At 42.3% G+C, this 72,089-nt stretch overlaps 1 protein-coding gene across 1 annotated transcript; it reads left to right on the top strand.

Annotated features, from left to right (window-relative positions):
* Nucleotides 1–32,396: 32,396 nt before the first annotated feature.
* Nucleotides 32,397–61,310, top strand: hpcal4 (hippocalcin like 4). The gene is made up of 4 exons (XM_060942070.1): nucleotides 32,397–32,444; nucleotides 58,854–59,026; nucleotides 60,766–60,981; nucleotides 61,113–61,310. Exons 2-4 carry the CDS (start codon nucleotides 58,865–58,867, stop codon nucleotides 61,308–61,310), a joined length of 576 nt encoding a protein of 191 aa, XP_060798053.1. The 5' UTR covers nucleotides 32,397–32,444; nucleotides 58,854–58,864.
* The last annotated feature ends 10,779 nt before the right edge of the window (nucleotides 61,311–72,089 follow it).

The raw sequence follows: 72,089 nt of genomic DNA, 5'->3' as shown, positions 1-72,089 counted from the left end.
TCAAAATAGTACGGTATGTAACTTACCAGTACTGGTACATACAGTATATTGGCATAATCCTTTAATATACTGGTAGGAAATAGATAAACAAACAAACTAATCAAGCTACAATTTTGTAGAGCTCTATGACTCTGTTTAAATGCTCTGCTCAGAATTTAAATGCTCTGCTGGGCTCTTTTGTCACATAAACATACAGTGGTGCTTGAAAGTTTGTGAACCCTCGAGAATTTTCTATATTTCTGCATAAATATGACCTAAAACATCATCAGATTTTCACACAAGTCCTAAAAGTAGATAAAGAGAACCCAGTTAAACAAATGAGACAAAAATATTATACTTGGTGATTTATTTATTGAGGAAAATGATCCAATATTACATATCTATGAGTGGCAAAAGTATGTGAACCTTTGCTTTCAGTATCTGGTGTGACCCCCTTGTGCAGCAATAACTGCAACTAAACGTTTGCGGTAACTGTTGATCAGTCCTGCACACCGGCTTGGAGGAATTTTAGCCCATTCCTCCGTACAGAACAGCTTCAACTCTGGGATGTTAGTGGGTTTCCTCACATGAACTGCTCGCTTCAGGTCCTTCCACAACATTTCGACTGGATTAAGGTCAGGACTTTGACTTGGCCATTCCAAAACATTAACTTTATTCTTCTTTAACCCTTCTTTGGTAGAACAACTTGTGTGCTTATGGTCGTTGTCTTGCTGCATGACCCACCTTCTCTTGAGATTCAGTTCATGGACAGATGTCCTGATATTTTCCTTTAGAATTCACTGGTATAATTCAGAATTCATTGTTCCATCAATGATGGCAAGCTGTCCTGGCCCAGATGCAGCAAAACAGGCCCAAACCATGATACTACCACCACCATGTTTCACAGATGGGATAAGGTTCTTATGCTGAAATGCAGTGTTTTCCTTTCTCCAAACATAATGCTTCCCATTTAAACCAAAAAGTTCTATTTTGGTCTCATCCGTCCACAAAACATTTTTTCCAATAGACTTCTGGCTTGTCCATGTGATCTTTAGCAAACTGCAGATGAGCAGCAATGTTCTTTTTGGAGAGCAGTGGTTTTCTCCTTGCAACCCTGCCATGCACACCATTGTTGTTCAGTGTTCTCCTGATGGTGGACTCGTGAACTTTAACATTAACAAACATGTATCCTGTTCGTGCAAGGCATTGTGGGATACAAATTTGAAGCAGGAGAGGAAAATGGAGGACGTGAAGAAAATGTGAAAGACCGACTACAATAACAGAAAGCGAGGAGAAAAGACATTATGTTGTGAAGGAAAGGAAATGAGGACCAAACTAATAAATATCGGCGGTCAGCAAGCACCTCGGTGTGATCAGCTGTTTGTTTCGTGACAGAATGATCTAACTGTCAGTGCACAGTCAAAGATAAACCTGTAGATGGCAGTAATGCCACACTAGATGCCAGCTGCCATAAAACCTAAAAGATGAAGAAGACAAAGGGAAGCATGCACATGCTGGGACTCCCTCATGCCTGTGTTACCTTCTGCCTTTTAGTTATGCTGTCAGTTAGTTGCCGGAGTCCCTGCTTGTACTCAGTGCAATATGTATACTGTTCCTACTTATTCAGGTGAAATTGGGCATACCTAACAACCTGTGTTTTCTCTCCCTCTCTCTCTCTCCCCTCCTCCCCCCAAATCCGTCCCTCTGAGTTGCATGTCAATCCTGAGATCGAGATGCTGACCTCTTCTGCTCCTCAGACCTGCCTGATCCATCCTGGTGCCCTGTGTCTGGTTGGAGTCTCATCGCATCGCTCCTGTGGAGGATGGCCCCATGTGGACAGTTGAAAGTCACACCTGGAGGACGCTCTGGACACTTACAGTAATGCTTTTATGGCTGAGGACTACAGTTGACTTGCTAACTTTAGGACTGCAGTTGTCATGAACAATTTTGCACTCAAATTTCCATCAGTGAAGAGTTTATAACATCAACGAAACTGACTTCATGTTAAAACTGTTAATGTTATAGTCATGCTGTCTGTTGTTGCCCAAATGAGGATGGGTTCCCTTTTGAGTCTGGTTCCTCTCGAGGTTTCTTCCTCATGTCGTCTGAGAGAGTTTTTCCTTGCCACCGTCGCCACAGGCTTGCTCATTGGGGATAGATTAGGGATAAAATTAGCTCATCTTTTAAGTCGTTCAAATTGTGTAAAGCTGCTTTGCAACAATGTTTATTGTTAAAAGCAGTATACAAATAAACTTGACTTGATTTGACTTGACTTGACATGCGCATGTGCACACAGAGTTCCTCTATCTGCTTGACTGCGCGACGCGAGCGATTTCATGTACATTATTTGCGAGGGAATCCCTTTAAATTAAATAACTTCCCAGCCACAGAATGACCTGTTTTTATTTTTTTTAAAAGATATTACAGAAATAAACATACATCACAATGACCAAATTTCAGGGGGAACTAAATTTCACCGATTTAATGAGATCAAAAGCCCGTCTACTTTTAAATATTGCTGTTTACACTTCAGTAGAAGGGTAATATTTTAATAACCTTTGTGACATCATGTAAAAGGGCTGTCCTCAGAAACGAACACTACACATCCACAAAACTCAACAGCAGCATAGCATATATATTATTCTTTGCCAGGAGTAAACTGAGTACACTTCAGCTGTGTTATGTCTTATACATTAATGTCCAAAATTCATAAACACATCTAAAGAAATTATCAAGAAATTCTGTAAAGTGAAGATGCCTTCAGAAATAATGCAATGAAAAGTATAAAAACTAGTATAATGAACACTAAACAGTTAAATCAATCAATAATTAATTAAATCAAATCATAATTTGCTTTTGCATGTATAAGTATACAACTCCGATTCCAAAAAAGTTGGGACAAAGTACAAATTGTAAATAAAAACAGAATGCAGTGATGGGGAAGTTTCAAAATTCCATATTTGATTCAGAATAGAACGTAGATAACATAACTGTTTAAACTGAGAAAATGTATCATCTCATCTCATTATCTCTAGCCGCTTTATCCTGTTCTACAGGGTCGCAGGCAAGCTGGAGCCTATCCCAGCTGACTACGGGCGAAAGGCGGGGTACACCCTGGACAAGCTGCCAGGTCATCACAGGGCTGACACATAGACACAGACAACCATTCACACTCACACCTACGGTCAATTTAGAGTCACCAGTTAACCTAATCTGCATGTCTTTGGACTGTGGGGGAAACCGGAGCACCCGGAGGAAACCCACGCGGACACGGGGAGAACATGCAAACTTCACACAGAAAGGCCCTCGCCGGCCCCGGGGCTCGAATCCAGGACCTTCTTGCTGTGAGGCGACAGCGCTAACCACTACACCACCGTGCCGCCCAAAAATGTATCATTTAAAGAGAAAAATTAGGTGATTTTAAATTTCATGACAACACATCTCAAAAAAGTTGGAACAAGGCCATGTTTACCACTGTGAGACATCCCCTTTTCTCTTTACAACAGTCTGTAAACGTCTGGGGACTGAGGAGACAAGTTGCTCAAGTTTAGGGATAGGAATGTTAACCCATTCTTGTCTAATGTAGGATTCTAGTTGCTCAACTGTCTTAGGTCTTTTTTGTCGTATCTTTCGTTTTATGATGCGCCAAATGTTTTCTATGGGTGAAAGATCTGGACTGCAGGCTGGCCAGTTCAGTACCCGGACCCTTCTTCTACGCAGCCATGATGCTGTAATTGATGCAGTATGTGGTTTGGCATTGTCATGTTGGAAAATGCAAGGTCTTCCCTGAAAGAGACGTCATCTGGATGGGAGCATATGTTGCTCTAGAACCTGGATATACCTTTCAGCATTGATGGTGTCTTTCCAGATGTGTAAGCTGCCCATACCACACGCACTAATGCAACCCCATACCATCATAGATGCAGGCTTCTGAACTGAGCGCTGATAACAACTTGGGTCGTCCTTCTCCTCTTTAGTCCGAATGACACGGCGTCCCTGATTTCCATAAAGAACTTCAAATTTTGATTTGTCTGACCACAGAACAGTTTTCTACTTTGCCACAGTCCATTTTAAATGAGCGTTGGCCCAGAGAAGACGTCTGCACTTCTGGATCATGTTTAGATACAGCTTCTTCTTTGAACTATTGAGTTTTAGCTGGCAACGGCGGATGGCACGGTGAATTGTGTTCACAGATAATGTTCTCTGGAAATATTCCTGAGCCCATTTTGTGATTTCCAATACAGAAGCATGCCTGTATGTGATGCAGTGCCGTCTAAGGGCCCGAAGATCATGGGCACCCAGAATGGTTTTCCGGCCTTGACCCTTACGCACAGAGATTCTTCCAGATTCTCTGAATCTTTTGATGATATTATGCACTGTAGATGATGATATGTTCAAACTCTTTGCAATTTTACACTGTCAAACTCCTTTCTGATATTGCTCCACTATTTGTCGGCACAGAATTAGGGGGATTGGTGATCCTCTTCCCATCTTTACTTCTGAGAGCCGCTGCCACTCCTAGATGCTCTTTTTATACCCAGTCATGTTAATGACCTATTGCCAATTGACCTAATGAGTTGCAATTTGGTCCTCCAGCTGTTCCTTTTTTGTACCTTTAATTTTTCCAGCCTCTTATTGCCCCTGTCCCAACTTTTTTGAGATGTGTTGCTGTCATTAAGTTTCAAATGAGCCAATATTTGGCATGAAATTTCAAAATGTCTGATTTTTGACATTTGATATGTTGTCTATGTTCTATTGTGAATATAATATCAGTTTTTGAGATTTGTAAATTATTGCATTCCGTTTTTATTTACAATTTGTACTTTGTCCCAACTTTTTTGGAATCGGGGTTGTATACATTCGGTACACTATGTGCACTCACATATTGGTTGGCAGGTTGTTCCAGGTTTTCTGGAGAACTCGTTTATTCTGTGCACAAAATCACAGCCTCAATGATGTTAGCAGAAATGTGCTCTATTGCTAATCCAGTCCATTACTTTAAAAAAAAAGGTAAGATTGAATTATCTCTTCCACCCCACCTTCCCTTTCTACTAATGTAGTAAGCACAAAATTGGAAAGACGAAAGTGAAAAAAAGCAGGGTGTCTAAGACTTTTTCACTGAATATTGTTAGCATAATGTGATTTATGTAAGTTATGTAAAGGCACAACTGGTGACTTTGTTATGCTGTGAGACACATTTTGCTGATATAATTTAGGTCTCCTTGTCCCTTTAGAGGGAAGGATGAATAGTAACAAAAGTAATGTGCTTGTCCTAGCATATTTCACAAAAATAGGTGTGAACTGATGTAAGGTCTTCACTGGGAGCTACAATCACTGATCATTTTGACAAGCTGTCAAAGCATATTATGCTCGTCTAAAGAGATAGAAATCTGCAAAAAGCATGCCACATAAATGTACAGTTTTTACAGTGCTGTGTAGTGGTGGGTGGTGGACAAGTGTAAATGTGAAACTGTAAGTACAGTAATTTGTTAACCTATAGAGACCATTTCCGTGTGAGACAATCTACAAAAGGCAACTGACATGGGCTTACTATGAGCAGGTGTTCAGACTGCTGAGTAAGTTATTGTTTTGTTTTCATTGGTTTCCATGGGTGTGTCACCCATGATGCATTTCTAGCAGTGTTGCCTCATAGCAGGCAGGTTGTGGGTTCGAACCTGCTGCTCAGCCTTTCTGTGAGGAGTTTGCCTGTATGGGTTTCCTCCTGGTGCTTCAAAGACAAAGATATGTGGATTCGGTCAACTGGCTGCTCTAAATTGCCCATAGTGAATATGAGTGTGAGTGGCCGTCTGTCTCTCTGTGTTAAGCCCACAATCCTTGACTTGAAATTGACATCAAAGCAAAATAGAAACTCGGATGTTGGCCATGTTGGTGGATATACAAATGCAGGGTCAAGCGACATTCCATACAAAACATAGTCATGAGTGCACAACTCTCTTTGTTTTTCCACTGATTTAAGCATTCTTTTAGCTATGCCATATCTTTGTGCTGTGTATGGTTGTGGTCACAACAGTACTCGTGACCATGGCACATTCCAATTTGTTAGAATTCTGTCCGTGATTCGGAAAGAGGGCGAGGAAACTCTGAGGCATATGGAGAGGAGACAAGGGGATCAGGACACTTCGTCCAATGACCATTTCGTCCAAAGCCTTTTTCATATGCACTATCAATTATTTTATATTTCAGGTATTCTAGTGTTTGCAAACGAAAGCTCCATGAGAGCGCTGCTCGGCGCCTAAAGATTTATCATAATCCAGCCTGCTTTAAAAATTAATAACTCGGCCAACTGAGCTCATAGTGAAGCTAAATTTTACAGGCACCTCCCTCTAAGCCTCCCCCTTTGAAAGAACATGGTCTCGGGTCAGTAGGACCACACCTCGGCCCAGGATTCGCGAACAAAGCCTCCACCAGAGCGCTGCTCGGTGCCTGAAAATTTAACATGATCCAGCCAGAAACATAGACATTCACGGACCTATGTGGTTACCCCCCTTAGTACACTCTTTAGTGTCGAAGTGCATGTACTATGGCACTCATTTGCTTTACAAAGATGTGTATTACTTCGGTCAAATTCCATTGAGAATTCCTCCTTTTTGCAAACAAACAAATAAATTAAATATAAATTAACTGATAGTGCATATGAAAAAAGGCTTTGGATGAAATGTCTTAACTGTTGGACGAAATGGTCATTGGACAAAATGACCTGTATTCGTAGTCAATGGTCAGTAGAAGCGCCTTATCTGCAGAAAAGTCTGAGTTTTTTAAATAATATGGGTAAAAAAACAGACATACAGTGGTGCTTGAAAGTTTGTGAACCCTTTAGAATTTTCTATATTTCTGCATAAATATGATCTAAAGCATCATCAGATTTTCACACAAGTCCTAAAAGGAGATAAGGAGAACCCAGTTAAATAAATGAGACAAAAATATTATACTTGGTCATTTATTTATTGAGGAAAATGATCCAATATTACATGTTTGTGAGTGGCAAAAGTATGTGAACCTTTGCTTTCAGTATCTGGTGTGACCCCCTTGTGCAGCAATAACTGCCACTAAACATTTGCGGTAACTGTTGATCAGTCCTGCACACTGGATTGGAGGAATTTGAGCCCATTCCTCCGTACAGAACAGCTTCAACTCTGGGATGTTGGTGGGTTTCCTCACATGAACTGCTCGCTTAAGGTCTTTCCACAACATTTCCATTGGATTAAGGTCAGGACTTTGACTTGGCCATTCCAAAACATTAACTTTATTCTTCTTTAACCATTCTTTGGTAGAACGACTTGTGTGCTTAGGGTCATTGTCTTGCTGCATGACCCACCTTCTCTTGAGATTCAGTTCATGGACAGATGTCCTGACATTTTCCTTTAGAATACACTGGTATAATTCAGAATTCATTGTTCCATCAATGATGGCAAGCCATCCTGGCCCAGATGCAGCAAAACAGGCCCAAACCATGATACTACCACCACCATGTTTCACAGATGGGATAAGGTTCTTATGCTGGAATGCAGTGTTTTCCTTTCTCCAAACATAACACTTCTCATTTAAACCAAAAAGTTCTATTTTGGTCTCATCCATCCACAAAACATTTTTCCAATAGCCTTCTGGCTTGTCCACGTGATCTTTAGCAAACTGCAGACGAGCAGTAATGTTCTTTTTGGAGAGCAGTGGCTTTCTCCTTGCAACCCTGCCATGCACACCATTGTTGTTCAGTGTTCTCCTGATGGTGGACTCATGAACATTAACATTAGCCAATGTGAGAGAGGCCTTCAGTTGCTTAGAAGTTACCCTGGGGCCCTTTGTGACATCGCCAACTATTACACGCCTTGCTCTTGGAGTGATCTTTGTTGGTCGACCACTCCTGGGGAGGGTAACAATGGTCTTGAATTTCCTCCATTTGTACACAATCTGTCTGACTGTGGATTGGTGGAGTCCAAACTCTTTAGAGATGGTTTTGTAACCTTTTCCAGCCTGATGAGCATCAACAACACTTTTTCTGAGGTCCTCAGAAATCTCCTTTGTTTGTGCCATGATACACTTCCACAAACATGTGTTGTGAAGATCAGACTTTGATAGATCCCTGTTCTTTAAATAAAACAGGGTGCCCACTCACACCTGATTGTCATCCCATTGATTGAAAACACCTGACTCGAATTTCACCTTCAAATTAACTGCTAATCCTAGAGGTTCACATACTTTTGCCACTCACAGATATGTAATATTGGATCATTTTCCTCAAAAAATAAATGACCAAGTATAATATTTTTGTCTCATTTGTTTAACTGGGTTCTCTTTATCTACTTTTAGGACTTGTGTGAAAATCTGATGCTGTTTTATGTCATATTTATGCAGAAATATAGAAAATTCTAAAGGGTTCACAAACTTTCAAGCACCACTGTATCTATCTTCGCTCGACTGTTCAAATTGTGGTAATACTGAGAAAATTCAGTATTGTTTACAGACACACTTTCAGCAGCTGCCATCCTAGTTGCTTTGTATATCCACCATCATGGTGGACGCTCATGATGTAGCACATTTTGATCACGTGGTTGCAAGTCATCTACAGATTCGCGACCTGCTTAGAGTGCACCCTGCCTCTCACCCACTGTCAACTGGGATTGGCTCCAGTTTACCCGTGACCCACAATGGATAACTGGTATAGAAAATGGATGGATGGATGTTTTCCATGGTAGATTGTACTTTGTAGTGTGTAGCGTGTGGTACACAGAAGAAATGTACTTTTGCTTTTGAGTATCCCAAACACAACAATGCCTAGAATCAGAAATCATTGTCAGTGCTGCTTACTTATTCACTTGGTATCATTGTCAGTGCTGCTTACTTATTCACTTGGTAATGAGTAAGAAAGTAAGGTTCTACCAAGAAAGCAATCTATTGCAGATCATCATTTTATGGTTAATCCACCTTTGAACATACAGTAGTGCTTGAAAGTTTGTAAACCCTTTAGAATTTTCTATATTTCTGCATAAATATGACCTAAAACATCATCAGATTTTCACACAAGTCCTAAAAGTAGATAAAGAGAACCCAGTTAAAAAAATGAGACAAAAATATTATACTTGGTCATTTATTTATTGAGGAAAATGATCCAATATTACATATCTGTGAGTGGCAAAAGTATGTGAACCTTTGCTTTCAGTATCTGGTGTGACGCCCTTGTACAGCAATTACTGCAACTAAATGTTTCCGGTAACTGTTGATCAGTCCTGCACACCGGCTTGGAAGAATTTTAGCCCATTCCTCCGTACAGAACAGCTTCAACTCTAGGATGTTGATGGGTTTCCTCACATGAACTGCTTGCTTCAGGTCCTTCCACAACATTTCGACTGGATTAAGGTCAGGATGTTGACTTGACCATTCCAAAACATTAACTTTATTCTTCTTTAACCATTCTTTGGTAGAACGACTTGTGTGCTTATGGTCGTTGTCTTGCTGCATGACCCACCTTCTCTTGAGATTCAGTTCATGGACAGATGTCCTGACATTTTCCTTTAGAATTCCCTGGTATAATTCAGAATTCATTCCTCCATCAATGATGGCAAGTTGTCCTGGCCTAGATGCAGCAAAACGGGCCCAAACCATGATACCACCACCACCATGTTTCACAGATGGGATAAGGTTCTTATGCTGGAATGCAGTGGTTTCCTTTCTCCAAACATAATGCTTCTCATTTAAACCAAAAAGTTCTATTTTGGTCTCATCTGTCCACAAAACATTTTTTCCAATAGCCTTCTGGCTTGTCCATGTGATCTCCAAGATCCTTGAAAAAGCTGTGGCACAGCAGTTATGCTCATATTTACATAGGAATAACATCCATGAAATGTATCAGTCAGGATTTAGACCTCATCATAGCACAGAGACAGCACTGGTTAAAGTAGTAAACGACCTACTGTTGGCGTCTGATCAGGGCTGTGTCTCGCTACTTGTGTTGCTTGACCTTAGTGCAGCATTTGATACCATTGATCATTCCATTCTTCTGGATAGACTAGAAAATGTTGTGGGAGTTAAGGGAATGGCCCTCTCCTGGCTCAGGTCTTATCTAACTGATCGTTATCAGTATGTCGATATAAATGGTGATATTTCTAGACGTACCGAGGTAAAGTTTGGTGTTCCACAAGGTTCTGTCTTGGGTCCACTGCTTTTTTCTCTATATATGTTACCTTTGGGCGATATTATTCGTAAACATTGTATTAGTTTCCACTGTTATGCTGATGACACACAGTTGTATGTCTCTGCAAAACCTGATGAGAGACACCAGCTTAATAAAATTGAGGAATGTGTTAAGGACATTAGACACTGGATGCTTATAAATTTCCTTCTGCTTAACTCTGACAAGACTGAAGTACTTGTGCTAGGACCACATAAAGCTAGAAGTAAGTTTTCTGATTACACAGTAACTCTGGATGGCCTTTCTGTTTCTTCACGTGCAGCAGTAAAAGACCTCGGAGTGATTATTGACCCCAGTCTTTCATTCGAAACTCACATTGATAACATCACCCGGATAGCTTTCTTTCATCTCAGAAATATTGCAAAGATAAGAAATTTAATGTCATTGCATGATGCAGAAAAACTAGTCCATGCTTTCGTTACCTCCAGGTTGGATTATTGTAATGCCTTACTGTCTGGATGTTCCAATAAGTGCATAAACAAGCTCCAGTTAGTTCAAAATGCCGCAGCAAGAGTCCTTACTAGAACTAGAAAATATGACCACATCACGCCTGTCTTATCCACACTGCATTGGCTCCCAATCAAATTTCGTATTGATTATAAAATACTACTATTGACCTTTAAAGCACTAAATGGTCTCGCACCACAGTACCTGAGTGAACTTCTGCTCCTCTATGACCCGCCACACCTACTTAGATCAAAAGGTGCAGGCTATCTGCTGGTACCTCGTATAGTGAAGGCTACATCAGGGGGCAGAGCCTTTTCTTACAAAGCCCCACTGTTATGGAACAGCCTTCCAAGTAATGTTCGGGAATCAGACACAGTCTCAGCATTTAAGTCTAGGCTGAAAACATATCTGTTTAGTCAAGCCTTTTGTTAATGGTGTTTATGAGGTAAAGGAGTAGATCTGGAGGGTCCTCAGACATAGAGTGTTTTGGTAAACTGGGATGTATGGATGCTGTCAGTCCCCACTCGCTTGCTCACTCGAGTTTGTTGACGGTGCAGTGGCTGGCTGCTTTATGTCCCGGGGCTCCCTCATGCCTGTGTTACCTTCTGGCTCTCTCCTTTTAGTTATGCTGTCATAGTTAGTTGCCGGAGTCCCTGCTTGTACTCGGTGCAATATGTATACTGTTCCTACTTATTCAGGTGACACTGGGCATACCTAACCACCTGTGTTTTCTTTCTCTTCCCCCCCCCAAATCTGTCCCTCTGAGTTACATGGAGTCAACAGGAAATCTTTTGGTGGAGACGGTGGGGACCTCGACTGGCTATCGTAGCCTGCAGGGAATCGGCCGTCAGACGTTCTGTCGCATGTCCCAGACCCGGTGAAATGTAACTGAATTGTCTTGGCCAGGCCTAAGGGTCCCATCTGCATCTCATCATTGCTGAGGAGTGTGCTCCCATCACCCAATCAAGCATCCAGCCAGAGCAGGTCATGATATATTTTTTACCATATTAACATGCCATTGTGCGTCATGCCTGATGTAAAGACTCTCGTCTCTGCGAGCCTACCACACAGATTTAATACTTGTCATTTTTAGGGCATACCTAACAACGTGTTTTCTTTCTCTCCCCCCCCATCTGTCCCTCTGAGTTACATGTTGATCCTGGGATTGAGATGCTGGCCTCTTCTGCCCCTCGGACCTGCTTGATCCATCCTGGTGCCCTGTGTCTGGTCGGAGTTTTATCGCCCCACTCCTGTGAAGGACGGCCCCATGAGGACAGTTGAGGGTTATACCTGTTAAAACTGTTAATATTATAGTCAGGCTGTCTGTTGTTGCCCAAATGAGGATGGGTTCCCTTTTGAGTCTGGTTCCTCTCGAGGTTTCTTCCTCATGTCGTCTGAGGGAGTTTTTCCTTGCCACCGTCGCCACAGGCTTGCTCATTGGGGATAGATTAGGGATAAAATTAGCTCATGTTTTAAGTCATTCAAATTCTGTAAAGCTGCTTTGCGACAATGTTTATTGTTAAAAGCGCTGTACAAATAAACTTGATTTGATTTGAAACTTGATCTTTAGCAAACTGCAGATGAGCAGCAATATTCTTTTTGGAGAGCAGTAGCTTTCTCCATGCAACCCTGCCATGCACACCATTTAGAGCCATCAATTAACCTAACCTGCATGCCTTTGGGGGAAACCAGAGCACCGGAAGAAAACCCACATGGAGAGCATGCAAACTCCACACAGAAAGGCCCTCAGTGGCCGCTGGGCTTGAACCCAGGATCTTCTTGCTGTGAGGTGACAGCGCTAACCACTACACCACCGTGCCGGCCTAATATTGGATCATTTTCCTCAATAAATAAATGACCAAGTATAATACTTTTGTCTCATTTGTTTGACTGTGTTCTCTTTATCTACTTTTAGGACTTGTGTGAAAATCTGATGATGTTTTAGGTCATATTTATGCAGAAATGTAGAAAATTCTAAAGCACCACTGTAGCTATAACTATGACGACACCAAAGTCAACAACTAAATGGTTTCAGAAGATTTGATGGGTTTTTTCTCATTCATTCATTCATTCATTCATTCATTCATTATGGTCACCATGATATGTGGATCAAAAACTGTGATTCTGGTTAAGGCCCTGTGGGCTCTGTGATGCAATAAATATTTGATACAGCGTGGATCCCAGAATAATTTGTATGAAAATGGTGTGGAACATTACACAGTACAACGTGGAAACCTGCTGGCCAAACACATTTTGGACAAGCCATACACAATGACAAGACATATGCACACATACAGTATATTTAGTTAAGTGTCAGCTATATCTCATGTTGAAAATATTGAACAATAATAATTAACCTCACATTCTTACATCTGAAGGTCTTACATGTGTACAGTTAAAGAATAATGTTAACACCAGTGCTTTACACAACAGGCTATCTAGTAACTCCATAATTCAAAAAAGCTAAAAGTCTCATTATCTCACTCTCATTCTGTTGGTCTGTCCTCCTGTGATTAAGAGAGGCAGCTCACAGGAATGGTACAGCCATTCTTCTCTCAAAGACAGGCTGGATTCATTAATACACTTAATATAGCTCATCACAGTACAGGACTGTATAGTATGGATATGCAGAGCTGTCAGTATGGAGCACACTACATAGTGGTCATCTGGGTCTCAGATACAAGTGACTAAAAGGGCAGGTTTGGTGATTATACACAGTGTTGTAACACGTTAGCTTTAAACAGCAATAAACTACTATTAAAAAAGCATATCTAGAAGCATTTCAATATTGTTTGTTGTGCCCTGCGTACTTAACACACTGTACTCTCCTGTGATATTATTCAGAAACTGCTTTTATATGCTATCTATTTTTTTCAATACTAGAAACTAATTCTTAAATATTTTTCATAACCACTAAAATAATTTCACGCTCCCCTCCCAAATTAATTTAGAAATATAGTTAACACAAGAGAAATACACTTAATATTATGTCTATTTGTACAAAGATATCATGAAACCCATGTGCTGTAGAGTCTACTTCAGAAAATGTTTGTCCCCTTTTGTGCCTTTTTTTTAATCTTCCCCACTTTAACTTATAGACCCTTTACACTCTCAGAAAATAAAGTATATTATTGTACCTTTAGGGGTACAATGGCTTGTCACTGGGGCAGTACCTTCTAGGGTATTTATTTGTACCCTTTATAACCTGCTGGGAACATAATATAAAGGGTACAAATAAGTATAAGATATAAAGGGATTTTTTAAAACTTTATTTTAAAGTATCTAATAGTAAAATTTGATATTTTGTTTACCAGACTATGTACAATAGTTATATGCAGCAGTTATATTGACATAAGCCAGTGGAACAAAACTGCACTCAAATGTGCATTCTGAATGCACAGGTGAATGACAAAGTTATCTATCTATCTATCTATCTATCTATCTATCTATCTATCTATCTATCTATCTATCTATCTATCTATCTATCTATCTATCTATCTATCTATCTATCTATCTATCTATCTGTCTGTCTGTCTGTCTGTCTGTACCTTTTTGGCCCTAAAAAAGTACACATAGCCTTGAGGTCTAATAATGAGCCCTAGGAGATACATTAGTGTAGGCTGTACCTTGGGGGACAGAAATGGACTCCTACTGCACCCCTATTTCTAACAGTGTACATAATCAGACTCAGATACATAGATATATCAGTAATGCATAAACACAGATGCTTCCTGATGAAAAAAACAGTACCGATTTTAAAAGGACTGTTAAAAGAACTGTATTTGAAGTGTCTATAAATTCTAAATCAGTGTGTCAAAACTTTTTGTCTTTTTTTTTGGTACATTTACCCTCAAAAATCTTGATCTCACCTAAAACATGTACAACCATACTCATCAGAGACTACAGTGACTATTTTGGTGTGTGTGTGTGTGTGTGCACGCGCGCTTATTGAGAGGGACCCATTGCATGATGCCAGCCCCAGGCTTTGTAGTTGGAAAATTTGTTCTAGGACACAGGCTATGGTGAATTTTCAAATCAGAAGCAATACATCCTGAAATATAGCTGATAGCTGAAAACTATATCTCTCTAAACTTTGGCTGCATTATTTAGTCAGCCTTCTAAGCAACTCAGGAGTTTCTTTAGATTCAGCAGGAGGTACTGGACAACATATCTTGAATGCTACAGGCTGCTGTGGAACTCAGTCAAGCTCTGTGTCATGCTCTCTCCATGATTTCTTGTTTCAAGTCTAAATATATCAACAAACAGCATGAAGGCACTGAACTGAGCCTCTTCTTGGCAGAACAGAGGATACCGCTGCTGTCTCAGCTTCAGGGTCCATGGGTTTTGGCTCAGATTACTGGCTTTGTGTCATTTCTATGCATGTTCTCCTCATGTCTGCATGGGTTTCCTCCATTTTCTCCAGCTTCCTACCAAAAACATGCCAGTAGGTAGACTGACTACAATTAATTTTTTTAAGCTACCATTTTCTCCCAATTTGTGAATTCATTTTATCAATTCCCACCACTAGCTAGCTCTCCCATTTCATGCCACAGCTACCAACCAGAGAGAGTGAAGGCTGGCACATGCTTCCTCCAATACACATAAAACCAGCATTGGCATCCTTTCACTTTGCTGCTCATGCTGCACCACTGGACAGCTGAGCATACTCAGAAGAAACTACTATCTACCGTCTTCTGCATACATGAGCTCACAGACACCTGTGATGAGCTACTTTGATTGACAGAGGAGGGAATAATGCTATCCCTCTCACCCAGAAACCAGGGCCAGATATGCTCTCTTGGACTCCTGACCACTGATGTTTGTGGAAATCACCGGGATTGCTCAGGAAGTCTGTGTTGCTGTATTTACAATTATTACAACTCTCCTGTTAGTAGTAATCCTACAGACTCAGAATTACATATATGCATAACAAAAATATGACATGGTTTTCCTTGATATTATTATTCTATTCTGAATAACCTTTCCTAACAACCTCTAACCAGACCAATTTCAGAGCTGACCTTTTTATCACGAGGCTCGACAAAATGGCAAATTATCACCATGGCAGGAGGGTCAGAGAGACATTTGTTCTAAATTGATTAAAGGACTCTGATATAGAAAATGAAATCAAACATCTAGAACTATGAAAGGTCAGATTATGGCAGGATGATAAATACCTCTGGCATCCTTCCAGCCTGGACTCTTTTGTGCATGCTTGCCCTGAGTCCTGCACCCATTTAATTATTTCCACTCAGAATAATCCTGCTTTCTCAGCACTGATTAATTTATTTTCTCAATTATGGAGGACAGTTGATGTAGCTGTAACTGGAGAGAGAGAGAGAGAGAGAGAGAGAGATGCTCTTTGAGGTGGGCGTAAAGGTCATTTAAATGAAAAGAGCGCCTTTTCATCATGGCTTGTTATACATGGGGACTGAGCATGACACTGTATGGAATGTGAGCCTTGAGTATTTGCAAGGCTAGTTTGAACAGGTTCTTGGCATTACATTACTATAAATGACTCACAAGTTGATGCTGAAGTACAGTTTACAGGTTATTTCTTGATGTCATCTGATTTTCTTTTGCAAGATTGTGAAGCACACAGTTTGGAAGAAAATACAATCCAAGCAATAGCTTGGGATCACTGGTCAAATTAGAATAAACTGAATAGTTGAAGCCTTATAAACACTGACATATTGCCTATAGTTTTGTTTGCCTATGAACAATTTCTAGCACTTTGCGGGTTTTTGTTTTGTTAATATAATGGTAATAAAGTCACAGCACAATAATCCCACATGATTAGCATCCTGTTATTGCAGACCCATCTCTCCATCATGCATGGTTGGTCAGTGTTCTGCATCCACCAAACAACACATACAGGTAGCCTGTGTGTGTGTGTGTGTGTGTGTGTGTGTGTGTGTGCATACATCGGTATGAATCAAGCATTTTATAAGTAAACCCCATTAGCCAAATGATGCCATATACAGTGATACATTATAAGAAACGGGCAGCACACTGATGTAGTGGTTAGCAAGAAGGTTCTGGATTTGAGTCCAATGGCCAAAGGGGGCCTTTCTGTGCAGAGTTTGTATGTCCATCCCGTGTCTGTGTGGGTTTCCTCCGGGTACTCTGGTTTCCCTCACAGTTCAAAGACATGCGGTTAGGTCAACATGGGGCAGCCATGTCCTGAGGTTGGGCTGAAGTGCCCTTGAGCAAGGCATCAAACTCACAACTGCTCCCCAGGCGCTGTAGCATAGCTTCCCACTGCTCTGGATATGTGTGTGTGCTCATTGCTCACTTGTGTGTGCATGTGTGTGTTCAATGCTTCAGACGGGTTAAATGCAGAGGAGGAATTTCACTGTGTGTTTGAGTGTACGCGTCTTGGCTTCTTCTTCTCTTTCTTGGGAAAGCAGAGGAAAACAGAACTTTCTACCAAAACATACATTTTTCTTAATTAAAAAAAGGATGCTTATGTGATCAGGTGAAACATCTGGCATTATTTTAGCATCACCAAGGAACAGATGGTCTGGATACAGAATAATGTCTGTCTCCAAGGCCAAGATCCCTTTCCACCAAGTGAAATGCTACTATAGCCAGTGCTATCTGTTCTTATAATGAAAATGAACAAGGGGAGCAACACTCACTTGAGTAAGTTTCTCAGTAAATTACAGCATATCTGACGGCCCAGAAAAATGGCCAGATTTAATTATTGATTAAAAAAAAGTGTAAAATGAGGAATTCTCCATCATAACACAAACAACTATTTTATGTCCAATAAAATACAACCCCGATTCCAAAAACATTGGGACAAAGTACAAATTGTAAATTAAAATGGAATGCAATGATGTGGAAGTTTCAAAATTCCATATTTTATTCAGAATAGAACATAGATGACATATCAAATGTTTAAACTGAGAAAATGTATCATTTAAAGAGAAAAATTTGGTGATTTTAAATTTCATGGCAACAACACATCTCAAAAAAGTTGGGACAAGGCCATGTTTACCACTGTGAGACATCCCCTTTTCTCTTTACAACAGTCTGTAAACGTCTGGGGACTGAGGAGACAAGTTGCTCAAGTTTAGGGTTAGGAATGTTAACCCATTCTTGTCTAATGTAGGATTCTAGTTGCTCAACTGTCTTAGGTCTTTTTTGTCACATCTTCCGTATTATGATGTGCCAAATGTTTTCTATGGGTGAAAGATCTGGACTGCAGGCTGGCCAGTTCAGTACCCGGACCCTTCTTCTACACAGCCATGATGCTGTAATTGATGCAGTATGTGGTTTGGCATTGTCATGTTGGAAAATGCAAGATCTTCCCTGAAAGAGACGTCGTCTGGATGGGAGCATATGTTGCTCTAGAACCTGGATATACCTTTCAGCATTGATGGTGTCTTTTCAGATGCGTAAGCTGCCCATGCCACACGGACTAATGCAACCCCATACCATCAGAGATGCAGGCTTCTGAACTGAGCAGTGATAACAACTTGGGTCGTCCTTCTCCGCTTTAGTCCAAATGGCACGGCGTCCCTGATTTCCATAAAGAACTTCAAATTTTGATTCATCTGACCACAGAACAGTTTTCCACTTTGCCACAGTCCATTTTAAATGAGCCTTGGCCCAGAGAAAACATCTGCGCTTCTGGATCATGTTTAGATATGGCTTCTTCTTTGAACTATAGAGTTTTAGCTGGCAACGGCGGATGGCACGGTGAATTGTGTTCACAGATAATGTTGTCTGGAAATATTCCTGAGCCCATTTTGTGATTTTCAATACAGAAGCATGCCTGTATGTGATGCAGTGCCGTCTAAGGGCCCGAAGATCACGGGCACCCTGTATGGTTTTCCGGCCTTGACCCTTACGCACAGAGATTCTTCCGGATTCTCTGAATCTTTTGATGATGTTATGCACTGTAGATGATGATATGTTCAAACTCTTTGCAATTTTACAATGTTGAACTCCTTTCTGATATTGCTCCACTATTTGTCGGCGCAGAATTAGGGGGATTGGTGATCCTCTTCCCATCTTTACCTCTGAGAGCTGCTGCCGCTCCAAGATGCTCTTTTTATACCCAGTCATGTTAATGACTGTGGCAGCGGGGGCGTGGTCAAGCACCGGTCTGTGACAGGAGGGTGGAGTCAGGGAAGGTAAGTGGCAGAATCACTACACCTGAGAGCAATTAACCTGTGTTTGTGTGTCTTCCCAGTGACCGCGCCCTACTTAAGGAGGGAGAGCGAGAGCAGAGGGACGCTCCCCCGAACGAGACGCCAAGTTGTGTGGTTGTGTGTGCGTCTATATTTACTTGGTCACTGAAAAGTGTAACAATAAATAACGCTTTACAAACCCGATCTCTGTCCTGCCGTCTTCTGTGCTCCACCCTTCCACATGAACCGCTACAGTGGTGCCGAAACCCAGGACCTGGAGCACAGACGCCGAACCGTCCCATGGAGTCTTCCCTGTTCGCCGACCTGGTCCACGCCCTCGCCACGGCCCAGCAAAGCCAGCACCAGGCACTAGTCACGCTCCGTGAGGAGCAGGAGCAGCGCTTCGAGGCCCTGGTGTTGGCCCAGCAAGAGGATCGACAGGCGTTCTGGCACCTCCTCGCGTCGGCAGGGACTACCGACGCCTCCACCGCGGGCCCGTCCCCCCTCACCCTGACCAAGATGGGCCCGCAAGATGACCCCGAGGCTTTCATCATGCTCTTTGAGCAAGTCGCGGAGACCTCGGGGTGGCCGATGGATCAGCGCCCGGCGCACCTCCTCCCCCTGCTAATGGGAGAGGCGCAGCTGGCCACGCTACAGCTCCCCGCCGACCACTGGCTGGCCTACGCGGACCTTCGCCGGGCCATCCTCCAACGTGTGGGGCGCACTCCTGAACAGCAGCGCCAGCGCTTCCACGCTCTGCGCTTGGAGGAAGTTGGCTGGCCATTCGCGTTTGGCCAGCAACTCCAGGACGCCTGCTGGCAGTGGCTGAGGGCCGACAACCATGACGCCGAGGGGATCGTTGACCAGGTGGTACTGGAGCAGTTTGTCGCGCGCTTGCCAACAGGAACCGCGGAGTGGGTCCAGTGCCACCGCCCGGCGTCGCTGGATCAGGCCATCGAGCTGGCGGAGGACCATTTGGCGGCTGTTCCGGCAGCAGGACAGCAGACAGCCTCTTCTCTTCTCTCCTCTTCTCTCTCTCTCCCCATCCTCCTGTGTCCCGTCCTCGCCCCATTCCCCCACTGCGGAGGCGGGGGCCGGCACCACCCCAGCCGGCCCGCCGCACCCGCGGTGCCCTCCCGTTTCTCCCTTCTGTGTCTGTCTCTCCCCCCCCCCCTCAGGTGAGTGAGCCCCAGAACACCGGTGCAGAGAGGAAGCCCGGGCCGGTTTGCTGGCGCTGCGGGGAGACGGGCCACCTCCAACAGCAGTGCACGGCAATGGAGGTGGGCGCAGTGGTTCGGATCCCCGACGCGCCAGAGGCCGCCCTTGATCGGGCCGGAGCGTATTGCATACCAGTGAGAATTCAAGGGGATACATATCAGGCATTGGTGGATTCCGGTTGTAATCAAACCTCAATTCACCAAAGCCTGGTGCAAAACGAGGCATTGGGGGGAGCACAGGGGGTGAAGGTGTTGTGTGTGCATGGGGATGTTCACAGCTACCCTTTGGTGTCGGTCCACATTTTTTTCCAAGGGGAAAAATGCATAGTAAAGGTGGCGGTTAATCCAGCCTCACCCATTCGATAATTTTGGGGACTGATTGGCCGGGATTCGGGGAGTTGATGAGCCGTTTAGTGGAGAGTGGGTCCTACCATACGTCAGCAGGGGGAGGTCCCGGTGTCGCCTTGGCGGGAGCAGCTGTCACAGAGCCATCTACGTCATCTCCGCATCAGAGTGAGGAGCCACCGGCTCCTCCTCTGTCTCTCGGGGAATCCCTTGCGGATTTCCTGTTAGAACAGTCACGAGATGAGACTCTGCGGCATGCGTTTGACCAAGTGAGAGTAATCGATGGTCAAACGCTCCAGCTGAATGCCACCCTGTCCTTCCCCTATTTCTCTATTATGAAGGATAGATTATACCGAGTGACGCAGGACACTCAGACGAAAGAGCAAGTCACGCAGCTTTTAATTCCAAAGAGCCGCCGGGAATTGGTGTTCCAGGCGGCTCAATTTAATCCCATGGCTGGACACCTAGGGCAGGATAAAACACTGGCCCGAATAATGGCCCGATTCTATTGGCCGGGGATTCGCGGCGACGTTCGTAGGTGGTGTACGGCGTGCCACGAATGCCAGTTAGTAAATCCAGCGGCCATTCCAAAAGCGCCTTTGCGCCCTCTACCATTAATCGAGACCCCGTTTGAAAGAGTTGGGATGGATCTCGTCGGACCATTAGATCGGTCGACACAAGGGTACTGCTTTATATTAGTTCTGGTGGACTATGCAACGCGATACCCGGAAGCAGTGCCTCTGCGCAATATCTCAGCACGCAGTATTGCGGAGGCACTCTTCCGCATTATCTCCCGAATTGGAATCCTGAAAGAGATTCTACAGTGGTGCTTGAAAGTTTGTGAACCCTTTAGAATTTTCTATATTTCTGCATAAATATGACCTAAAGCATCATCAGATTTTCACACAAGTCCTAAAAGGAGATAAAGAGAACCCAGTTAAATAAATGAGACAAAAATATTATACTTGGTCATTTATTTATTGAGGAAAATGATCCAATATTACATATCTGTGAGTGGCAAAAGTATGTGAACCTTTGCTTTCAGTATCTGGTGTGACCCCTTTGTGCAGCAATAACTGCCACTAAACATTTGCGGTAACTGTTGATCAGTCCTGCACACTGGCTTGGAGGAATTTGAACCCATTCCTCCATACAGAACAGCTTCAACTCTGGGATGTTGGTGGGTTTCCTCACATGAACTGCTCGCTTAAGGTCTTTCCACAACATTTCGATTGGATTAAGGTCAGGACTTTGACTTGGCCATTCCAAAACATTAACTTTATTCTTCTTTAACCATTCTTTGGTAGAACGACTTGTGTGCTTATGGTCGTTGTCTTGCTGCATGACCCACCTTCTCTTGAGATTCAGTTCATGGACAGATGTCCTGACATTTTCCTTTAGAATACACTGGTATAATTCAGAATTCATTGTTCCATCAATGATGGCAAACCGTCCTGGCCCAGATGCAGCAAAACAGGCCCAAGCCATGATACTACCACCACCATGTTTCACAGATGGGATAAGGTTCTTCTGCTGGAATGCAGTGTTTTCCTTTCTCCAAACATAACGCTTCTCATTTAAACCAAAAAGTTCTATTTTGGTCTCATCCATCCACAAAACATTTTTCCAATAGCCTTCTGGCTTGTCCATGTGATCTTTAGCAAACTGCAGACGAGCAGTAATGTTCTTTTTGGAGAGCAGTGGCTTTCTCCTTGCAACCCTGCCATGCACACCATTGTTGTTCAGTGTTCTCCTGATGGTGGACTCATGAACATTAACATTAGCCAATGTGAGAGAGGCCTTCAGTTGCTTAGAAGTTACCCTGGGGCCCTTTGTGACATCGCCGACTATTACACGCCTTGCTCTTGGAGTGATCTTTGTTGGTCGACCACTCCTGGGGAGGGTAACAATGGTCTTGAATTTCCTCCATTTGTACACAATCTGTCTGACTGTGGATTGGTGGAGTCCAAACTCTTTAGAGATGGTTTTGTAACCTTTTCCAGCCTGATGAGCATCAACAACACTTTTTCTGAGGTCCTCAGAAATCTCCTTTGTTTGTGCCATGATACACTTCCACAAACATGTGTTGTGAAGATCAGACTTTGATAGATCCCTGTTCTTTAAATAAAACAGGGTGCCCACTCACACCTGATTGTCATCCCATTGATTGAAAACACCTGACTCGAATTTCACCTTCAAATTAACTGCTAATCCTAGAGGTTCACATACTTTTGCCACTCACAGATGTGTAATATTGGGTCATTTTCCTCAAAAAATAAATGACCAAGTATAATATTTTTGTCTCATTTGTTTAACTGGGTTCTCTTTATCTACTTTTAGGACTTGTGTGAAAATCTGATGATGTTTTATATCATATTTATGCAGAAATATAGAAAATTATAAAGGGTTCACAAACTTTCAAGCACCACTGTAACTGATCAAGGCACCACGCTTATGTCACGAACACTGCGCGAACTGTATGGGTTATTGGGGATTAAGCCGATCCGTACCAACGTGTATCACCCACAAACGGACGGTTTAGTGGAACGGTTCAACCGTACCCTCAAGAATATAATTAAGACCATTAAGACCTTTAAGGTATGGCCAGCGGGGGTAGATTCGGTACTCCAGGACAGGTTTAACGAGACAGACTGGAGTGTGTTTGCTTCCCAGGCTACCTGTGGCTCCCAGATAGACATTGACTCTTACACTCACACAGTAGTGGAGCATATCAACACCACTATTGACAGTGTTACCACAGAAAAACAGATCACCACATACCCCAATCAGAAGCCTTGGATGAACAGGGAAGTGCGGCTCCTGCTGAAAGCACATAACAACGCGTTCAGATCGGGTGATGCAGTCGCCTACAGTACATCCAGAGCAGAACTGAAGAGGGGCATCAAGAAGGCCAAGCACGAACACAAGCTCAAGGTGGAGGAACACTTTGCGAACAACGACCCCCGGCGCATGTGGGAGGGCATCCAGGCCATCACAGATTACAAGAACAGCAACACCTCATCAGCTACCATAGATGTGTCTTTCCTAAACGAGCTCAATGACTTCTATGCCCGTTTCGATAAGGACAACAAAGAAAAGGCCATAAAGATCACACCTTCTGTTAACCCTCAGCTACTCATTCTCTCACACACAGACGTCCAAAATGCACTGAGTTGCATCAATGCACGCAAGGCTGCGGGCCCTGATGGTATTCCAGGACGTGTGCTCAGAGCTTGTGCTGAGCAGCTTTCAGGAGTATTCACGGACATCTGCAACCTGTCCCTGGCCCAAGCAGTAGTACCGGCATGCTTTAAATCAACATCCATTGTGCCAGTGCCGAAACACTCCTCCCCAAAGTGCCTAAATGACTACCGCCCAGTGGCACTTACTCCTATAGTGATGAAGTGCTTCAAACGACTGGTCCTGGCACACCTTAAAGACTGTCTGCCCCCCACACACGACCCACACCAATACGCCTACCGCAGTAACAAGAGTACAGAGGATGCAGTCTCCACAGCGCTGCACTGTGTACTCTCACACCTGGACAATAAAACACTTATGCAAGAATGCTGTTTGTGGACTTCAGCTCAGCATTCAACACTGTCATCCCCACCAAGCTAATCACAAAACTCACAGACCTTGGAATCAGCACCTCCCTCTGCAACTGGATCTTGGACTTTCTGACCAACAGACCACAGCATGTTAGGTCAGACCACATCACATCCTCCACTCTCACACTCAGCACAGGAACTCTGCAAGGATGTGTGATGAGCCCCTTCATCTTCTCCCTCTTCACCCACGACTGCAGACCTATGTATGGATCCAACTCCATCATAAAGTTTGCAGACGACACCACAGTGATCGGACTAATCAGCAACAATGACGAGTCGGCGTACAGGTCAGAGGTTAAACACCTTGCTGCTTGGTGTGCGGACAACAACCTGCTCCTTAACACCAGCAAAACAAAATAAATCATCGTGGACTTCAGGAAGGAGAAGGGAGGCACCCACACACCCCTCCACATCAACGGCATGGAGGTGGAACGTGTCTCCAGCTTCAAATTCCTGGGGACCCACATCTCAGAGAACCTGACCTGGTCTACCAATACCTCCCACCTCATCAAGAAGGCCCATCAGCATCTCTTCTTCCTAAGAACACTGAAGAGAAACCACTTGTCTGCTGTCATCCTGGGCAACTTCTACCGCTGCGCAGTAGAGAGTATCCTGACTAACTGTGTTACAGTGTGGTATGGAAACTGCTCTGCTGCTGACCGCAAAGCACTCCAGAGGGTGGTGAAAACTGCCCAACGCATTATAGGTGCTCCACTTCCGGACATTGAAGGAGTCTACAAGAAGAGATGCGTGCGCCGGGCACGTAGCATCCTCAGAGACTCTTCCCACCCAGCCAATAGACTCTTTCAGCTCCTCCCGTCCAGGAGGCGATTCAGGAGTCTGCAGACCAAAACAAGCAGATACAGGAACAGCTTCTTCCCCACAGCCGTCACCCTACTGAATTCTGCCAGTAGATGATCCCACACCCTCCTTCTACCTGTGTTGACTCTTGTTGCACTTGATAACTGCACATCTGGTTCCATAGTTGTACATATTCATCAATATTCTCTACTGTTGGATCTATTTACACAGCCAGTCTTGCATGTGTGTGTATATATGTATATGCTTACATCCACACTGAAGTTTAGGTGTGCATGTATAGGTGTATATATGTATGTATATGTGTATATTCTGAATGCCTATTTAACTCCTTTTATATTCACAAGACATCTGCATAGCAAGTTAGCTACTTCTGTATATAGCCTTAAGGATAATTATAATTATAACCACCCATTTTTATAGCCCTACCTGTAGTTACTTCTCCCTTAACTACCGTACATATATTGCACAGAACTATTGAACATACTATTTATTTATCTGAACATTCTCTACTCACTATAACCATCTCATTTGCACTAGCTGTACATAACTGCATTCATCTGTACATATTGATTATCTGTACATACTGTATTATACTGCACTTCTGCTATTTGCACTTCTGATTAGATGCTAACTGCATTTCATTACCCTGTATGAGTATTGACAAAGTTGAATCTAATCTAATCTAATCTAATCTAATCTAATCTAATAATTAAAAAATTCGTAAGTGAGGACGCACGTAATTGGGATAAGTGGCTCGAGCCCTTGCTGTTTTCAGTGCGAGAGGTCCCCCAAGCCTCCACGGGATTCTCCCCGTTCGAATTATTTTATGGGTGTAAGCCGCACGGCATTCTAGATGTGCTGCGGGAAAATTGGGAGGAGGGACCTTCACAAAGCAAAAATGAAATTCAATACGTTATGGACCTGCACATAAAACTCCACACCCTCACCCACCTAACCCAGGAGAATTTGCGGCAGGCCCAAGAATGGCAAGTCCGCCTGTACAACAAGGGTACGCGCCTTAGAGAGTTCGCACCAGGAGATAAAGTACTCGTACTGTTGCCCACATCGAGCTCCAAATTGGTTGCCAAGTGGCAAGGACCCTTTGAGGTGACACGGCGAGTCGGGGACGTCGACTATGAGGTGAGGCGAACGGACAGGGGTGGGGTGCTACAGATTTACCACCTCAACCTGCTTAAACTCTGGAATGAGGGGGTCCCCGTGGCGTTGGTGTCGGTGGTTCCAGAGAAGGCGGAGCTGGAGCCAGAGGTTCAAAAAGGGGCATTGGCGTCAGGTATCCCTCCGGTCCCCTGTGGAGACCACCTCTCCCCGACCCAGCTCACGGAGGTCGCCCAGTTGCAGACCGAGTTTTCGGATGTGTTCTCACCCCTGCCTGGTCGCACTAACCTCATAGAGCACCACATAGAGACGCCCCCAGGGGTGGTAGTGCGTAGCTGCCCTTACAGGCTACCCGAACACAAAAAAAAGGTGGTTCGGGAAGAACTCGAGGCCATGCTCAAAATGGGCATTGTCGAGGAGTCCCACAGTGACTGGAGCAGCCCGGTGGTCTTGGTACCCAAGGCCGACGGGTCGGTCCAGTTCTGTGTGGACTATAGAAAAGTCAACGCGGTGTCTAAATTTGACGTGTACCCAATGCCTCGGATTGATGAGTTGCTCGATCGACTAGGCACGGCTCGCTTTTATTCGACACTGGATTTGACAAAGGGATACTGGCAGATCCCCTTGACTCCTCTATCCCGAGAAAAAACGGCCTTTTCCACACCGTTCGGATTACACCAATTCGTCACACTTCCATTTGGGCTGTTTAGGGCGCCCGCTACGTTTCAGCGGCTGATGGACAGGGTCCTCCGCCCCCACACCACTTATGCGGCCACTTACCTAGATGACATCATCGTCTATAGTAATGACTGGCCGAGGCACCTCGAACATCTGAGGGCCGTCCTTAGGTCGCTGAGGCGAGCAGGGCTCACAGCCAACCCAAAGAAATGTGCGATTGGGCGGGTGGAAGTACGGTATCTGGGCTTCCACTTGGGCAACGGGCAGGTGCGTCCCCAAATTAATAAGACGGCAGCAATTGCGGCCTGCCCGAGGCCCAAGACCAAAAAGGGGGTGAGACAGTTCCTGGGGCTGGCTGGCTATTACCGTAGGTTTATACCTAATTATTCGGACGTCACCAGCCCGCTGACTGATCTGACTAAAAAGGGGGCACCAGATCCGGTCCAGTGGACGGAGCAATGCCAGCGGGCTTTCTCTGAGGTAAAGGCTGCACTGTGTGGGGGGCCACTTTTACACTCCCCTGACTTCTCTCTCCCCTTTATGTTGCAGACTGATGCGTCGGACAGAGGGCTGGGGGCTGTTTTGTCCCAGGAGGTGGAGGGGGAGGACCGCCTTGTCCTGTACATTAGCAGGAAGCTGTCAGTGTGTGAGGGGCGCTACAGCATGATTGAAAAAGTGTCTGGCGATCAAGTGGGCGGTCCTCGCCCTCCGTTACTACCTGCTGGGGCGCCCTTTCACCCTCTGTTCAGACCACACGCCCCTCCAGTGGCTCCACCGCATGAAGGATGCCAACGCGTGGATCACCCGTTGGTATCTGGCACTCCAACCCTTTAATTTCAAGGTGGTCCACAGGCCGGGGGCACAGATGGTCGTGGCAGACTTCCTCTCCCGTCGGGGGGGGGAGTCGGCTGCAGGCCGGACGGCCGCCCGGCCTGAGTCGGGCGGTGGGGGTATGTGGCAGCGGGGGCGTGGTCAAGTGCCGGTCTGTGACAGGAGGGCGGAGTCAGGGAAGGTAAGTGGCAGAATCACTACACCTGAGAGCAATTAACCTGTGTTTGTGTGTCTTCCCAGTGACCGCGCCCTACTTAAGGAGGGAGAGCGAGAGCAGAGGGACGCTCCCCCGAACGAGACGCCAAGTTGTGTGGTTGTGTGTACGTCTATATTTACTTGGTCACTGAAAAGTGTAATAATAAATAACGCTTTACAAACCCGATCTCTGTCCTGCCGTCTTCTGTGCTCCACCCTTCCACACGAACCGCTACAATGACCTATTGCCAATTGACCTAATGAGTTGCAATTTGGTCCTCCAGCTGTTCCTTTTTTGTACCTTTAACTTTTCCAGCCTCTTATTGCCCCTGTCTCAACTTTTTTGAGATGTGTTGCTGTCATGAAATTTCAAATGAGCCAATATTTGGCATGAAATTTCAAAATGTCTCACTTTCGACATTTGATATGTTGTCTATGTTCTGTTGTGAATACAATATCAGTTTTTTGAGATTTGTAAATTATTGCATTCCGTTTTTATTTACAATTTGTACTTTGTCCCAACTTTCTTGGAATCAGGGTTGTACTATAAAATGCAAGTAATATGTATTATAAGACATGGGTTCTTAATTTTTCAGCCAGAGACCCCTTTAACTTACCACCTCAGTACTGATTTATTTTATGAACATATTCCAACAATTCAGATGTTAAGATCGTTATTCTGCCTATTTATTGGCGCCATAATGATTTTTATTCCTGAACTTTCCCCTGACAAATCACATTATAATGAAACCTGTCATTAGATTCAAATTGACTTTTCCATTTATAGACTTAATGAATTTTGTATTAAACCTAAACAATTCAAGGGAGCAGTGAAATAGATGAATAACTGTAAGAATTCAATGACATAAATAACTTGGTGTGACCCCGCATGACTGTGAAGAATGGTTTAAATTAAGTAGGAATAACAGTAATATTACATGAGCTTGTCGGGCAGTGAGATGGGTAAGTTATGGATAAATATAAGCAGTCGGAGCCATAAATAGACATAAAGAATGAAACAGCTGATTGAGAAGTAGACACAAAACTCATCACTGGCTTCCCACAATGTACTATTTTTGCATTCTCTTGATATTCACTAATAATCTGGCTTACTGCCCCTCTGTGAAAGAGTGCAAAACAGAGACCTGACATATCTCCTAACCCGCCACGACACTGCAGAATGTGCATGAAGGTGAGGCCATGTAGTGATTACACACTTCCTTCTGGTAACTAGCTCGAAGGACAGTTTAGTAGAACTGTGACGCACAGCACAGAGAAGAGCAGGAATCTATAGAGCACCATTAAATGTTATGATATTATGATAATTTAGTATCTTGATCCTGGTGCCAGACTCAAGTACCTAATGTAGTTAGGTCATGTTTATATTATTTGGAAGCTCAAGTTCAATAACCAATAAATTTTGGGTTTATATTCATAGCTAAAGAAAAGGGCTAAACAAAAGAAGACTACATTAGGTTGCACTCTTATCAGCCAAGAACAGGAATCTGAGGCTCAAATGAACATGAGTGTTATACTACCTGAGATTGGTTTTGGTCTCAAGACCACTTTTTGAAGGTCTTGGTCTTGTCTCAGAATCGACCACATTTTTATTCGGTCTTGTCTCGGTCTCAGGATTTTATTTCAAGACTAGTCAAGACCACAACTGTAGGGATGTCACTAAATTGCCTATGTACTGTCTGATTTACTTGTTTATATCATTACTGTGATTTGGATGTAAAATGTCCTGCTTCAAATGCAACCAATAATGTGGCTCATTGCTAATTTAAATTTTTTTGTTACTGTTAACAGCTGTCACCCCTCCCTACCCCCCTTCACATGCACTGGAGGAAACCCATGCAGGCACGAGGAGAACATGCAAATTCCACACAGTTGGCCGGCAGGTTCGAACCCAGAACCTGCTTGCTGTGAGGCGACAAAGCGAACCACTGGACCATCATATCATTTTAGACAAATTAAGGAGATTGTTAGCTGCTGTTAGGTGCTATTTGATCATTAGATCATGTTCTCATTTAAAGTCTTTAAGTCTTGAGGTTGAACAGAAGATATTCTGATCTTATTTTGAGGCCAAAACTAACAAACAAGGCAACAAGACATAAACTGAGGTACTTGTGATTTGGTGTCTATGTCGGGAAGTCATAATCTCCAATTATGAGAAAGTAATCACACCTCTGACAGGATGAAATGATAATCACCTCAAAATGACCTTTATATTTGAAAAAAAATCAGAACTGTACATAATTTGTTTGGTATCGAGTTGCATAATGTGCAGTTTAGTATGTGACCTAAATGAAGCTGTTTTTATGTATGGGTCAGAATTTCATGCTGCAGTTAGTAGCTTCATCAATATAAATAAAAATAACAAAAATTTTATTTATTCAAAAATAACAGCAGCTAACAAACTCTAAAATAGTAGTGAGACCAGCTATGATGTATGGATTGGAGACAGTATCCTTAACGAAGAGACAGGAGGCAAAGTCGGAGGTGGTGGAGTTGAGGATGTTAAGGTTTGCGATGGGAGTGATGAGGTTGGACAGGATAAGGAATGAGCACATCAGAGGGACAGCACATGTGGAGAGCTTGGGAATTAAGCTAAGAGAGATGAGACTGAGATGGTATGGGCACATCCTGAGAAGAGATGCAGAGCATGTTGGAAGGAGAATGTTGAGGATGGAGCTGCCAGGCACATGAAAATGAGGAAGCCAAAGAGGAGATACATGGATGTGGTGAGAGAGGAAATGAAAGTGGCAGGTGTGGTAGAGAAGGATGCGGAAGACAGGGAGCAATGGAGACAAAAGATCCGCTGTGGCGACCCCTAATCGGGAGCGGCCAAAAGAAGAAGAAGAAGAAAAAGAAGTTAGTAGCTTCATCCATCCATCCATCCATTCATTATCTGTAGCTGCTTATCCTGTACAGGATCGCAGGAGCCTATCCCAGCTGAGTACGGGTGAAAGGTGGGGTACACCCTGAACACGTCGCCAGGTCATCACAGGGCTGACACATAGAGACAAACAACCATTCACACTCACATTCACACCTACGGTCAATTTAGAGCCACCAATAAGCCTAACCTGCATGTCTTTGGGGGAAACCGGAGCACCTGGAGGAAACCCATGCAGACACGGGGAGAACATGCAAACTCCACACTGAAAGACCCTCATCGGCCACAGGGCTCGAACCCGGACCTTCTTGCTGTGAGGCGACAGTGCTAACCACTACACCATAGTAGCTGCATATTTAACTGTATTTATTTATTTTGGGCCATTCAGGTTGATGGGAACATGATCAAGCCATGATGCAATAACATATTTTGTGTGTTTTTGTTGTTGTGTTTTGTTTGTTTTTGTCACGGCCTGAGATTATGAAACTGCTGTACTGTTTTGCATTACTTCAACATTTGCATTTTTGCTAACTACCCATGCTAATCACACACATGCTACTGATTGTGCTTGATAGTTATGCACTGATTTATTAACTGTGAAGTGCTGTCAAAGGAATGAACTTGTAGCAGAGAAATATATTTTTGTTTCATATTTTAGTTGGGGGCGGCACGGTGGTGTAGTGGTTAGCGCTATCGCCTCACAGCAAGAAGGTCCTGGGTTCGAGCCCCGGGGCCGGCGAGGGCCTTTCTGTGCGGAGTTTGCATGTTCTCCCCGTGTCCGCGTGGGTTTCCTCCGGGTGCTCCGGTTTCCCCCACAGTCCAAATACATGCAGGTTAGGTTAACTGGTGACTCTAAATTGACCTTAGGTGTGAATGTGAGTGTGAATGGTTGTCTGTGTCTATGTGTCAGCCCTGTGATGACCTGGCGACTTGTCCAGGGTGTACCCCGCCTTTCGCCCATAGTCAGCTGGGATAGGCTCCAGCTTGCCTGCGACCCTGTAGAAGGATAAAGCGGCTAGAGATAATGAGATGACAGATGAGATGAGATTTTAGTTGGTGGGGCGGCACGGTGGTGTAGTGGTTAGCGCTGTCGCCTCACAGCAAGAAGGTCCGGGTTCGAGCCCCGGGGCCGGCGAGGGCCTTTCTGTGCGGAGTTTGCATGTTCTCCCCGTGTCCGCGTGGGTTTCCTCCGGGTGCTCCGGTTTCCCCCACAGTCCAAAGACATGCAGGTTAGGTTAATTGGTGACTCTAAATTGACCGTAGGTGTGAATGTGAGTGTGAATGGTTGTCTGTGTCTATGTGTCAGCCCTGTGATGACCTGGCGACTTGTCCAGGGTGTACCCCGCCTTTCGCCCGTAGTCAGCTGGGATAGGCTCCAGCTTGCCTGCGACCCTGTAGAACAGGATAAAGCGGCTAGAGATAATGAGATGAGATTTTAGTTGGTACAGTTTTTGAAAAAGGTAAAAACGACGACTAAAACCCTCCTTGCTCACTTGGATACCCAGCATTAATCAATATTATCAGTTCGTGCCTGTCGTCACCAGACCGGCGTGATGCAAATATCTGGCACAGCTGGACACATCTGGAGCCCAACTGTTACCATGCTGTTTTTATCCGCATGGCGATCTATTTAGACGTGCTGGACGCTTCCGGAAGCCTCGTTTGATTGACATGACAGATCATCGAATCATATCGGCACAAGATTTATCCAGTCGCAGAGCCTTGAATTTGTCCAATCAGAGGAGGCTTCGGGTGTTGCTTATGCAAATGTGGTAGCCAGGGAGATGCGCGCGCTCCATTCATTGCGTCCGACTGAAAGAAGAAGGAGCGGCTGCGCGCGTGCGGCTCTGCGATTCGATTCTGCACGGTTCCCCGCCGAGCGCCGTTCACGCGGTTATCTGTTTAGCGGACACACACACACACACACGCGCGCGCGCGCAAAACACCACAAACATCTGGGTGAGTCATCCATGCGTCTACTTTTATGCTTAATTTTGCCAGCTTCTGATAATAAACAACATAAATATCAAAACGTTAAAGAGACCATATGTATAATAAAACCTGTTAAAATTATTTCCTGCTTATAATAAATGTGTCTTTTTTTTTTCCCCAGTCACTTTTTGTAGAAAATTACTGTGAGGCCATACAAATGCTGTTTTGTTTTTTTTTGCTTGTCGTTTGTTGGTCTACTGTATGCAAGCCTCCAGACAGCATTTCTATATGGACTTATATTTATATGAAAATGTGTCCTTGCACTTTTTTAGGCAGCACAAACAAGCCAGTATCAGCTGTAATGGTTGTATAGCCTAATCATTAAAATGCATGTTTTATTCCTGACTGCGGTGTTGTGTTGTTCTGCATGAGTGTGTTTATGTTCAGCAGTCTAACCATGCTGATATGTGTTTTCAACAGCATCTATAGACTGTTGTTCTACTTCACACTGTATAGGTCTGGGTGATAACCAAGAAAGTGGTTTATTTACCTTGGGCATGGGTAGACATGTGCCTTACTGGCAGCAAGTGACTGGAGCTGCCACTAGACAAAGCTGTGAGCGCCTATCCAGTTTTGCTGCAGTGAGATCATAACATCTTTCATCCACCTCTCATTAGAAAGCTGATACTGGATGGAGTTGTCCCAGCGTCAGTTTTGTGTGAGATGAGTTTTGTTGAGCCACACAGAAATGCAGTGATGCAGAGTAAATAAATAACTGTGTTGGGTGAAATTTGGAGAGGGACATGGGTATTGTGGTGACCAGACAGACAAAACCTGACCATCGTGAAACTCCATCCATCAATCCATTATCTCTAGCCGCTTATCCTGTCCTACAGGGTCACAGGCAAGCTGGAGCCTATCCCAGTTGACTATTACCCCTTTTCCACCAAATCAATTCCAGGGCTGGTTCGTGGCCAGTGCTGGTGCTGGTTCACAACTCGTTCAACTTGCGAGCCAGCTGAGAACCAGTTTGCTTTTCCATAGCTCACGGTGCTAAGGGAAGCCATGTCATTACGTTGCTGTATACGTCAGTTACGTCGCTGTATACGTCAGTTACATCGCTACGTTTGCATAAACGTTGGCGCGAATATCGAAGCAAAAACAATGCGGAAGAAGCAGCAGCAGCAACAACAACAACAACAATAATAATGGCTGACTTTGCGTTTGTACAGCTGCTGCTTCTCGTCGCTTAAAAATGGTGATCTTTCGCGGTCTTGTTATTGTTGTTGGTCTTAACAACTACGCCCCCCCCCCCGCCCCCTGCTGACGTAAGCAGTTCTTTCCTCTGGCCCAGCAGAGAATTGGTGCTAGCCTGGAACCGGTTTTTCTGGCCCCAGAGCCAGTTCTTTGTCAGTGGAAACAGAAAACCCAGTTCCAAACTAAGCACTGGCCCCGAACCAGCCCTGGAACTGATTTGGTGGAAAAGGGGCATATGGGTGAGAGGCGGGATACACCCTGGACAAGTCGTCAGGTCATCGCAGGGCTGACACAGAGACAAACAACCATTCACACTCACATTCATGCCTACGGTCAATTTAGAGCCACCAGTTAACCTAACCTGCATGCCTTTGAACTGTGGGGGAAACCGGAGCACCCGGAGGAAACCCACGTAGACACAGGGTGAACATGCAAACTCCACACAGAAAGGCCCTCGTCAGCCACTGGGCTCGAACCCAGGACCTTTTTGCTGTGAAGCGACAGTGCTAACAACTACACCACCGTGCACCCCCCATCATGAAACTCCTAGAAGAAAAAGTACCGCAACATCACCAAGCATAGTGTTTTGGAAATAGTGTTGAAGTACTGTACTTGTGGAAAAGACAGGTGCTAAACTGTCCCTAAGTTTAAGGTTCAGTAGACCAATAATTGGTTGTCAAAGTTCCTAGGATATTCTTCAGACTTTAAAAAGTATGCAAAAAAATGATATTAATTTGAATTACAGTAGTTTTTCCATGTGATGTGAAACAAAGTTAACATTATTGGACTGAGAATGAAATGGGATATTTATAAAATAAATTTCAACCCCTTCACATTAACACTACTTGTCACATTTCAGCCCTTTTCCTGATAGATAGATCACATGCAAGCTTGTTTTTATCTGGTGTTTTCTGGTCCTGTGCTCCTGGTGTCGGAGGACAGGTGATAGGCGAGGAGCTTGGACTCAGTACTTCTTTGTCCCCACATCCTCCTAGTCGACACCCCTGACTGAATTTCACTCATGCAAAAAAAAAAATCAAGGAAACACATGGCCACTGTCAGTATTCCATTTTGTCCCAGTCAAAAGAGGCTGGACAGTGGTAGGTGTATCAAATTGTGCACACAGAGCTGTTTGATCGACTACCCACATGCTCTGTTTCTCATGTAGCTGCATAGCAGTTCCAAAATGGCTGAACTCAAAAGGCCATGGACAGTCACTGGCTCGTGAGCACGATTAATCAACCCACCTCAACAGAACTCAATGCATGAAAAACAAATAGCATGCATGAGCAAAAAAAAAAAAGCAGAGGACAGTTTTGTTGTTCTTACTTCTGATAGGTACCTGTTGGTATTGTTGTGTTCTTCTCCTCTAATAGAATTTGAAGATTCCTTTTGTTCGCTTTGCACCGCTGCCTGTTTTGAATGTGAATTAGAAATGAGTGTAGTACTGTAATGAACAAGATGCTGTCAAACACATTTAGCAGCTCGAGTCGTCACACGATGCCGCTGGCCATGTTTGGACATCATAGACACATTGTTCCTCATGTTTACCCTAATGTTATGGTACTTGGATCTGACATAATCTGGAAAATACAGGTTGACACAGCTAATACAGAGAAATAGGATTACATATGCCTTGCCAAACTTGCTGAATTTCCACTAATATGCTGCTCAGCAAGTGGTATTTCCACTAAACCAGTGAATGAATGGCTGATGTCTCCCCTTCTAGTTACAGCAGTTTGATCTTTAACAGGAAATGATTTGATGTTGGGAGGGGGACAATTTCATTGAGAGTCCGAGTTTATTTTATATAGACAGAAATCACTTACTTACCCTTGACTTTAATCAGCTTTTTGAGTGCCAGAACCTTTTCCTGAAGTAATCTCCTGGAGAGGTTTGAAAGAACTTGGCTATTGCTCCAGATGTTGAAGCTGATAGCTGTTTCTATAGGGCCCTCCAGTAAAGCACTTAACCTCTAACTGTTCCAGTGGGTACTCATATAGTTTAAGGATGATTTGGATTTGACTAGTTTTACATGGGGAGGTGGTATAATGTATTTACAGTGCCCTCCACAATTATTGGCACCCTTCATCTCACACTGACAAAATTAGAAAATTCTAAACTTTAATTGAAATAAATTTATTCAGAAAAAAAAATCCCTTATCAAGAAATAGTTATTTTCAAGAAAAACACGTGGCGCTATTATTGGCACCGTGGAAATTATCGTGAACACAATGTAACTGAAGCATGTTTCTCATTTAACTTGTACACTTTTGAGTTGATTGGCATATATAGGAATTTTCAAGCTGTAATCTATGACTTCCTGATTAACTGGGGTACAAATATGAGGTGACACAGAGGCCAAGTTCCCTTGGTCATCCATCAACATGGGAATAAAAGGACACACAAACCAAATGAGGGAGAAGGGTGTTGACCTTCATAAGTCAGGGAATGGTTATAAAAAATAGCTATTCATCTGAAAAATGTTCATTTCTACAGTTAGGGCAATAATTTAAAAAAAAGTGGACACCAACTGGAATTGTTACAAATTTGCCTGGAAGAGGACCCAAGTTTATTTTGCCCCCCACATATAGTGAGGAGGAGGATGGTAAGAGAGACAAAAAAATCCCTGAGGATTGCTGTTGGTGAATTACAAGAAAAAGTAAAATCTTGGGGTTTCCACGTCCCCAAAACCACCATCAGATGCCACCTCCATGCCAACAGATTATTTGGAAATTATGCCAGAAAAAAGCCTTTTCTGTCAATTAACCACAAACATACGCACCTGAAGTTTGCAAAACCGCTACTACAACTGTGACTGGAACCATGTTCTATGGTCTGCTGAAACAAAAATGGAGCTTTTTGACAATAAACACTCAAGGAGGGTTTGGCCTTAAAAGAAGAATGGCTATAACGAAAAGAACCTGATCCCAACTGTAAAATATGGTGGAGGTTCTGTGATGTTGTGGGGCTGTTTTTCCTCCAAAGGCCCTGGAAACCTTGTTTGGGTATATGGCATGATGGTCTCCATGAAATACCAGGACATTTTAAATCAAAATCTGGCTGCCTCTGCCAGGAAACTAAAACTGGGTCATCATTGGATCTTACAGCAGGACAATGATCTGAAGCATATGTTCTAATCAACACGAAAATGGATAGCTGACCACAGAATCAAGCTTTTGCATGGCCATCTCCATTCCCTGACCTGAACCCCATTGAAAACCTGTGGGGTGAGCTGAAGAAGAGACAAGACAGGATGATCTGGAGAGATTGTGTAAAGAGGAATGGTCTCCGATGCCCTGCTTTGTATCTCCAACCTTATAGAATGTTATATGAGAAGACTCAGTGTTGGTTTACTGGCAAAGGGAGGTTGTACCAAGTATTAAATGGCAATAATTGTGGCACATGTATTGTTCTCATCTCATCTTATTATCTCTAGCCGCTTTATCCTGTTCTACAGGGTCGCAGGCAAGCTGAAGCCTATCCCAGCTGACTATGGGCGAAAGGCGGGGTACACCCTGGACAAGTCGCCAGGTCATCACAGGACTGACACATAGACACAGACAACCATTCACACTCACATTCACACCTACGGTCAATTTAGAGTCACCAGTTAACCTAACCTGCATGTCTTTGGACTGTGGGGGAAACCGGAGCACCCGGAGGAAACCCACGCGGACATGGGGAGAACATGCAAACTCCGAGCAGAAAGGCCCTCGCCGGCCATGGGGCTCGAACTCGCACCTTCTTGCTGTGAGGCGACAGTGCTAACCACTATACCACCATGCCGCCCACATGTCTTGTTGTTGCAAAATAATTCTTTCTTGATGAGGGATTTGTTTTTCTGTGAAATAAATATATTTCAATTAAAGGTTGGATTTTTACCCATTTTTTATGGATGATTAATAGAGACAATGTTAAAAGGATTTATCAGAGAAGGAGTTCAAATAAAGCCTCCATACATGCTCTGGGCATGTGACCTACGAATGATCATGTGTGATTTGTGTGGCTACAAGCATAAGCAATGGACAAAATAATCACTTTCCATTAAAGAGAGGAGATGTGCATAGTATGTACTGGAACATTTGATGTGATGACTATTTAGTGTGACAGCCTTCATTAAGACACTCCTATTGCTGTGATTTATACAGAGATCACTTATTCCGTGAAAATCAATCATAATCCTTACTTACATCCTCCAGCAATGTTACTTAAAGGGGATGCGCAGAACCTTTATTTTTAAATATGTTTCTGAGTGGATAGTATCTCCATCCTTGACTCTTGTATGCTGCATCAATGGGAATAAAAATATATATATTTTTGAGAGTTAAGCTCGACCGCAAAGTTGGCATTGGAGCTGCCCCGCTGAGCCAGCCAGCCCTGAGTATGTGACGTCACAGTAGGAACTGGTTTTAAGGCTGAGGCCTTTGACAGCTATAGACCAAAGTCATATAAATAAAAATTTATGCTGAAAGTAAGAAATACCGTTACCAACTTGCTCAACTAAGACTGATTTGACTTCGTTGATTGTGGGTTGACTCTCATTAAAACAGGATGGGTGTTATAACTTATGCAACATACATGTACATGCATGCATTTTCACTGATAAAACGTAAAAGGCTAATTAAATAATCAGATGAACTGAGACAATCACATTCTGAAGCAAATTAAATAATCTTATACCGGTAACTTAAACACACAATACAAGTTGTATTGTTTACTTGCATGTAAATGCAGATAAACAATGTGTTGTTTTTGTTATTGTTTTTTTATCCAAATGAGAGTCACAGCTTACCAGGCCCGGCGCCAGGAACAGTTTACTAAGGGGGCAATTAGAAATCGCAAGGGGGCAAATATTTTTCATATAGTGTGTAGTAGTGATGGCGGTCTGACAACGTGTTTCAAACAATTAACTGCGCCAACCACAAAACCACGGCCCCGAAGGTTGCTTTAGTCCGGGAAAATCATGTGACATATTACCAGGGCAGTTGCGCTTTATCAACACCCGTGCCCACCTGTTACCCCTCCCCTCCAATTTTCTCACAGACACGCGTTACAACCGGAAAGATGCCAAACATAAAACAACACACACAAACCTACAGGCAAGTCCTTTAAATTTAAAATACATACAGATAGCTCCGCGGCATGAAAACAAAACGTCAATGCAAGTCTAAGGTACTTGGCTCGGCAGCCAAAATCATAATTTTAAAAAATCAACAGACCCCGCGGCTGCACCAGTAATAGCCTTCCTGACTCGCACCGAGTCAATCCTAACCACTTAATCCGTGATCCCAGTTTAGGCGTGTAGGGGACAAAACACTCTGAAGTGATGAATTTTCACCCCCGCTGCATGGGGGGGTGACGTCAATGACACATATTCTTACGCTATTTGCGCACAAAGCGGACCATATATGAACACATACACCGACATAAACGGAGATAAACTTAGCCTACAAAGAAAGAAAATGGATCCACAATATTGTGATTGAATTCGTTTAATTCGGTGGGGGAAAGACTACTCCCGTAAACTTGACTGCATATTACAGGATATTGCAGAGACAGTGCACTTGTAAGTGTCATAACAACCAATCAGATTTGTTCTACTGTGCCAGTTTTAGTAGTGATTTATGTGAAATGTATTTTTGTGCAATGCGCAACCACTTAATATTTCGTATTTGAAAATGCAAATTATTAATACGTCTATAATACATTATATTTTCATAAGAAAACAATCAAGTGATCTGAGTCTCCGTTGAGGGGGCGGGGCTGTAGCCACGAGGGGGCGACGCCCCCTTTCGCCCCCCCACGGCGCCGGGTCCGCAGCTTACCCGTCTGTGTTCTCGCTTCTTGAAGGCCGAGCTTGTGGCCGATTGTTTTGAAACAATCTGACTTTCAGTTGTTCGTTCAGTTCTCCATTCATTCGCTTCTTCCACGTAAGGGCGAGATATTGTTGCTGAGGCGAGCATATCCAGCGGAGAAATCAGACGGCTGGTCCACTCATTCTCCATTTTCTCCATATAGAGTACTCCACCATTACTGCTTGGCTCAGGCAATTACTAAAACCCAGGACGGGACGTCACCAGTTTTAGCAACAACCGCGGAGAGGTCACTGCCCAAGCGATGTCACGTCCCGTTCCGTCCCGGGTTTTAGCAACAACCCTCGGCTCACACTCCGGGAGAACTGGTGCAATTGAACTTACTTTCCTTTAAAAATAATAATAATAAATAAATAAATAAAATAAATATTTTCCTCTTCTTGTAGTTTTCTTTTCCTTTAATTGTTGGAACTGCACCCTCTTTCAATACGGGCTTATAGCCAACGCTTCTCAACAGATCAGAGGTCTCGTACAAGTCTTCAGTAAAATGTGCAGAGCAGAGGAGAGGCCACTTCGTAGGTGCCCAGTGTGCCTGTGAACTTCTCGCAAAACGCATCCAAATCTTTGCAGTTTGAACATTCTTGGGCCAGGAATGCAATGTAAATCCACCTTCTGTCATGTTGCTGCACCGGCCAGCAACACATCTACGTGGCATGGCGATAAATTAGCTCAAAATGGAGGATTGGAGTTGCAGTCAGCTCTGTGTTTTAGTATAGCGGAAATGGCGATGAGACTGATAGACTTCCTGCTGTAACGTCATGGACGTCAAGGTCATTCACTCAGGCCGCTACCTATATGAATCACTTTAATTGTAAAAATTACTATATTAGATTTATTGTTAACGCTTAAAACTATTCCTGTGCCATTCTTGAGGTCTCAAGGCATTTATAAGCGAAAGTGAGGCCATGGTCCTGCGTATCTGCTTTCATGACATAAGGTATATCTGGAAAACTTATCTGAACCCGAATGCTAATGGGCTAATCATAGGTTGAGCTAATATTGTAAGTTTCTGTGAATGATGAGTCTGGATTAGCATATACTGCATTTGAAAATGAGAGTGTTTCACAGACTCCCACTCAAGGGCTGGGGCTGGGGGAGGTGGACTGCTAGTTAGAGAGCATTAACTTTTTTAAAAATAAACATTTCATGATGTAGAGAAGAATCAAATGGGCGACTCTACATCAGCATCAGCCTTGTAAGGTTTTGGATTATTTTAACCAGTACATGTTGTCTCATCTCATTATTTCTAGCCGCTTTATCCTTCTACAGGGTCGCAGGCAAGCTGGAGCCTATCCCAGCTGACTACGGGCGAAAGGCGGGGTACACCCTGGACAAGTCGCCAGGTCATCACAGGGCTGACACATAGACACAGACAACCATTCACACTCACATTCACACCTACGGTCAATTTAGAGCCACCAGTTAACCTAACCTGCATGTCTTTGGACTGTGGGGGAAACCGGAGCACCCGGAGGAAACCCACACGGACACGGGGAGAACATGCAAACTACGCACAGAAAGGCCCTCGCCGGCCATGGGGCTCGAACCCAGGACCTTCTTGCTGTGAGGTGACAGCGCTAACCACTACACCACCGTGCCGCCCAGTACATGTTGTTTTAATCCATTTTCAACCCATAAAACGCCAATTTTTATAAAAATGGTAATTGATAGAGATGTTTGTTTGGCATGCTTGCAACCTGTTTTGACTGGTTTGTTTTCTACTTGTTCTCGCTAGTTTCAGTTAAATCCTTGAAACTTATTTTCACTCGCACATCTGCTCTCTGTTTTTCACAAGGCTATCCTGATCAGTAATTTTCTATCACTTGCTGAAGCTACCCTATCACATTCGGACAAATCAGCTTCCTGAAATCCCATCTTCCAATCATTTAGCTCCACCACACTCGTGAATGTAGATCTATACTTGTGGTTGTCTTTCAATAAACTGAGAAACATCTCCGAACAGCTGTGTCTGCATCGGTGAGTGTTGTTCCTGGATATCTGTGAAGCAGAATCTTCTAGGCGGCAGAGGACTATATTTCTAGATCATACTTTATCAATGCAACTTTCTTCAGTACAGATAAATCAGAACCTATTGGTAATTTGGTGGCACGGTGGTATAGTGGTTAGCACTGTCACTTCACAACAAGAAGGTTCTGGGTTCAAATCCAGTGGCTGACAGGGGCCTTTTCTGTGTGAAGTTTGCATGTTCTCTGCGTGGGTTTCCTTCGGGTGCTCTAGTTTCCCCCACAGTTCAAAAACATGCGGTTAGGTTAACATGGGGCAGCTATGGCCTGAGGTTGGGCTGAAGCGCCCTCAAGCAAGGCACCTAACCCCAACTGCTCCCTGGGCACTGTAGTGTAGCTGCCCACTGCTCTGGGTGTGTGTGTGTTCACTACTTCAGATAGGTTAAATGCAGAGGAAGCTTAAGTCTGTGCTTGAGTGTACATGTGACAAATAAAGGCTTCTTGGCTGATTTTGTCAATATTAACACTAGCATCGATGTGTTTCATCACAGTACAGTAATATCATTTAATTTACAGCTCAAAAACCACATTTATGTGTGCAGTACCTCTTTAAATGTTGATTGAATCCTAATTACATTACAGAGGCCCCAAGTCTGAGCTCTTTTTCAGAAGGGATTTTAGTCATCAGGTATAATCCACCTGTTCACTGAGATGTTATGAAATCATGGAGGTTGTGCATGCCCTCAGGTTAGTAGTTTAATATAACTGAATATGAAGCACAAGCTGTTAATATAGTCATACTTTCCTGTTTAGCTGGTTTGCTCGTCCTCCATCAGCTACCCCTTATAGTCACAAAATTTGCATTTCTCCAACATATCTGTTGTAAGTTTTCCTCATTACCCACAGACCCAAGGGTGTAGCAGGAAGCTTCAGTACCTGTTGTCACCCTTGGGGGACTGGGCTGTTGATGAAAGGATATCCTCATGAGCAGGTGAAGAATGCCTTGTTTTTTCCCCTCTGTGACTGAGATGCTGTGCAAATAAGACAAGTATGCAGTTTTGAATGACCAAAAAAGAACATAAAATAACAATGCAGTGTCAGGAAATAGGAAATATACTGTATGCAAGGCCTTTGAGACTTAAAGGGATCTCCAACACTTTATTACAGTATATCTTTCTTGAAACAGAACATTGCAATAGAAAGCGCAAATACAGTGCCCTCCATAATTATTGGCACACCTTGTAAAGATTAATGAAAAGGGTTAGAAAAAAAATCCACCTTTTGGTGAAATAGCTTTATCTCATCTCATCTCTAGCCGCTTTATCCTGTTCTCCAGGGTCGCAGGCAAGCTGGAGCCTATCCCAGCTGACTACGGGCGAAAGGCGGGGTACACCCTGGACAAGTCGCCAGGTCATCACAGGGCTGACACATAGACACAGACAACCATTCACACTCACATTCACACCTACGGTCAATTTAGAGTCACCAGTTAACCTAACCTGCATGTCTTTGGACTGTGGGGGAAACCGGAGCACCCGGAGGAAACCCACGCGGACACGGGGAGAACATGCAAACTCCACACAGAAAGGCCCTCGCCGGCCCCGGGGCTCGAACCCAGGACCTTCTTGCTGTGAGGCGACAGCGCTAACCACTACACCACCGTGCCGCCCGAAATAGCTTTATATCACAGTAAAAAAAAAAAATCGTAAAAAAACAACCTTGAATTGAAATCAGTTTATTCAGAGAAAACAAATCCCACATAAAGAAATAATTATTTTCAACAAAAAACAAATGTGTCACAATTATTGGCACCCCTGCATTTAATACTTTGTACAACCTCCCTTTGCCAGTAAAACAGCACTGAGTCTTCTCGTATAACATTTTATAAGGTTGGAGATACAGAACAGGGCATCTGAGACCATTCCTCTTTGCACAATCTCTCCAGATCATCCAGGGTCCTGGGCCCTCTCTTGTGCTCTCTCTTCTTCAGCTCACCTCACAGGTTTTCACAGGGGTTCAGGTCAGAGGACTGAGATGGCCATGGCAGAAGCTTGATTCTGTGGTCAGCTAACCATTTTTGTGTTTGAACCCAGCGGCTGGAGAGGGCCTTTCTGTGTGGAGTTTGCATGTTCTCCCTGTGCCTACGTGGGTTTCCTCCAGGTGCTCTGGTTTCCCCCATAGTCCAAAGACATGCAGTTAGGTTAATGGGGCGGCCTTGGGCTGAAGTGCCCTTGAGCAAGGTACCTAACCCCTGACTGCTCCCTGGGCGCTGCAGTGTGGCTGCCCACTGCTCTGGGTGTGTGTTCACTGCTTCAGATGGGTTAAATGCAGAGGATGAATTTCACTGTGCTTGAAGTATGCATGTGACAAATAAAGATTTCTTCTTCTTAACATCATTCAGCACATCCCTGCTTTTCCATTGTACTGCCACATGAATGTAATTTTGCCATCGAAACAACACCTGTTTCAGAGGTTCTCATTTAAAATGGTGCAGTGAGACCCGGGAAATGCCAACAAGGCAGCAACTCGGTGTGTTTTGTTTTTTTGTTTTGTTTTAGCCATAGTTATTCATTGATGAGACATCAGTGAGCCTGTTGTGGTGGTCTTACAGAAACTTGGTTTAAAAAGTGCTCCAGTCGAGTCAGTTGAAGTTATATGTTGGGTACTGGCCTACCTTATTTGAAACCAGAGAAAAAGCAACCCTTTTATTATTGTTACTATCTTGCCTCTGAGGCCTCAGTTTGTGTGTGATACCTTGATATAGACACATAGAAAAGAATGAGAATACACACACACACACACACACACACACACACACACACACACACACACACATATCTTACAGCAATTAAAAGCCATTATTATTGTTATTATTAGTCAGAATAAATATAAAAATCTATTCTTTCACCTGGATCCTTTCATGTATTATTTAGAAACCACTTTAGTGTTGTGTCTGTCGCCCCCAGGCAGTGCAGAAATGCATTTCCAGTGGATGATGATGGGTTCTGACAGTTATGGATCTGCCTCTATGCCTTTAGATAAGCACGGTTGACCTTTAGTGCTCAACAGCTGCATTATTTATGCCCACTATTGGTTGTTATGACTTATGTACCAGGAAAGAATTTAATGACTCATCTGTATTTGAGCTACATTCAAGAGAAAGTTCCCAAGGAAATTTCACATATTGGCATACTTTTGAATATACTGCATGTACCAGGCGAACACCATAGTGTGATGAGAATTAAAGGTTAGTTCTTATTATTCCATCTCATTTTACTTTCATTTTCTTAAATGACTTAAGCATGACAACATTTTTGTTAAACTTTATTGTGATCTTAATTGATGATCTACTTATGGGTAATTATGATATAAAATTACATTTGATAAAATACACATCTAGAAATTCCCTGGACCAATTTCGTTTTTTTATATGAAAATATGTCCCTTTACACACTCAACCAGAAGGATAATCTTGCACAAGGCCATCTGTCTACAGCAGAAAAAAATAAAATAACAAAATGCATCTGGAAAAATCCCAAGGGAGTCTGGAGCCAGATTCGTGACGTCACCTGCGGAAGCGGCAGCAGGCTGCGAGAGCTTGCACAGTTTCAGTGCACAGCCTGTGTAGACCAAGCGCTCCCATTTCTCTCTCATTGTCCGGTCTTTTGGAAAACGATGAGTACTAATCCAATCAAGATTGGTGTTGCTACACCCTCCTACGATACATCTGTTAACCATTTTAATAATTACGTGATAATTGAAGAAATTTGCAGAAAACCACCAGGTCGTTTTCTCATATAAACAAACCAGCGCTGATGTAGGATTCAGAGGGAGGCGTCCCGCAGGTGATGTCACGAAAATCAATGTTTCCTGGGAAATCCAAATGCCAAGTTTTTTCAGAGGCGGACCAATTCGCCTACAATGGCTTGATTTCAACTGAATTTTTCTGGTATTGCGCAAGGTAAAAAAAATTGCACAAAATGCAAAATGTGACAGATATTTGACCAAAGTTTAATATAAAATAGGAGAATTACATTGATCTTGCTCCTGAATTTACCCATGATATGCACTTTAAGCTTGGCTGATAGTCCAGTGCTGTGTCTTAATTCACATTCTTCCGTGAATACACACCTATGTAGTACAATAATGAGACTTATTTTCAGAAGGTTAATAACTCACACTAATCTTACACTGGGCCTTCTGGGCTTGGGACCAGCACTAAGTATGCACTGTCTTGTATAACCCCAGTGGCTGGGTATTTTACCTAATTTACATGTCTCTGAACTGTGGGGGAAACCAGCGCACCCAGAGGAAACCCCATGTAAACTCCACAGAGAAAGCCCCCCATGGGGGCCATGGGGTTCGAACCCAGAACCTTCTTGCTCTGAGGCAACAGTGCTAACCACTGCACCATCCACTACACTGTACACATCATTTGTACACTGTGCACACTATGTACTTACTTGCATAGTGTGTGAATTTCAGCAGGGTAGTGTTGTCTCATATCGAACATGGCAAGTTGCGCCCTTACCGGAAATGATGATCACATTTGACTATGATTGTTGCATAATTCACAAAAAAAAATCTCTCAGCTTTTTTTGCTCAACATTTAAAAATGAACACATTCTTAATTTTCCTCACTTGGTGCATAGATATTTCACGCAACATGGAAATTACATTACTGTCAGCGTCAATGACATGCCCTCCTTCGACTGGCTGAAAATAGGTTGGTGGTCCCTCCCCTTCTGTTACGTAGCCAAGATGGCGACCATTGAGGGTGAGAAGTGTGCAGAGTTGCACACTCAAGATTTTTACCAATTTGATTACACTATCTGAGTACTCATAGTGCACTGCATGTTGCCATATTTATCAGTGTGAACACACTTATGTTGAACCTTCATTTAGATGGACATTCTACTGGTTTATGTACATATAAATTACTCCATGCACACACACACACACACACACACACACACACACACACACACACACACACATTAGTATGTACTTGCTATTTACTGCATACTGAATGAATTACAATTATGCAGCAGTTCAATACAGTGGCGTAGTGATTAACACTGTCGCCTCACAGCAAGAAGGTTCTGGGTTCAAGCCCAGTGGCCGATGAGGGCCTTTCTGTGTGGGGTTTGCAAGTTCTCCCCGTGTCTGCATGGGTTTCCTCTGGGTGCTCCGGTTTCCCCCACAGTCCAGAGACATGCAGTTGGGTTAACATGGGGCAGCCATGGCCTGAGGTTGGTTTGAAGTGTCGTTGAGCAAGGCACCTAACCTACAGCTGCTCCTTTGGCGCTGTAGCATAGCTGCCCACTGCTCTGGGTATGTATGTCTGTGCTCATTGCTCACTTGTGTGTGCATGTGTGTCTTCACATGGGTTAAATGCAGTGAATTTCACTGTGTGCTTAAGTCTGTGCTTGAGTGTAAGTTGATAGATGAAGGCTTCTTGTTCAATACATAAACACTGTGGTCTGAATGCTTGTTTGTAACTTATTCCACCAGCCAGAGCTTTTAGGTTGTTTTCATGTCGGATTCTTTTAATTCCTCTTGAATTTTGAATAATACGATTACCTAAAATAAAATAGTGCAGACCAGGATTTAACATGCAAATAATTGTTAGTTTGTAGTAGGCAATTAAAAAAAAACACAGCAAGGCAGGTGTTTTTTTTTTTTCCCCACCAAATTTTACATCAAGTTTTCTCCCCAGTTTGGTCACCTGCCAATCCTCATCCACCTGCCAGCTCTCCCTTATTATAAGACCGCTACCAACTGGGAAGAGTCAAGGCTAACACATGCTTCCTCCGAGACATGTGAAGCCAACCAAACACATCTTTTCAAGCTGCTGCACCTGCTGCATCACAGGGAAATGTAAAACACTCCATGGAAAGGACTAGCTACCCTCTTTTACATCCATGAGTTCACAGATATCCATGATTGGCGAGTGTCACAGTGATTGACAGGATAGATAGCGTATGTCATCCCTAACATGTAGATATTTTGCTCCCTTGGCTCCTGGCCACTGATGGCATAGTTGACAGTGTAGCCTAAAAAGCATTAAAGCTGAAAATGTAAATGGAGAACAGTGCACCACGAGGGAACTCCATTGTTTTACTGGGGGACTTCAATGCTCACGTGGGCAATGAAAGTGAGACCTGGAGGGGTGTGATTGGGAGGAATGGCCTGCCCGATCTGAACCCGAGCAGTGTTCAATTTTTGGACTTCTGTGTCATGCACGGTTTGGCCATAACAAATACCATGTTCGAGCATAAGGGTGTCCATAAGTGCACGTGGCATGAGGACACTCTAGGCCGTAGATCGATGATTGACTTTGTAGTCGTGTCATTTTGTCTACAACCGTATGTCTTGGGCACTTGAGTGAAGACAGGAGCAGAGCTGTAGATGACTCGTCAACTACTTTTTTGAAATGCTGGTTGACTAATAAAAATTAATAGACATGTAACCCTTTACTTGTAATATGTACAGCCTAATGATGCAGTAGTAGCTAATGGTGTAGCTGTAATATTTGTAGTGACACTGATGTTATTGTACTATGTCATAGTTGATAAACAGGAGTAGTTAAGCTTGGATTGTATTACCAAAGACTTGGATACTTCAGAAGTTCCTATTTTTCTGGTAAAGATACAACAACAGCAAATTAATATGTCAGTCTAGTGTCTTTTACATCTTGGTCTGTACCAGATATTCTTTTCAAAGTTATCAGGAAGTCATTCTCCAGATTAGAGTCTATAACAGTCTCCAAATTGAGTCATCTTGATTTTTTTTCAATCATATTCAGTAACTAGCTCAGTGTTCTCCACACATGACAAAAGTGTATCTTTCTCACATTTTTCGATCTATTCTTCGCATCTCTCTGTCTCTTTCCCTGCATCCTTTGTGTGTTGGAATTAATCCACTGCAATGTCCCAGAGTCCAGAGTTCCTATCTCATTCAGCAGCTCTTTAAAAGACTGAACATACGTGGCTGGAATGTCAAAGACATCACAGAGACCAGCAGTCTGCCAGCTGTGCTCTATCAATCTATCTCACTGTGACAATAATCAGAGAAGGATGGAAGGAAAAGAGTAACAGGGATGCTGTAAAAGCTTGGTGAACTGACATACTATTTTAACACAGCTTTAAGAACCTGGAGAACTTAATACCCCTTTTCCACCAAATCAGTTCCAGGGCTGGTTCGGGGCCAGTGCTAGTGCTGGTTCACAACTCGTTCAACTTGCGAGCCAGCTGAGAACCAGTTTGCTTTTCCATAGCTCGCGGTGCTAAGGGAAGCCACATCATTACGTCGCTGTATACGTCAGTTACGTCACTGTATACGTCAGTTACGTTGCTACGTTTGCATAAACCTTGGCGCGAATATCGAAGCAAAAACAATGCGGAAGAAGCAGCAGCAGCAGCAACAACAACAATAATAATAATGGATGACTTCGCGTTTGTACAGCTGCTGCTTCTCGTCGCTTAAAAATGGCGATCTTTCGCGGTCTTGTTATTGTTGTTGGTCTTACCAACTCCTCCCCCCGCTGACGTAAGCGGTTCTTTCCTCTGGCCCAGCAGAGAGTTGGAGCTAGCCTGGAACCGGTTTTTCTGGCCCCAGAGCCAGTTCTTTGTCAGTGGAAACAGAAAACCCAGTTCCAAACTAAGCACCGGCCCTGAACCAGCCCTGGAACTGCTTTGGTGGAAAAGGGGCATTTGTGGACTGGAAGATCTCTTGTAGGATGTTCTAAGTGTTGAAGATTTATTTATCTAGCTCAGTAGTGGTTTTATACAAATATTGGAACATTCTCCAGATCTATTCATCTGTCTGGATGATATTGCAAATCAGAAGACCACCTTGAATAACTACAATGATGTATTGATGTAATTTGAGCTTTGGTCATATTAGTTCTTTGCTTTGGTTCACACTTTGTCCGAGTCCTTCAGGATACCTGGGTTTAGGTCACTTTCCAGGAAATCAATAATCTAGGCTTAACAACTGATAACTGTCACCCCTTAGAAATGGGAAAATGTAAAATGAAAGCATCATTTCTTTTTTTTCTTTGCACTGTTTTAAGTTAAACATGATTTTCCTCCCTAGCCTAGTCACACTGTGCCTGCCGTAAACTTAAGAAGACCTTAATCACATTCTCATATACTTTTCTCTATGTTGGGTTTCTATCTTATGTTTCTATTAATTTATTCAGTCATATATAAGGCCACACTTCCCTTACTAGACTAGACTGGGAGAAGTATATCTAAATTAGTGGTATAGTGTTGCCTTCTGTGCTTAAGATGTTTGTGTATGAATGAGCTAGACAATTGAGTTTCATGTCTCAGCATGACAATATTAAGATTACTGCTCTCATTATTTCAGCACAACCTCTCATAATTTCCAATAATAGAACCCAAATTTCATTGACTTAATGCATCTAATAAGAACTGAAAGCAATAGCCACCACCATTAAATTGATAAGTGGGAGCTACAAGTTTAGCCACCATTCACTTAATTAAAGAGAACAATGTGATCCTTGCTCAAGGTGATCCTATAGATGTGAAAATCTGCCTTGCTGCCTTTGTGTTTATATCCGAAACATGAAAAGCTTGTACACAGATGGCAACACCCACATTGTGGAGATATTTATGGCATTCTTCTAGTCTGGTATTGTTTTTACTCTGGTCAGTGTCATGTCCGAGCAAAACAGTGAAGTGAATAACATTGATTATCGTGTTACACTGGTGGCACCTGTCAAGGGGTGGGCTATATTAGGCACACTCAACAGCCAGTTCTCAAATTTGATGTGTTGAAAGCAAGAAAAATATGCAAGTGTAAAGATCTGACTGACTTTGACAAGGGCCAAATTGTGATGGCTAGATGACTGGGTCTGAGCATCTCCAAAACAGCAGATCTTGTGGGGTGTTTCTGGTATGCAGTGGTTAGTACCTACCAAAAGTGGTCCAACGAAGGACAACTGGTAACCAGCGATAGGGTCATGGGCATCCAAGTCTCATTGATGCACATGGGGAGCTACTGTAGCACAAATTGCTGAAAACTTTAATGCTTTGCAGCTTGCTACATATGGAGCTGCGTAGCCACAGGTTGGTCAGAGTGCCCATGCCGGTAGAGGCAGTATGATGCTCTGGGCAATGTTCTGTTGGGAAACTTTGGGTCCTGACATTCATGTGGATGTTACTTTGATGTGTAACACCTACCTAAACATCATTGCAGACCAAGTACGCTCATTCATGGCAATGGTATTCCCTAATGGCAGTGACCTCTTTCAGCAGGATAATGCATCCTGCCACACTACAAAAACTATTCAGGAATGGTTTTAAGGAACATGACAAAGATTTCAAGGTGTTGACTTGGCCTCCATATTCCCCAGATCTCAATCTGATTGAGCATCTGTGGGATATGCTGGATAAACTAGTCTGATCCATGGAGGCCCCACCTCGCTAATTGCAGGACTTAAAGGATCTGATGCTAACATCTTGGTGCCAGATTGAAAGCACACTTTCAAAGGTTTTGTGGGGTCCATGCTTCAGTGTATCAGAGCTTACTACAGTTGTTGAATAGGGCTATTTACTGCATTTTTATTATTTACTATTTATTGTTTGATAAGCTCAAACTAATTAACTTTTGATGAGGCACACCTGTTCATTGAAAAGCATTCCAGGTGATTACCTCATGAAGCTGGTTAAGATAACACCACTTGTGTGCAAAATGTCATCAAGGTGGCTACTTTGAAGAATCTAAAATATGAAACTTTTTTTTTACCATTGTTGTTTACCACATAATTCCATACATGTTCCATATGTTATTTCATAGTTCTGATGTCTTCAGTATTGTTCTACAATAGTCAGTATATTCCTAATATTAATTTGTAATACAAATAAATAAAAGATTGTGAGTTCCTCTCATTGCCCCATTTGTATATCATGTGACCTCACATCTACTGTAGTCACAACCCCTAGTTTGTGAATCCCTGGTTTAAGACATTACAGAATATCTTGCAGTAAGCATTTTACTTGTTTATATCACTTGTTTTCTTAAGTGCTATATGAGATGCACATGTTGTCTTTTAAACCAGAGCACATTAAACAATAAAGAGTTGTTTATTAGCTGCATGCTTCCATTCCATGATATTATGCTGGCCAAATGACAGTGGTAATGGTAACTGGACAATCACTCATTATCTGGGTTTCCCAAATTGATCCGCAAAAGCTGTCCTGTACCTGAATGGCACTGGTCACACTAAACAGTATCCTCAAGTACCATTTGCATCTTTTACCAAGAAAGCCAAGAGAATATTTATTTATTTATTTATTTATTTATTTATTTATTTTTCTGAAGATGCCTTCTTTCTTGAGGGTGAAGAAAGCACACTCACTTTATGGCACATCAGCTAGCTGGCTAGCTAGCTCACGCATAATGATTTGTAAAAGTGCTTCTGGTAAAATTGGCATCCCTTCATCCTTTTCATCTTCATCTTACATTCAAGTTTAAGTCGAAAGTTATATTCCTGAATAGTATCGTTTTTCATGTCCGTTGATGATGTTGCTCACACAACCATAGTCACCGTTTTATCACGTTTTACCTGGCGAACACAGACGAGCAGAGCAATACACACAGTGAAATGCCTCAGTGCTGTTGTGCAAATTATCAGCACTCTTGGGATGCTGCTTGACCAATCAAATTCGTGGACCAAAACTAACTATTGTATATTTATTTGGTAGGCAAGTTAAGAGAGTTGAGGTCCTCAAGGGCCATATCATCCATATAAACTAGCAATTACCTTCGTATTAGGGCTCTAATCTTTTTCGATAAAATATTAAACCATAGCTACATTATTTAGTCCATAATGGATACAGACATACAGTACTTGCTTTTGTACACTGTCTAAGAGGTGAAAATCTCATGAGATGAGAAAATCTGGAACCCTAAAAATTCTTCAGTTTGTCCCTCAAGGAGGTTCTATTTAGAACCCTTCAGCAGTGTTTCCTATCGGAGATGGTCCTGAGTTAAAAGGTAGGAATCCTGAACTATCCACTTTGATGATTAATTCTCTACAAACAGTTCAAGCCAAAGAGGAACGAGGGACATACCTGAAGTCAGGTCTCCTTTATATAATTCTCCCTAGCTCTTGAAAGGAGAATTGCATAAATGTTGGCAACTACCCAGGATGATAGTTGGAGATTAGAGCCAGGGATTGCAATTCTAAGAATGAAGAGAAATAAATTGATGGCATGAGCATTACAAATTACTAAGTAAAGGCAGTAAAAAATGTGTTAGAGTGATTTAGGAACAGTTTGAGTCTTTAGCCAATTTTTTAAACTTGTAATTAACAAATGTCTTCCTGAAAGGTGGCACTGATTTAAAAATTGTAAACGAAAAATAACCCCTGCAAAACATGCCAGTGTTGGCTTTCTCAAAAATAATTGATGAACATCTTTCTCGAACACTCAACAGTTGAGTGCAGAATGATTCTCAGAGGGCTGTGAGGAGACTTTCTTGAATCACAGTGTTGCCAGGTCTGTTTTGGCATCGTTTTCATTCAGTTCTGTAATGCTGCTTGTGTCACCAACTTATTTTCTCATCCTTAGGATGCCTACTCCCTGGATCTGTTCCCTGACTAGCTATGATTATCCTGTGTCAGTTGGTAACATTCAGAAAGGATTACATAAAAGAGGCCTGACATCAGAGACCTCCTTTATCCTCTTCTGTGTTAGCAGGATTTCTTTTTGTAATTTCTACATTTAAATTCTGCCTTGTTAAAATTTAATGCATGGTGATCCTTTTATACACTGATCAGTCATAACATTGTGACCACTGACAGGTGAAGTGAATAACATTGATTATTTCATTACAGTGGCATCTGTCAGTGGGTGGGATATATTAGGCAGCAAGAGAACAGTCAGTTCTTGAAGTTGATGTGCTGGAAGCAGGAAAAATGGGCAAGCGTAAGAATCTGAGCTACTTTGACAAGGGCCAAATTGTGATGGCTAGATGACTGGGTCTGAGCATCTCCAAAATGGCACATCTTGTGGGGTGTTCTTGGTATGCAGTTGTTAGTACCTACCAAAAGTGGTCCAAGGAAGGACAACTGGTGACCAGTGATAAGGTCATGGGTGCCTAAGGTGCACTGATGCACATGGGGAGCTACTGTAGCACAAATTGCTGAAAACCTTAATGCTTTGCAGTTTGCTACATATGGGGCTGCGTAGCCACAGACTGGTCAGAGTGCCCATGCCTGATCAAGGCAGTATGATGCTCTGGGCAATGTTCTGCTAGGAAACTTTGGATCCTGGCATTCATGTGGATGTTACTTTGATGTGTACCACCTACCTAAACATTGTTGCAGACCAAGTACGCTCATTCATGGCAATGGTATTCCCTAATGGCAGCGGCCTTTTTCAGCAGGATAATGCGCCCTGTCACACTACAACAATTATTCAGGAATGGCTTGAAGAACATGACAAAGAATTCAAGGTGTTGACTTGGCCTCCAGATTCTCGAGCGCTCAATCTGATTGTGAACCAGCGACAGGGTCATAGGTGTCGAAGGCTCATTTATTCGCACGGAGCACGAAGGCTAGGCCATATGGTCCAATCCCACAGAAGAGCTACTGTAACATAAACTGCTGAAAAAGTTAATGCTGGCTAAAATAGAAAATTCCTGCTTTGTGTAGTGATGTAGGCAACCATATGATCTCTAGACCAAGATTGGTATCAGAAAAGACAACTTTTTTACATTTCATATTTTAATTTTTTTTCTATTTGAAGTATAACACCAACTTAATATCCCGTAAGGCCTTTGATGCAAAGTAGAGCTTGTAGTGGTACACAGTGTGCTTGGTGCTTGTACCTAGTCCTTATCAATAAGGTCTGCTGCTCCTTCAGGGTGGATGAACTTTAGTCAAGTGGTCTGATTACTATCCCTTTATAGCAGCACTTTAATTGTAATTACACCCTTGCAAGTGGGTTCTTTAACTAACTATAATGTACCATTGTAATAGACTTCAGCAGATGTTGATTAGATACACAATAAAAAAATATAGCCCTGCTCACAGTATGGGCAAGTAGCAAGTTAAGTTTGGGAACCCCAAACATTTTCACTGAGACCTCTTCTGGCTGTGCTGATGAAAGTTAATGTGCTTGATGGAGGTCAGGGGTGGTTTTCCCGAAAGCCTCTTAACGCTAAGAGCATCTTAACTAGGAGAGAGAGCATTCATTGTGCTGCTTACTCTACCATTTAAAGATGATCTGTACTACGATGCTTTTGGGAAACAGGCCAGTTCAGCATTAAGTAGAGTGAAACAGAGTGTCTTTCTCTGGTCTTTGTGTTTTGTCTCTTTTGTAGCCCATAATGCCCTGGATAATTAGCTGATGAATTTAATCAGATGTGCAAATAAGGTAGAATGCTATTCCACAGTTATGTCACCCATCATGTCTGGATTCTGACATGCAAGACCCTGCATTAAATCAATTCTTCGATGAAACGTAAGCTCTTGTCAGCTAATCATTGACTGTGATCACCTTGACTGGAATTGACCCAGTTTTGGTGTCTCAACCATACAAACCACATGGCAAGAGGACATACAGATAATTTATCTTTATTAACAATTAAGGTGGTATTTTCTTCCATGGTGTTGGGGAAAAAGAGTACACATTGTCACAATTCTGTAATTTTCTATATAAAGATATAAAACATACAATCCTCATTTGATCCTAAAACGTAAATAATTCTATCATTATGTAAGACAGAGCAGTTGACAGATTATATTATGTTAGTATTTGTTAAGCAACACATCGATTTTCAGAAGTGTGTAAAATTACACACCATAATGGTTTCTGTAGCAATTAATAAGGTGATTTACATTCAGGGTGGCACGGTGGTGTAGTGGTTAGCGCTGTCGCCTCACAGCAAGAAGGTCTGGGTTCGAGCCCCGTGGCCGGCGAGGGCCTTTCTGTGCGGAGTTTGCATGTTCTCCCCGTGTCCGCGTGGGTTTCCTCCGGGTGCTCCGGTTTCCCCCACAGTCCAAAGACATGCAGGTTAGGTTAACTGGTGACTCTAAATTGACCGTAGGTGTGAATGTGAGTGTGAATGGTTGTCTGTGATGGTGTTTACATTAGATCGTATCAGCGGATCATCAGATTAACGTTTTTAAAACGATTCGCGTGCACACAGCAACGCCAATACACGATTCGCGTGCACACAGCAACGCCAATACACGGATACGCTAATCACATGACTAATTAGATGGCACGTAAGTTGAAATGTGTAAATGTGTAATGTGTAAATTCCTCCTCAGCGGCTCGGTTCCGCAGGCATCCTGCGCTCCAAATCACTCCGCCCTGAACAGCGAGTGCCCTCTGGAGGGTGCGCACTCCGGCCCTGCGCAGCTCATAGAGCGCGCGAGTGAAGCGCACGAGCAGTGATTCGGGACTGAGCCGCTGTGTGTGTGATCCCAGTGCATATCGGGCATGCGTAAGTCACTCACCACTTGCAAGTGGGAGGATGGCAAGCCTAAAGACAATCATAACTACACAATGGGCAGTATTTGCATCTTACCATGAACAACATTAAGAATGACAAAGCATAGCATTATATTCATGACCAATGCCAGCGAATCAGGAAGGTGGATGTCACAGTGACGTTGTCCAATGACGACGTCAGCTAGAGCTCAGCACAGCATATCCTCGTTCCTCAATGTTTACACAGCACCGGATCAGATACGTACTGGGTTGAATACGTGGGCCCTGGCGGATTCAAATTGTTCCGCCTGTGGAGTCGTTTCCCGGCGTTTTAATGTGCACGGACAGTGCATCCGCGACGAAAACGAGACGGATACGGTCTAATGTAAACACCACCTGTGTCTATGTGTCAGCCCTGTGATGACTTGGCGACTTGTCCAGGGTGTACCCCACCTTTCGCCCGTAGTCAGCTGGGATAGGCTCCAGCTTGCCTGTGACCCTGTAGAAGGATAAAGCGGCTAGAGATAATGAGATGAGATGAGATGAGATTTACATTCAGGAGTGGATTAACTGATGAGGATGCATGGGCATCTCTATAAAAGTAGAATGTTTAAAGGTTTTGGTTGTATGGAACATTCAAGTTTGTCACCAGGCCAAAAAGAAAAGACATCAGCAAATAGCTCAGAGAAGCAATTGTTGCTGCTTATCAGTCTGGAAAGGCCATTGTCAAACAACTTGAAATCTGTAATTATACAGTAATAAGTTTTATTAAGAAATGGCGAATATTCAAAACAGTTGCCAATCTTTACAGGAGTGATCATACCATTAAATTCACCATAAGCTCAATGTTTGATGGTCAGAGAATGTTAAATTTTAAATTATATAACTCTCAAAAGAAAATAGACTAAACATGTCATTATGAGGTTAGCCAGGTAGAAATCTCTGTTTTTCAAATACAACATGCTACGTTAGCAAAGTTACACCTGTGTAAATAACATTTCTGGAGCTATACATAAGCAAGTACCATCAACTTCAATTAAATAAATTAATGTTATAAAAAAACAGTAGACAAAAAATTACTCCAATACCATACATCCATTATCTATACTGTTTATCCATCAGGGTTGAGGGAAGCTGGAAGCAATTCCAGCTGTCTTCAGGTGAGAGGTCACCAATTGATTGGAAGACCAACACAGAGACAAACAACTCACATTCAAACCTATTGGGCAATTTAGAGTAGCCAGTTGGACTATGAAGGAAACTAGACAGAATACACAGAGTAAACCCATGCAAGCAAGCATGCAAACTCTGCACAGAAAGTCAATTGGAAGCTCAACGCTTGAACCCAGAAACTTCTTGCTGTGAGGTGACAGTGCTAACCACTGCACCACTGTGCTGTCTACAATACAATACAATACAATACAATACAATAGGTGGTTAATGATTAATTGGGGCGGCACAGTGGTGTAGTTGTTAGCACTGTTGCCTCACAGCCAGAAGGTTCTGGGTTCAAGCCCAGTGGCTCACAAGGGCCTTTATGTGTGTAGTTTGCATGTTCTCCCCGTGTCTGTGTGGGTTTCCTCCGGGTGCTCCGGTTTTCCCCAAAGACATGCAGGTTAGGGTAATTGGTGGCTCTAATTGACCGTAGGTCAATGGTTGAATGGTTGTTTGTCTCTATGTGTCAGCCCTGTGATGACTTGGCAACTTGTCCAGGGTGTGCCCCACCTCTCACCCATAGTCAGCTGGGATAGGCTCCAGCTTGCCCGTGACCTTGCACAGGATAAGCGGTTATGGATAATAGATGAATGGATGATTAATTGGGTGTACTTATTTTTGGCCTGACCACAAATGCATATATTGTGCATGATATCATGTATCGTGGTCCTATAAACATGTAGTATGTGTAATGTAATTATGGTTGACATTATGGCTCCTGCGTATTGTTTGTGATTTTGTGAGGTCTGTGATGAAGAGCTGAACCAATGGTTAGCATATACTACCAAAATGTACTCAAGTTCTTCTTTAAATGCATTTAAAATGAACATGAATAATTTCAATAATGAAGCCTATGCCATTCGTTTAAAGTTCATTAACTGCTCAGATGTTCAATTAACGCTTCCTGTTTAAAGCCAGCGAATGGGTGCGATGCCTAGAGGAGCAGAAATTACCTGAGAGTTCCAAAAAAGGTCAAAGAAAGAGGGAGCAGAATAGAGCAAGTGGTGGTGAAAGAATGGGGATGGAGATGAATGCTTACCTCTGATTAGTCATCATGATCAAACATAAATGGCCTCCTGTCATAAGGAGAGAAATGTGCTGTGGGCGACTGGGCTCCAACAGCTATGGTGCATAACCACTGATGCATTTAGCCATTATAGCTCCTCGTCAAGTATTTAGACCTGTTAAATATTTAATCAACTTTAATAAGCTAAGAGTCCAGGTAATGACTCATTACAGTGGCACCCCATTTTTCATATGTACCCAAAAAACCATTTATAAAGCTCATCGAAATGTGGGCTTGCCAAATATATCTCAGGCTCCTAGGTGGGCAGATACTGTAGGTGGCATATTGTAAAGCATAATGTTAGTACCAGGTTGAAAAGAGACACGTTTATAAGATCAGAGTCTAAAGGATCAGAAAGGCTTGAGGCAACGCTAATCTAAATTATATTAGATTATTAGAATTTCACCAGACACTTCTGAAGGCATTTTTTTGCATGACCTAAATGTGTCAAGTAAATTTAAAGGAAGAAGAACAATGGTTATCAACTACCGTAACTTATAGAAGTTCAAAATGTTGTGACCTTGCTGTTGTAATAACCACACAGGTATTAATAGCCATCATTACTTCTCTATTTTTGTCCACAGACAGGCTAAACATGGGGAAACACAACAGCAAGCTTGCTCCAGAGGTTCTGGATGACCTGACCAAGAATACAGAGTTCAACGAGGCAGAGTTGAAGCAGTGGTATAAAGGCTTCTTGAAAGACTGTCCCTCTGGCATCCTTAATTTGGAGGAGTTCCAGCAGCTTTATGTCAAGGTAAGTCCATTTACACAAACAGCTCCAGGAAACTAGGACTGTGTTCTTCCCCATTGATTATGATTCTATTACCAAAGGTTTCAGCTGTATGGTTTTACAGATGCTTTCACTCTATTCACTGTTACCATGGTCTCTCAACTTGGTGTTAGAGGGGCCAGCTCACCCTTCCCACAATCCAATTTGCTCTTTTTGTTTACAAGGTGACCACTGCGTTTTGAAAGCACATGGTGCTACTCTGTTAGTTCTTTGTGTAGAAAAACCTCCATACATTCACTGTTAGTGATCCCTCGGAACCCATTTAGAACTTTTTCTTAATCTCTGTGCCATATGTGAAAGCTTTGAGCACAATTTGCCTTATCTTTTTTTTTCATTCGCAGCCACCCATGAAACAGCTAAGCCTGGGTCTGTTCCCAATGGAATAACCATACAAAAATTGAATTGATTGGTCGAAAAAGTTTAAAATATGCGTAGCTACTTTGATAAAATCTACAAATCTTCAATTTTACATTACAATTTAAGATATATGGCCTATAGTAGAGGACCTGAGTTAGATATGTATGCACATAGTTTAGGAGAGGATAACTCAACTGTTATAAGCTAATTTGAACCTAAGGAACAAGTTGGGATGTGTGCCAAAATCACTACCCAGGGCTAACAGGCCGAAAATTACCAGTCCAAGATGGCTGCCGGTAGCCATATTGAAAATATAAATTTTTGAACCACTCACCACAGAAGTATGTGCAATACCTCATTTTATGGGTTTTTGGATATGGGGAATCCATTAGTGACATCATTTTCATGATTGAAGGAAAAAGGAACAAGCTATGGTCAAGGGCAAGGTAAAAAAAAAAAAACACCAAAAATTGGCCAAAATTGCAGTTTCACAGAAAACATGAGAAAAACAGAATAACTCTACCTCAAACATGAAATCATGGAATTGGGAGATGTATGCACATAATTTAGGAGAGTATAAGAAAGCAAGCATTTCATTAATATTAAGAAATTGTATTTTCAATTGTACTGTTATGATCAATGGAATGTTAACTTAAAGTGAAAAATACAAAACAAAACTTATTACTTTAGTAGGCAGCAATATCTTGAGAGCCTAAATGTTTAACAGCCAACAATACAACTTTTAACATCACGTTATTACTATTTATGCGTCACATAAACCAGGGTCAGGAACATGAAGAGTAACACATTAATAATACCGTAATACTGGAGGCCATCTTGGATTGGTAATTTTCAGGCTGTTCATCTCGGATAGCGATTTTGGCACACATCCTGAGTTATTCCTTGGGGTCAAATTAGCCTATAACAGTTGAGTTATCCTCTCCTAAATGATGTGCATACATGTCTAAGCCAGGCCCTAGACTACTAGGATGTCACCAAATTAATGTGGATTGTTTGTGAAATATTATGAGCATCGAAAATGGCAACTCACTACTTGTTGCAGAGGATTCTGGGAAGGTCGAGCCGGCACCTTTAAATTAACTAGAATTACTGTAGATCCCTAAGTTCCATTGGTTGCTATTTAGGTTATTTTTTCAAATTTGCAATTTAAAAACACCATTTAAAACACACGTCAAAAGATAAGTTAAAAAAATTACCATAAATCTGCTTTGTTCAAGTAGACTTTTAATTCTAAACTCACCTAAGAGGCTGTTTTTTCCAGACCATTATATGCCAGGTAATATTTCATCCAAAGTGTCTCATAGTGATATTGTTGTATGTTATAGTTTTTCCCCTATGGCGACGCGTCCAAATTTGCTCAGCATGCCTTTCGCACCTTTGACAAAAATGGTGATGGCACAATTGACTTCAGGGAGTTCATCTGTGCCCTGTCCATCACCTCTCGAGGTAGCTTTGAGCAGAAACTCAACTGGGCCTTCAATATGTATGATTTGGATGGAGATGGCAAGATTACACGCATGGAGATGCTTGAAATTATAGAGGTAAGACCTTTACTATACGCTTTGGCATGATGAAGATAGCTCATTAGCATTTTATTTTGTAAGGGCTAATTATGCTCGAACCTAATTTGTCTTAATTTTATCCTTCCCACCTTTGTTTTTATGTCCCTCAGGCAATTTATAAAATGGTTGGCACAGTGATTATGATGCGCATGAACGAAGATGGCTTGACACCTCAGCAGCGTGTGGACAAGATCTTCAGCAAGATGGACAAAGACCATAATGATGAGATCACACTGGAGGAGTTCAAAGAGGCAGCCAAAAGCGATCCTTCCATTGTCCTCCTACTGCAATGTGACATGCAGAAATAAGGAAGAAGAGGAGAGAGAGGGTGAGAAAGGGTGGGAGGGGAGGTATAGAACAGGAGGTGTGAAGCAACATGTACAGACATTTAGACAGAAGTAGATTAGCAAGAGTAGAATTATATCACTATGTACATACAGTAGAATGAAGTAGGATGTGAGAGTAAACAGGTTTTGGGACAGTTTAGGGAATAAGTGAGGAGTGATGAAAGCCTACATCTTTGCTTATGTGGTGAACCGCACTGTTTGCCAGGCAATTGCAACATGCCTTTGTGGCTTTCAGGCCCAAATCTAAAAAATTCAAATATTGAAGAATCTACATCACTTCAAAAGGCCATTTTAATATGTAATACTCCTGATCCTTGGAATGTTGATATACTGTAGAATCCATGAAGATTTATGGAACATTTCTGCAAAACTGGGGCAGCTCGATATTCTTAAGTTTTTTTTGTCTCCTATAAATTTTGTCTCAATGTCAAACAGCCAGTATGCTTCTCGAACCAGTGAACAAAATTTCCTTAATCCTTCCATAGATAAAGGACCATATTCAGAGTTGAGTTACATGCACATAGTGAGGAACTAATACCAAAATTGCACACATTGGTATTCACGACTCAAACATAACTACAGACTTGCACACTATACTGACAGGTGTGTGGGAGCTGTGTGCACAGGATGGACGTGGCCAAAAACACAGGCACATATCAAGTATGTGCAATTCTGATCTTGAACTTAAGCCAATTTTCTCGTGAAACGTAAGCATGAATGAGGAACAGTATTAAGTCCAGCATCACTGGCTGTATAACCATAATATGTCACACTGGAATTTCAGTTTGTAGTTCTAAACACACACACACACACACACACACACACACACACACACACACACACACACACACACACACACACACACACACACACAACACTCAAATGGTCTTCCAATGTTTGCAGGAAGGATATCATAGAAGAGAGATTCTTATTTGTTTATTTGTTGGATCCCCATTAGCTGTGGCAATGCCACAGCTATTCTTCCTGGGGTCCACTATTCAATAAAAATCATCTCCACAAAATTATGAATTATCTTAATTGGAGACATTACTCTTAATTGGGCTAAGGACTGAGTTCTATATCAATAAAATATGCCTAAGCTTAGCAGATGAGTGCTCAACTGTGGGCATATTATGTTTGTAGGAGAGTGCATGGAATTAACAAAACACTGGGATTATTTTATTTCATTGAAATTTAACCTAAATGGCAAATTAAATAGCATGAAGTTATAGCCTGCATTTGCTCATCCCACAATAGTGGATACCAAATTTTAGTTCTAGTTCATTGTGTATAATAATAATAATAATAATAATAATAATAATAATAATAGGTTTTACTGGATCCAGTGCTATTTTATAAGCTACTGTATAATTAATGAGGGTAAGAACCATATTGTTAAATTAAACCAACTTTGCAGTGAGTAATTTGAAAATCACAACTTGGATTATTCATGAAGCAATACACTAGTGCTATATGAAACTTCTACTGCCATCTTTTCATTCATATATAATCACATTGGACTTTCTTTCTTTTTATTTGCTTTTTTGTATTTGTTTATTTATTGTATCTTGGTTTTATTTTGCATCATATTCCAGCTGACAGCAAGAGGTGGAAAATATGATCAAAATATCATTTGATTTCTGTCAAATTATCTAATTGTTTTCCATTGAATTTGTCGGGCTTAAAGGTAAGTGCTTGTGTTTAGAGGCAGTGGTCCTGGTGCTACTGAAAACCCCAGCACTTCTACTTAATAAATTATTATTTAATATTATTATATTAAATTATTATTAGACAGGCCATCATAAATAATAATCTAATCTAATCTAATAATTAATCATCTAAATGGGTTATCTAGAAAATCAACTTAAGTATCTGTACAAACTAACTCTGAATACAGAAAACGTTCCACATATAAATATCGCCATCTTTTAACTCAAGTCTCCAACTCTGAATATGGCCCAAAGAAGATAAAAGCTTGTGCAGTGTTGTAATTATGATGGATATTAGATATGCCACCACAACCTACTATCCAGTGATTGAGACTGATATTATACTGGAGGTCTTCATCAGCTGTGATGATAAAATACAGACCAAGACTTGAATATCATGGTTTAAAATGTAGAAAAATTATTGTTTCACACTTGTTCTGGGTCACTCTCATCATATCAAAAAAAGAGTTTTCCTAGCCTTAGCAACTAGAATCTATGTAGTGAAATATAAATGTTTCATGAGACCTGCTTTCATATGACAACACTGCTGCATTTGTGTTTAAACACAGAAATACAATCTGTATAGGATATCAGTCTGTGTCCATGTGTGAAAGTGTGAAAAAGTGTAAAGTGGAAATGTGAGGAATTTGCATCTGTATGTGCAAAAATGTGTGTATACATATTTCTGTAGTTGTTTGTATATGTGTGTGTGGGTGTGTGTGCGGTTGAATGTATGAGCGTGCGTTGGAAAACATATGCCTCAGTCTATGACTATCTGTTATAGTAGCTGTCCACACCAGTTCTCAGAGTATTAACGTAATGCTTGTTGTTGCTGGTGTGGTCCTCACGGTTCTTACTGTTTTTCTAATCAGAGCTATCTTTCTCTGCAGTCCTGATGACATCTAATCTTTTTTGTGTGCCTCAGTGTACAGCCTTAGCAGCTATCAAATTATCGTAATTGTATTAATATTGTCAAAATGTCTTTTGCTTTTTTTTCCATCCGGTACAGTCAACATGAACACATTCGGAAGTCGAAACTCTTATGTGTTTCTGCAATATTCACGCTGCAATACTTATGAAAATATTGTTGCACTAAGTAGAGGCAAATACTTCTTGTTTTATACTGCCACTCAGTGGTGAAATATTTACGTTTTTCAATAGGGACTAATGTGAGGTCTAGAATGCTGATGGTAAAAGATGTTCCTGCTTCCTCTTACAAAAATAATGTACCAAAATGTAAAAAAAAATTAAAATATAAAAATAAAATAAATAAATAGTGCTTCGTTCTGTACTTAATGAGCTCTTCTATGGTGCAGGAAACTACAGTGCAGAAATCTTTTTTTTTTTTTTAATAATAATGTCTCATCTCATTATCTCTAGCCGCTTTATCCTGTTCTACAGGGTCGCAGGCAAGCTGGAGCCTATCCCAGCTGACTACGGGTGAAAGGCGGGGTACACCCTGGACAAGTCACCAGGTCATCACAGGGCTGACACATAGATAACCATTCACACTCACATCTATGGTCAATTTAGAGTCACCAGTTAACCTAACCTGCATGTCTTTGGACTGTGGGGGAAACCGGAGCACCCGGAGGAAACCCACGCGGACACGGGGAGAACATGCAAACTCCGCACAGAAAGGCCCTCGCCAGCCACGGGGCTCAAACCCGGACCTTCTTGCTGTGAGGCAACAGCGCTAACCACTACACCACCATGCCGCCCTAAATAATAACATGTTCTGTAAAAATATTGCCCATTTTTGACACTGAGTTTGCATTCGTCTAACTTGCAAATTCGTATCAGTGGTTATTTTAATTGAGCTTTTATGTGGTTGATAGTCACATAGATTACAGCTTCTTATTAGTGGCCTAAAACTTCTTAACTAAATTGTTTAGTAGATCATATTATGTTTCGGCTGTGATAATGCATTTGCAGTTGATTCACCAGTGAAGCTCATAAAGTCACAGCTACCTTTGACACTGTAATATAACTGGGATATACTTTCTTTCTGCATTTCATTACCACATTCATGACATTTGCTGGGAGCTTGATTTAACTTTCATTTGGTGTTGGATGTAGAAATGCAGATGATAGTGCTATGTGTAATACTTCTGGTTATGCCATGAATATTAGGGTTGCACGATAACAGCTAAAACAATAATCATGATTAGTTTGCTCAGTATTGGAATCACAATTATCATCCAACATATCCACACATATTATCATCTTAAAAAAAAAGGTTTTCCTTTCACTTTACATTTTAGATTTCTGTAGTCACTAACTTGTACATATTACATTAAATTATAAAAACAGGCAATAAAATCTGATTGCTTAATTGAGGAACCAAAAATGATGAAAGCATGATCACAATTAAAATAAGATTAATTGTGCAGCCCTAATGAATATGGTATTTGTATTAGAGATTAGAGATATATAAGTTCCCTACATCCACTATGAGCCTCTGTTACATTAATATCACAGCTTAGCAAGATATTGTTATGGTAATGTATATCCCAGAATCTAGTACATAAAAGGGAATAATTATGAACCATTTGTGCAATACACTTTGAATAATATATTCATGTAATGTGTTCTTTTCATGTCTTTTGAATTCTGTCACATTTTACTTTTCAATATTATAATCGTAAAACTCCCCAGAGATGTGTTATTTTTGGTACATAGATGAATAAAGTTATGAGTGTCTCCTGAATTTCTGCAGGAAGTCTGGTGTTAAATTATATCTGTTCATATCTTTTCATTCAAAGGCATGATGCCTAATATTAACTCTCATGAATATAATCATGCAGTGTTGTGTCTTGTTGTCTGTCTCTTACACTCACCACTATGTACAGCATATTTTTGCACCAACCTGCACAGTATGACTCACTCAGAGACAGTGATGTCATGATGCAGTTGTCATGGCAGCAAAGCGGTGACTGAGACAAAAAAAAAAACAACTTGTAGGTGATCACATTCTTCACATATGCTAATGCAGCTCAAAAAAATTTGAATATCGTGAAAAGTTCTATTTTTTGTAATTTAATTCAAAAGGTAAACTTTCATGTATTCTATATTCATTACACGTTAAGTGAAACAGTTCAAGCCTTTTTTTTGTTTTAATTTTGATGAATATGGCTTATAGCTTATGAAAATCAGAAATCCAGTGTCTCAAATTATTAGAATATTTCCTAAGATCAATCACAAAAGGATTTACAATACAGAAATGTCCAACTTCTGAAAAGTATGTTAATTTATACACTCAATACTTGTTTGGGGCTCCTTTGCCATGAATTGCTGCATCAGTGTGGTGTGGCATGGAGGCGATCAGCCTGTGACACTCCTGAGGTGTTATTGAAGCCCAGGTTGCTTTGATATCAGCCTTCAGCTCATCTGTATTTTTGGGTCAGGTGTTTCCACGCCCGGATCACCGCACAGGCTTCATATGGCTTTAGCCTAGGGGCCCCCATGCCCCCCGCCTCGCAGGGGGCCCCCAATTGGTCAAAAGAAAAAAAACCTTCATATTCATTGGCTCAAAATGAATATTTAAATAAACGGACGCTGATTGGGTGAGGCAAATCGGCCTTCCATATATAAACGTTAGACGTCACGCACGATGTCACTCCACAGTTGAACAGTGAACATGTGTGACAGAAAATATGACAGCGGTGCTCAAAAGCGCAAGGCGCAATGGCAAAAAGTCCAACGTGACAAAGCTCTATTGAGCAATATACCAAAACTAACAGGGTTTTTTAAACCTAATGAAACCCAACTGGCAAGTGCAAGTCATCATAACACTAGCGTAGCAAACGTTATGTTAGCTGCAGCTGCAGTCAGTAGTACTCCTAGCTCTGGTGAGGGTGAAGGACCATCCCTTTCAGACCCCGTCCCATTTGTGGATGAATGTGCCACTGCCACTAGTTTCACAAACGCACACACACACACTCACTCCGATGACATTGACATGCAGTTGTTGTCAATCTAAACCTTATAGTTTTTGGTGTTCTGTTTTTGCTGGCCCAGCTGTACAAAGTTTAATAATGAAAAAAAAAACTTTAAAATGTAGAAAATAGACAGTTCTTTACAGGTAGATGGGATAAGATGGTGGTGGCTGGGGGGGGGCACCTACAGCAACTTGTAGCCTAGGGGCCCCTGGCCATGTTAATCTGGCCCTGGGTGTTTCTCATCTTCCTCTTGACAATATGCCATAGATTCTATATGGGGTTCAGATCAGGAGAGTTGGCTGGCCAATCAAGCACAATAATATCATGGTCAGCAAACCATTTGGTAGTAGTTTTAGCACTGTGGGCAGGTGCTAAGTCCTGCTGGAAAAGGAAATCGGCAGCTCCATAAAGCTTGTCAGCAGATGGAAGCATGAAGTGCTCTAAAATCTCCTGGCAGATGGCTGTGTTGACTTTGGATTTGATAAAACACAGTGGACCAACACCAGCAGATGACATGGCACCCCAAATCATCACAGACTGCAGAAACTTTACACTGGACTTCAAACACCTCGGATTTTGTGCTTCTCCACTCTTATTCCAGACTCTAGGACCTTGATTTCAAAATGAAATACAACATTTACTTTCATCTGAAAAGAGGACTTTGGACCACTGAGCAACAAGCCAGTTCTTTCTCTCCTTAGCCCAGGTAAGACACTCCTGACATTTTCTCTGGTTCAGGAGTGGCTTGATATTAGGAGTGTGACAGTTGTAGCCCCTTTCCTGAAGACGTTTGTGCATGGTGGCTTTTGATGCACTGACACCAGCCTTAGTCCACTCCTTGTGAAGCTGTGCTAAGTTCATGAATCAACTTTTCTTGACAATCCTCTCAAGGTTGCCGTCATCTCTGTTGCTTGTGCACCTTTTCCAGCCAGCCTTTTCAGCAATGACCTTCTGTGGCTTCCCCTCCTTGTGGAGGGTGGCAATGATCGCCTTCTGGACAACTGTCAAGTCAGCAGTCTTCACCATGATGGTGGTTGCGTGTAATGAACTAGACAGAGAGATACACAGTATTTATACTGTTTTACTCAAACTCAAAATGAAATATTATAATATTTTGAGATGTTTTTGTTTGTTTGTTTGTTTGTTTGTTTTGGGGGGCTGTAGGGCATAATTATCAAAATTAAAACAGAAAATTGCTTGAAACATTATAGTTTACGTGTAATGAGTCAAGAATATATTAAAATTTCACTTTCTTAAATAACTGATGGAATATATTGAACTTTTTTATTATATTCTAATTTTTTGAGATGCACTAGTACAGTGGTGCTTGAAAGTTTGTGAACCTTTTAGAATTTTCTATATTTCTGCATAAATATGACCTAAAACATCATCAGATTTTCACACAAGTCCTAAAAGTAGATAAAGAGAACTCAGTTAAACAAATGAGACAAAAACATTATACTTGGTCATTTATTTATTGAGGAAAATGATCCAATATATCTGTGAGTGGCAAAAGTATGTGAACCTTTGATTTCAGTATCGGGTGTGACCCCCTTGTGCAGCAATAACTGCAACTAAATGTTTCCGGTAACTGTTGATCAGTCCTGCACACCGGCTTGGAGGAATTTTAGCCCATTCCTCCATACAGAACAGCTTCAACTCTGGGATGTTGGTGGGTTTCCTCACATGAACTGCTCGCTTCAGGTCCTTCCACAACATTTCGATTGGATTAAGGTCAGGATTTTGACTTGGCCATTCCAAAACATTAACTTTATTCTTCTTTAACCATTCTTTGGTAGAACGACTTGTGTGCTTAGGGTCGTTGTCTTACTGCATGACCCACCTTCTCTTGAGATTCAGTTCATGGACAGATGTCCTGACATTTTCCTTTAGAATTTGCTGGTATAATTCACAATTCATTGTTCCATCAATGATGGCAAGTCATCCTGGTCCAGATGCAGCAAAACAGGCCCAAACCATGATACTACCACCACCATGTTTCACAGATGGGATAAGGTTCTTAAGCTGGAATGCAGTGTTTTCCTTTCTCCAAACATAACGCTTCTCATTTAAACCAAAAAGGTCTATTTTGGTCTCATGCATCACAAAACATTTTTCCAATAGCCTTCTGGCTTGTCCACATGATCTTTAGCAAACTGCAGACGAGCAGCAATGTTCTTTTTGGAGAGCAGTGGCTTACTCTTTGCAACCCTGCCATGCACACCATTGTTGTTCAGTGTTCTCCTGATGGTGGACTCATGAACATTAACATTAGCCAATGTGAGAGAGGCCTTCAGTTGCTTAGAAGTTACCCTGGGGTCCTTTGTGACCTCACCAACTATTACACGCCTTGCTCTTGGGATGATCTTTGTTGGTCAACCAATCCTGAGGAGGGTAACAATGGTCTTGAATTTCCTCCATTTGTATACAATCTGTCTGACTGTGGATTGGTGGAGTCCAAACTCTTTAGAGATGGTTCTGTAACCTTTTCCAGCCTGATGAGCATCAACAACACTTTTTCTGAGGTTCTCAGAAATCTCCTTTGTTTGTGCCATGATACACTTCTACAAACATGTGTTGTGAAGATCAGACTTTGATAGATCCCTGTTCTTTAAATAAAACAGGGTGCCCACTCACACCTGATTGTCATCCCATTGACTGAAAACACCTGACTCGAATTTCACCTTCAAATTAACTGCTAATCCTAGAGGTTCACATACTTTTGCCACTCACAGATATGTAATATTGGATCATTTTCCTCAATAAATAAATGACCAAGTATAATATTTTTGTCTCAGTTGTTTAACTGGGTTCTCTTTATCTACTGTTAGGACTTGTGTGAAAATCTGATAATGTTTTAAGTCATATTTATGTAGAAATATAGAAAATTCTAAAGGGTTCACAAACTTTCAAGCACCACTGTATATGCAGGTAAGGTACTTTTCTGCCAGGAACACACTCATGCATACAAAAAGTGTTTCTTATAAATATATAAGCGATAGTAATAAATACAGCACATATACTGTTTTAATTGTATATACTGCATTCTATAGTATGCATATAGTGTTTAAAGGTCCCATGGCATGGTGGTTTGTTGATGCTTTAAACGGGCTCGTGGAGGCTTCCGGATGTTATATCCGCAGCTTTTCTCGAAATGAACCCTCGGCACGTAAATATAGCCTCCTGGGAGAAAGCCCCATTTCAGTGCTTTTCCCAGTGCGTCGTTTTGCTAATGAGAAGCAGGAGGCGGGGAAGGGTAGAGGGTGGGGGCGGGCCATGGGGGAGGGGGAGGGGCTTGACCAAGCTGCGGCCATGCTAGCTGTGTGTGAACAGTAGCAATGGCATTTCTGATACTGATCTACATACTGACAGAAAATTATGGACACACAAAAATAAATATGAGAAATACATAATATAAGAAGAAATGACCACTAATCAGGTTCCTTCACAAGTCTAAATAAGGGAGTGGGAAAATGTGTGTACAACACTAGTAGTATAGTATAGTAGTATAGTGTTTGCGTGCACACACATACTCGCTGCTGTCAGCGCCTGTAGCCACACTGCTAAGACAAAACCCAGTTCTCCCTCGGACTCCTTTCGTAAACTCAACGTGACACAGAGAACAGAGAGTGAGAGTGTTCGGAGTGGTAGTTTACGAACGTATAATACCCTAGGCTTGAACACGCACTCCATAACCAAAGAGGATAGAAGCAGCAACTACAGCAACATATCGCTTATCCAACAGAAGACATGCATTGCGGAGCAATAGTCAAACATAAGCTCATAAGTTACAGTCAATTTCCAGACTAAACTCAGTTTAACAGAGCGATGCTGCATGCTCTTTAGTTTTGTAGTGCAGATTACCTGGCTAACTGCAGGAAGCGGTTAGCTGCACAGCTAATGTAGCCATTGCTAGGCTAATGCACCGATTTTAAAACACGGCAAAACGACCAGTTATACACTTACTTGTTCGGTGTTTGTTGCTGATGCGGCAGGGATGCTTGGTACAGACCCAGGCTTCAGTGACAGTTGATGTGCAAAACCTGCCCTGTACTGTCCCAAGTTGTGGAAACATTCCTCAGGAAAATGCTTCTGACAAACATACACCGTCTTAGGTAGACTCGACGGCGTATTATTGAAGTAAATAAAATTAAGCCACTGCGTCTTCAGGGGCTCTCCCGTCGGCAGTAAAAACAGACTCTTTTCTGTGTTGTCACATCCATGTACAGCGCAATTTCCATGTTTCGCTCGCTTAGGTGATGCCATGTTGTCGTGTCCTCTATGGTCTCCTCACTACAACTGGGCGGGCAATCCATACAGTGGGTGGGAATCCAGAGGGGGGGGCGTGGGGATCATCTCCCTTGCTGACGTAGTAAAGGGAAGAGCTTATCAACGCGCCGTTTTGACGCGCCATTCTCAAATGTTGGGCATAATTTGGTTTACACATTATGAAATTTCTAGCCGCTGGGGTGACTTAAGAAGGTCAGAGGAACTCATTTTAACGTTAAAAAACCTCAGAAAGTGAAAATTTCATGCCATGGGACCTTTAAATCTGTAAACTATGTTGACAGCTCGGCGTACTTGTGCATGGCTTGTGTGTGTGTGTGTGTGTGTATGTGTGTGTGTGTGGGGGGGGACATTTGGTGGGGACCAAATGTCCTCATGAGGATAGGGTTCTCTGACAGTCTTGACCTTGTGGGGACAATTGGCTTGTTCACATGAGGCAAAAAAAAACAACAACAACAAAAACACCAACCCTACCCTAAAAGAGCCAGAAATTAGAAAAAAAAAATAATGGTGTCTCTCTTATAATGTGTGGGCCTTTTAGCTGGCATGGTTTGGCTCCACTAGCCCCTTTAGAAGGAAGGGTCACTGCGAGTCAACACAGAATTGGCAGGAGACAACATGGAGGCTGATCAGCCAGCTGGCTCTGTACAGGCCAGAGATCCCAGCTACTCTCATTCACATGCAGCAATGTTGGACTGCTGCTTTGATAGCTACAACAAATAAAATTACTTTCTATTAGTTACAGTATGTATGTCAAGAACAAAATGTGTGAACTAAAGGTAATTAATGATTTAATGATTTGC

The sequence above is a fragment of the Neoarius graeffei genome, chromosome 16 (genome assembly GCF_027579695.1).
Source record: "Neoarius graeffei isolate fNeoGra1 chromosome 16, fNeoGra1.pri, whole genome shotgun sequence".
NCBI lineage: Eukaryota > Metazoa > Chordata > Actinopteri > Siluriformes > Ariidae > Neoarius > Neoarius graeffei.
The sequence above is the reverse complement of the archived record's forward strand: the minus strand, read 5'-3'. Positions and strand labels throughout refer to the sequence as shown.

Coding starts and splice junctions, on each gene's coding strand:
- hpcal4 (XM_060942070.1), top strand. CDS start 58,865: ATGGGGAAACACAACAGCAAGCTTGCTCCAGAGGTTCTGGATGACCTG. Junction 59,027..60,765: donor TCCAGCAGCTTTATGTCAAG/GTAAGTCCATTT, acceptor TGTATGTTATAG/TTTTTCCCCTATGGCGACGC. Junction 60,982..61,112: donor AGATGCTTGAAATTATAGAG/GTAAGACCTTTA, acceptor TATGTCCCTCAG/GCAATTTATAAAATGGTTGG.